Genomic DNA, 63,002 nt, shown 5'->3' with positions numbered 1-63,002 from the left:
TCGAGGGCACGGAAAAAACTCACATGATTACCAACCGCATCCGGGAGTGACGAGTCGAACGATGCAAGAAAATCTTGAACTTCCTTAAGCGAAAAAATCCGGTAATCCTGTTCACCGACGAGAGCATGTTTACTGACCGGTATATTAGTTCTCTTCCGGTAAAAGACGTGGCCGACGAGCACAAGAACGTGTATCTGACCAAGTATCCTGCTAGCGTTATGGTGTTTGGATTGGTGGCTTCCGATGGCCAAAAAATGAACCCGGTGTTCATTCCAGAAGGCGACAAGGTCAACACGGAGGTCTACATCGGGATTTTAAGTAAGTATGTTCTTCCATGGATCAAAGAACAGTACGGTCCGTGCCACACATCGAACCGCACTCATAAGTGGTTGCAGGAACATCTTCCGTTCTGAGCGAAGGATATGTGGCCGCCATCCAGCCCCGCTCTTAGTCCGGTGGATTACTCAATATGGCGCGTCATGAAGGCCAAGACCTGTTCTAAACGCCACCAGAGTACAGCAAGCCTCAGACAAACATTGACCCGTACCTGGAGAGAAATGGATCCAGACTACATTATTAGAACCTGCCGTGCATTCCGGAAGCGTGTGGAGGCCGTAATTGCAGCAAGTGGAAACTCGATCGATGATTAACATAGTTTAAGACTCTGAGAAACATCCCCCCTTTGAATAAATAAAAAAAAACTCGAAAGCGAACTGCCTAGTTGTTGGATATAAACCCGTCGGGGCTCAAGACGAGCTAAAACCATCCTTTTTTGAGTTATAGCGCGACATACGAACACCATTCCATTTGTATTTATAGAAGATGAAGAAGAAGAGAAAGATTGTTTCACTCGAGAGGATCAAGGAAATTTTAAAGGCTGTGAGAAACCATCATCATCATTTACCATTCTTGTTTAGAACTTTGATTTTATTTTTTCGATAATTCTAGGCAGTCTTGACAAAAATCAAGATACTGAACTTACCAAATTATTTTTTAATTAACCTTGGAAAAACTTTTAAGTTTTTGAGACTAAAATAAATGTTCAAGATTTAAAAATTAAAAAAAAATGTCAATGATCCCGATAAAATATAGCATTTAATCAATTGCAAAATCGGAATTCAATTTTCAGAATTTAAAATGAATTCATTTCAGAATGTCCTTTGATTTTTACTCCATCCCTTGGAATTCTATTCACTTTGAACGTTTCCTGAGAATTTGCTGGTAATAAATTCCATAGATTTCTCATTAAAAATTATTTGAATTTGAAGCCAGAACTCTCCTGGAATTCATTTCCGAGTTCCTTTGAAGTTTTCCTGGAATTATATTCAGATATTATATTTCTATATTCCTATATTATTATATTCCTCCTTTTAGTATACTCCCGAAGTATTCGCCGAAAATTTCCTTGGATACTTGGAATTTGAATTTCCTTGAAAAGGACTCCGAATACATTAGGATTTAACGTCAGAAATTCGTATGAATTTTCATTAAAATTTCATTCGGATCCTATTCAGGGTTTACTTAACGCTTCTGTAGCGAGCGTTTTGCCGGCTCTCAACTTATAGCCATTTTTTTATCGGGGTTGGAACCAGTTGCGAAACCGAACACTTTGTCAGTGCGAACCTTAACCTGAGGTTGGTTTTAAAAACAAACGAACTGACAGGCAGACTCAATCTTGATACCCCATCCAGGATTGAACTGAATCAAAAACAAATTCGGTATCAAGGGCCACCCACATTAGATCCGTTTGCGTTATGTTGACGTAAATTTGACAGTTAGACAATAGATTTAGCTGTCACTTTGCCGCAACGCGTCCGATCCGGATCTAATGTGCGTTGGCCTTCAGTGTTCCAGTTGCACTTAATTCAAGCTAATGGAACAAGCAATTATCTAGCTTTGTATACGACAAATACGACAAGAAACGGTTCAGTACCCAAGTTATTAACAAAAGAGGAAGTCGATGAAGAGAATTGATAAATGTTACTTAGGCCCTAATGTATTGTTCAGCTTGAATTGAGATCTTTCTACGAGTTTTTAACCCGTTACGATTATTGTGAAACGCGTGAAAGCCAACCACTATGCCAGGCCCGTCCCCTAGAATAATGTTCTGATCTTGAATACTTCTTTGTATTTTTATTGATGTGATTTTTTATAAATATGTGAATAAACACACCTGAACAAAAAAGTTATAAATGACTAAACTCAAGGATTTGTATCAAATGAACCGAACTGGTTTAACGTCATGTTTCATTGAATCCTTCCGAATGCGATTAAATTTTCATCGGTAAAATCGATCCACCCGGCTCCAGACCCAATTAAATAATAGATGCGATCATTTTCCGCGAAATTGCAATACACCAGCATCATTGTTCCAGGGGCGGGTGACTGCATGCTGCTGCTGCTGCAAGTAATCACACTCTCTTCGCGCCAGCCGTTTTCTCAGAGATATTTCTATACATCACCTCTCATTCGAGTCGGTCAGTGCTCATAAAGCAGCTACATACCAACATGTAGGAGTGGTTCGCGAAATTCGCGGTAGATTCTCTCAGCACATCACGCGGATCTCCGCCACACGTATGACCGGCGGCAACGACCGCTTTTTTTAAAATGATAGTTCCTTCGAGCGCGGTCGCTCAGTTCCGTGTGGACAAGCGTGCCGATAAGACAACCCGACACAGAAGACACCGCTCACTACCAAGTATAAGAGATAATCTTCCTTCGGTAAGAGTATCGGTCCTGCCTATATCGGGTTGCTTCTTATCAGTTCAATTACGTTTATCAATTTATTGGTGCGCAGACTTCGGTGGTACCGCGCGGAACCAATCTACCTACACGTCATTGTATCACAACTACGTGAGATATTAAATCGGAGATTTCCGACCATAGGACGCACAAGTGCACTGCGAACGTCCGAAGCGACAACAACACGTCACATAGCCGGTGCTAATTTGATTAATTTTTGTGCTGCTTCTCCGAAGAGGTTTCAAACAACAAGAGCGTCGAATTTCGCAGATCTTGCGAAGAAGCGGATACGCGGTTTCCAGTTCCTCAGTGAGCGGTGATTAATTTTGCGTCACATTGCCTCAGAAGTAGGCTATACTGCGCAGCTTAGCTCACTTGGATGGTATTTATTGATTGGATGTGAAGGAATGTAGTTTATTCGGGGTATTCCAAGTAACCAGTCCGCAAGAAAATTCAAGTGTCGCGAAGGTGATGTGTATTGTGCTCTATGAGTAATATCTAGTGAATAACCAACGGATCAATACAGTCTGTACCAAATAGAACCGGTATTGTCCGTCGGCAAAATAGCTACGAAGAATTGTGTGTGTGCGTAGACGGATTAACCTATCGAAAGTGTGACCGATAGAGCGTAAGATATGCTAAGTGTTTTGATCAATTGTTGTGATCGGTAAACGTGTGCGAAAAAAAAGGTTCAAGGTGCTAATATTTAAAACGCATCAAATTTGTTTCATCAGCTCAACTCACGGTAGTTCTACGAACCAATTCCGTGAGATCTGAAGTCATCTTCTGGATAAAAGAGTTGCATCAAAATAAGAATTGCTATCAGTGCTTCCTTCGAACCGTGTGTAAAACGAAGATGAAGGTCAACTTGCGAGTGCTGCTGTCGTTTCTAGTCTTTGTAGCTGCAAAATCCGGTAAGTTTCGCGGAGATAAAAGTGTCGTCTTTTTTGTTTTATTTTGAAAAACAGGTTTGAGGAAGCTTAGAGTCTGTTTGCTACGATGCCATGCGACGATCATGATGTGATGTGATCTGTGCTAAATGTGATGCGATTCAGCTATGATCTAACAAGCCCAATTGAGTAAACTGTTCTCTTAATAATAACCTTTGAGGATTCAGTCAAAAAACGACCTTGTTCTTATGATATGGCTAAAATAACTGTTTTGGCTTAGGTTTGCTCCTGTGATTCTTAATAAATTCGATTCTAAATAGTGGTTATGGATTGTTTTGTTTAAAATCATTAATATTTTAATTGTTTTTCACTAGTCATTCAGTTAAGTTCTCAAAAATAATGAGCAAACCGAAAAGCTTAAATAATTACTGAACGGACCAAAAAGTTCTGGATCACCTGTGTTACCATAGGAAGGAGAGGGTTGAGTTTTGAGATCCAGTAATGAGTCGGGACTTACTTTCAAACAAGCCCATTTTTCAATATAACTCTTTTACATCGCAATCATATTGTAACTTTCGTTCAACCGAATTTGCAGCGAGATACTAATTCCAGGGTGACCACCCATTCGTAAAACCACCCATTCGCCGATGATCTGTGTAGTGTTTTTTTGATTCTATAACTGGATGCATTAATTAATAAAATTGAATTGTTTTATTTGCGAGATTTTTAGCGCAATAACTCGATACAGTCAGCTCTTCATATCTCGATGTTCTATATCTCGATACGTGATATTCGTCAATTTTAAGATAATAACGCTATCCACTATCAATTGGTATCTACTTTCATATTACGTGATAAAACTATGGACTTTGATCAAGAAAAATGTGAAAACAACATCAAGTCAGTTTGCCCCATCAAGCAAAGTAATCGCATATCAGTCTCATCCTGAAATTCAAGCGTCCAGAAGTCAGTTTATTTCATCAACCGATGTAGACTTGTACATATACAAGTTTTTCTTAGGAATATAAAAAAAATATTGTCTGCTATTCTATTTCTACTTCTTACGAACGGTGCCGATGGTGTAGCGATAAGCGTGATTACCTCTCACCCCAGCAGGCCTGGGTTCAATCCCAGTTGGCACCGCCGGGATGTTCTGATGCATAACATCTCTGATCACGCCTTCCTTCGGATGGGAAGTAAAGCCGTTGGTCCCCGGTTCATGAGTTGATGGGTCGATAGGTAGGGTCCAGGTGTGGGAGCTGCCTTCCTGGCGTCGGTAGCATTGGTGCTCAGCACGGAAAACAAGATCGAAGGAAAACAAACCAAAGGAAAGAATTAAAAATACTTCTTACGAGTTATGATTCCGTATGGAGTTAAAATATTGTTTTAGTTTATGCCGAGACATTGAAAAGTCAATGGTTCCGCAGTAAGGCGCCATCATGCGTTTAAATGGCCCAAATTTTGCATAATTTGTGCGATGCTGGGTTATGGCAAATAAATCTCGGGTTCTGAGTTGTCGAGTAGGTGCATAAAAATTTAATTTTTATGAAAGTTCTGCTGAGTTAATGCGTTGCGAAACGATATCGTTTACAAACGGAACCATTGCATATTCACGTCGCTCTTTTAATGTTTGTGTGTTTATAAGTTCCAAATACCGAAGAAAGAAATACGGATCGGAACAATCGGCACAGACCTACACGACGAAATAAGGACTACGATTGGAAACTCGGAACATGGAACTGCAAATCGCTCGGCTTCCCGGGTTGCGATAGGTTAATCTATGACGAACTTCAACCACGCAACTTCGAAGTCGTAGCACTGCAGGAACTTTGCTGGACGGGACAAAAGGTATGGAAAAGCGGGCATCGAGCGGCTACTTTCTACCAGAGCTGTGGCACCACCAACGAGCTGGGAACCGGCTTTGTAGTGTTGGGTAAGATGCGCCAACGCGTGATTGGGTGGCAGCCGATCAACGCGAGGATGTGCAAGTTGAGGATTAAGGGCCGTTTCTTCAACTACAGCATCATCAACGTGCACTGCCGACACTGTACGACGGCTGTTCGCAACGGGACGTCAAAATCGTCATCGGCGACATGAACGCTCAGGTAGGACGGGAGGCAATGTATAGACCGGCAATCGGGCCAAACAGCCTGCATGCCGTATCGAACGACAACGGCCAACGATGCGTGAACTTTGCAGCCTCCCGGGGTATGGTAGTTCGAAGTACCTTTTTCCCCCGCAAGGATATCCACAAAGCCACCTGGAGATCACCTGACCAACACACAGAAAACCAAATCGATCACGTTCTAATCGACGGGAAATTCTTCTCCGACATTATCAACGTCCGCACGTACCGCAGTGCGAACATATATTCGGACCACTACCTAGTTGCAGTATGCATGCGCTCAAAACTCTCGACGGTGCATAACACACGTCGAAGTCGAACGCCACGACCCAACATTGAGCAACTACGGGACACCGGAGTTGCCCAGGACTACGCGCAGCAGCTGGAAGTTGCACTACCCACGGAAGAGCAGCTTGGCGCAGCTTCTCTTGAAGATGGCTGGAGGGACATCCGTTCAGCCATAGGTAGTACTGCTGCAGCGGCACTAGGTACTGCAATCCCGGACCGAAGAAATGACTGGTTTGACGGCGAATGCAAACTGTTAGTAGAGGAGAAGAATGCAGCACGGGCGAGAATGCTGCAACACCGCACGAGATTGAATGTGGAGCGATACAGACAAGCGCGGAACAGACAAAACTCGGTTTTCCGAAGGAAGAAGCGTCAGCAGGAAGACCGAGATCGCGAGGCGATGGAAAATCTGTACCGCGTAAACGACACACGGAAGTTCTACGAGAAGCTAAATAGTTCGCGCAAAGGCTACGTGCCGCAAGCCGATATGTGCAAGGACTTGGACGGTAACCTTCTCACGAACGAGTGTGAGGTGATTGAGAGGTGGAAGCAGTACTGTGACGAGCACCTCAACGGTGAAGCAGCAGAAAACGAAGGTGGCACGGCAACAGACCTTGGAGCACGCGCAGAAGACGGCAGGCTACCGGCCCCTGATCTTCAAGAAGTTGAAGAGGAGATCGGTCGGCTGAAGAACAACAAAGCAACTGGTGTAGATCAACTACCAAGTGAGCTATTGAAATACGGTGGTGAAGCACTGGCTAGAGCGCTGCACTGGGTAATTGCCAAGATTTGGGAGGAGGAGATATTACCGGAGGAGTGGATGGAAGGTGTCGTATGCCCAATCTACAAAAAGGGCGACAAGTTGGATTGCTGCAACTACCGCGCGATCACACTGCTGAGCGCCGCCTACAAGGTACTCTCCCAAATTCTATGCCGCCGTCTGTCACCATATGCAAGAGAGTTCGTGGGGCAATACCAGGCGGGATTCATGGGTGCCCGCGCTACCACGGACCAAATTTTCGCGATTCGGCAGGTTCTGCAGAAATGCCGCGAATACAACGTGCCCACACATCATTTGTTCATCGATTTCAAATCCGCATACGACACAATCGATCGAGATCAGCTATGGCAGATTATGCACGAGTACGGATTTCCGGATAAACTGACGCGATTGGTCAAGGCGACGATGGATCGAGTGACGTGCGTTGTTCGAGTATCGGGGACACTCTCGAGTCCCTTTGAATCTCGAAGGGGGTTACGGCAGGGTGATGGACTTTCGTGTCTGCTGTTCAACATCGCGTTAGAAGGTGTGATCAGAAGAGCTGGGATAGACACGAGTGGCACGATATTCAGGAAGTCCATCCAGCTCCTTGGTTTCGCCGATGACATTGACATTATGGCACGGAACTTTGAGATGATGGCGGAAACGTACATCAGACTGAAGGCTGAAGCTAGACAGATTGGACTTGCCATCAACGCATCAAAGACAAAATACATGAAAGCAAGAGGTTCTAGGGAAGACAATGTTAGCCTCCCACCCCGAGTTCAGATTGACGGTGACGAAATCGAGGTGGTCGATGAGTTCGTGTATTTGGGCTCACTGGTGACCGCCGAAAATGATACCAGCAGAGAAATTCAAAGACGCATTATGGCAGGGAATCGTGCCTACTTTGGACTCCGGAGGACGCTCCGGTCGAATAAAATTCGCCGCCGCACGAAGTTGACTGTCTACAAGACGCTGATTAGACCGGTGGTCCTTTACGGCCACGAGACCTGGACTATGCTCGTGGAGGACCAACGCGCCCTTGGTGTTTTCGAACGGAAGGTGTTGCGTACCATCTACGGTGGAGTGCAGATGGATGACGGAACGTGGAGGAGGCGAATGAACCACGAATTGCACCAGCTGCTGGGAGAACCATCCATCGTCCACATTGCAAAAATTGGGCGACTACGGTGGGCTGGGCACGTCGTAAGAATGCCGCACGACGACCCAGTGAAAATGGTTCTAGAAAGCGACCCAACAGGAACAAGAAGAAGAGGCGCGCAGCGGGCAAGGTGGATCGACCAAGTAGAAGGTGACCTGCGGACCCTTCGCAGACTACGAGGCTGGCGAACTGTGGCCATGGATCGAGTAGAGTGGAGACGACTTCTTCGGACAGCAGAGGACAACAAGGCCTTAGCCTGATTGGTAAGGTAAGTAAGTGTTTATAAGCATGCAGCGTGCTTCATATGATGGAAGAGGAAATGATGTTCAACCTAATTTATGAAGGGCATATAATAGAAATTGTAGTTCTTGTTTCTAGTATTGACCTCACATAGGCAATATATCAAGAACAACATGTGAAAAGGGCATACAAGCTTTTTGTAAACAAACTTTCTTATGCCCTTTTCTCGCCATCCATATGACACCGACGCAAACCATCAACATCACCTGGTAGGGAAAACTTTCCCCTTCCCTATGATGTTGTTGGTTTGCGTGGGCGACCCTCATTTGGCGAGAAAAGGGCATACAAAGGTTTGCTTGCATAAAGCTTGTATGCCCTTTTCACATGTGGTTCTTAATATAGTGGTTTTAATTATGTATGGGTCCTGAAAGTTATAGCAAAAGCGCTTGATAAAGCCTAGCATGTTATTTGTCAATAATTGTATTGTAATGATCTATGAAAGTTAGTTTGGAGTCTAAGATAATCCCTAAATCCCACATTTTTCTACATTCTGATTTCCTAATGCAATTGAAATGTTTGGTGGTGTTCTTTTTATGCTAAATGATATTAAGTTGCATTTTTTTTACATTCAGTTCTAATCAGTGTTGCAAAAGTTCGCGATATTTCACGAAGTTCACCAAGGGAAAAGTTCGCGAGTCATAGGGAACTTTGATGAACTTTTCCATCACTGGTTCTAATAGGCTTTTTTACACCATGTGTAGAATATGTGTATTTCACTCTGGAATATATTAATGGCTTCATCATTTCTTATTTCCAAAAAAAGCTTCATGTCGTCGGCATAGATTAGCAATTTTAGTTTTTTGAGAATGAGGGAAATGTCGTTTATACATAGAATAAAAAGAAAAGGTCACAAAAGTCCTTGGAGGACTCCTGAGGTGACTTGAATTGGGGTCGAATTCTTCTCGTTGAATTTAATTATTTGTGTGCGGTTAGTTAAATATGATTCAAGGCAGAAGAAGAGTAGCATTGGTATGTCAATTCGGTAAAATGCCTTGCTAAAGTCCGTATAGAGGGCTTCTACATGGGTTCCATTATCCATTGCATTTAATGAATAGTCTATAAATTCAAGTAAATTTGTCGAGGTCGAACGTCCTTTAAAGAAGCCGTGTTCCTGGTTTGAAGAAATTTATGTAAATGTTTCATTTACAATTGCCTCGAAAAGCTTCGGAATGCAAGAGATAATGCCTATTCCACGATAATTACGTACGTCAGATTTCCGGCCAGATTTAAAATAGGTACTAAAAATGATCTTTAACATATTTTTAGGAAGGTTCCGGATTCCAGTGACATATTAAAAAGCCAAAACAATGGAGCGGTGAGTTCCATTGCTAGACTATTTAAATACTGGAGGAATTCCGTCAGGTCCAGGACCTTTCGAGGCGTCTAAATTCTTTAAAGCCTGCAAAATATCCTGCACTTGAAGTTGCCGAACCGAGGATTCTTATTCACTATACAAACATAGTAAAACTATAGTCAAAAGGTACAACACAATAAACACATCTTCCGCTGTACAATAAGCCTACTCCATCAGAAGATTAGCAATTTTAGTTTTTTTGAGAATGAAGGAAATTTCGTTTACATATAGAATAAAAAGAAGAGGTCCCAAATGAGAGCCTTGGAGGACTCCCGAGGTAACTTTATTTAGGGTCGATTTCTTTCCGTTGAATTTAATTATTGGTTGACGGTTAGTTAAATATGATTCAAGGCAGAAGAAGAGTAGCATTGGTATGTCAAGGCTTCTACGTGGTTTCCATTATCCATTGCATTTAATGAATAGTCTATAAATTCAAGTAAATTTGTCGAGGTCGAACGTCCTTTAAAGAAGCCGTGTTGCATGTCAGTAATTCTATTTCTGGTTTGAAGAAATAATTTTTCTTTTACTATTGCCTCGAAAAACTTCGGAATGCAAGAGATATTGCCTATTCCACGATAATTACGTACGTCAGATTTCCGGCCAGATTTCAAATAGGTATTAAAAATGATCTTTTTCATATTTTTGGAAAGGTTCCGGATTCCAGTGACATTAAAAAGCCAAAACAATGGAGCAGTGAGTTCCATTGCTAGACTTTTTTTTTAATGCTGGAGAAATTCCGTCAGGTCCAGGACCTTGAAGTTGCCAAACCGAGGATTCTTATTCACTATACAAACATCGTAAAACTATAGTGAAAAGGTACAACACAATAAACACATCTTCCGCTGCCCAATAAGCCTCCTCCATCAGAACGGAATCCGCTTCCAGTGCTTTCATTGTATGGCAGTATCGCCAACGAAGAGCAGAGCGCTTCCATTGCAACAATGGACGCATCGACCGATAGAACCGCTGATGAAGAACAATGAGGAGGACCACACAATGGTTGCTGCCGAGTAAGCAGACGGTCGAACGGCGCCGGTGGTGTAGTGGTAAGCGTGATTACCTCTCACCCCAGCAGGCCTGGGTTCAATCCCAGTCGGCGCCGCCGGGATGTTCTGAGGCATAACATCTCTGATCACGCCTTCCTTCGGATGGGAAGTAAAGCCGTTGGTCCCCGGTTCATGAGTTGATGGGTCGATAGGTAGGGTCCAGGTGTGGGAGCTGCCTTCCTGGCTGGCACGTCGGTAGCATTGGTGCTCAGCACGGAAAACAAGATCGACGGAAAAAACAAACCAAAGGAAAAAAAAAAGCAGACGATCGCGTGACACACATCGAGAGTGGCATGCCTCTGTCGACAGCCGAGTGAACACTGATGTAAATTATTATGATTTTCCAAATATTTACATGGGAATTGCACATTTTCCATATGGGACTGATATGGTATTATAGGCAGTATTTGTCGATGGACATCTCTGTCCCTTCAAATGGTAGGTAGGTTAGTAGGTTTTTCTTGTTCAATATCTCGATCTCTCCACATCTCGATGGTCCCTACAATATCGAAATATGGAAAGTTACTGTGATTCTTATGTTAAGATCAAAGCAAGGATGGGAAGTAAAGCCGTTGGTCCCCGGTTCATGAGTTGATGGGTCGATAGGTAGGGTCCAGGTGTGGGAGCTGCCTTCCTGGCACGTCGGTAGCATTGGTGCTCAGCACGGAAAACAAGATCAACGGAAAAAAACAAACCAAAGGAAAAAAAAAAAAAAAAAAGGATCTTTATATATTGAGTACCAAGAATCTGTCGGCCGTATCCGAACAAGTTCCTGATGTCCTCCGGGGAAATTCTCCGTACCATTAATTCACACCAGATCCCATCATGTGAGTCGAAAATCGACAACATCGACATCGGGTCTGGTAGGAATCAGCTTGGTGTCGAATTAGACTTAGCTTTTTCGTCAGAGTGTCAACCAAAGCTCCGTTTGTGTGTAGGTTACACTCAATTGAATGATATAAAGCGCTTCTCAAATGATAATGAACCATACCTTCGTCAAATGACCCATTCGAATGAGGTCTCTTCGATAGCCGATAGCTGCTTTTCTCATTTTCATCAAATACATTTAATTGATTTTGAGAATTTACAGCACTGCATGAGACACATCAAATAGGCGTTCTTGAGTGCTCAGTGCAATGGTGCCACATCCAGAAGGGTTTCAAATGCCTCTAGAGAAGTGACCAAAACCAGACAAGGCGCAACATTCGTTAGGTGAGGGTTAGAATCCCATGAATTTTCAATATCTATTCATTCCAATTATTTGCGGTGATATTGAAGGTTTAACACAATTTTAAACACAACTGGCATTTTTGGTCTATCTTGCAAATTTTAGAGATGAACTAGCCTAAGGCTAAAAATCTCTTAAATAAAGAATTAAAAAAAAAAAAAACCTTGCAAATTGTCAAAACCTGATCGCAGTAGGCCGCGCGTGAAAGCTGACGTGTTTTCCTTTTGCTGCGTATTTTTCGTAAGCGAATTAAACACTTTTTGGCTATAAATTTGTTAATTAGTGTACTGAAATTAAGTTTCAAGTGTTCATAAAGTTATCATTTAGTGATATTTCGTGTTTTGCCTGAGTGGCTCGGTTGACCTTGAAGCTAACCTCCAAAATATACGACGCAGCTTCTGTTCCATTGTTCGGTGTGGATTTTTTTTTGCCTCCCGGGAGCCTGGTTCTCCAAGTGCGGATGCTACACTTTCGGCGTGCAGTTCTATTGATAGATCGGTCCAGTTGGTGAATTAGCCCGGGAACGTGTTGATAATGTGTCCGTCGCGAGTTTTGGTGGTGATTCGGTGGCCGACGTTGCCGTGAATCAGCAAGTTTTCGGCTTGCAAAAGTGCTCGGCTGCTGGCCTCTCGCCGGTGTCGGAGATTGCGAGCAATATGAAAGATGTCTCGCTGGATACGCCCAAGACTGGACGTGTCGCAGTTGGTGGCCGCAAACTGTTTCTGGGGAAAGCACTAGACGCGAACCTCCTCCCAGATTACCATGGTAATGCAAGAAAATTTGTGTTCATTAAAGGAAGTATTACGACAAAGGTGCATCACGAAATGAGATGCAAAGTTTAGAGAAAATTCAAAATTACGGAACCCATGGATTGGAGGATTAAATTGACATGGTGAGACCAGTCCAAATACATTTAACAATAATAAAAAAAAACATAATCTAAATACGTGCCAGGTTTGAAAAGAATGTTTAATGTTACATACATTACCGATATCCATTTGATAACGGTGATGCATACATGCGGGGCTTATTGTAAGTGAACGTATCCTCGGAATGGGCGTGCCTCTCCAGACATTCTGAAATGGGTTGCTGGATCTGCAATAGAGCTATCACCGTCAAACTCCCGGACTAAAGCTGTCTACAATGAACATAAATGCGACATTGTAGAGAGAGTTCTTCCATAATAACACTGCCGGCCAGTGGGGGTTAGAGGGAATACACACACACCAGAAATTTTTATGCGCCATATCAATTTTACTGTGCGCTTTTGTCCATATTGGCTGTATATTTATTCCGAACCAACTACTCAGACCTTCTTTAAATGCATTTTTGAATTATTTTTCAATTTAATATGTGTAAATAAGCTCATATATTAAAGTAGATGGGATATTTCGGGATTCTTCTTAAAAGTACTGATGAACAAAAAAAATGTTTCGTTGTTCTAAAAGTCGATAGCTCTATAACTCGATGTTTCCTTCAATATCGAGTTAAGGTGAGTTGACTCTATTTTGTTAGCCAGGAAAGTGTCGGTTAAAACATATGAAACACAAAATTTAATAGGTTTATTGTGCTGTAAGTTTTCATATTTATGTTCTTGTGTTTTTTTGTAGTCGGACTATCGAGTCAATATCCAATAATTTACCTAAGCGCAGTCCAGACTAAGCAGTTATAACATGTTTTAAGGGTTGTCAAATAATTGCAACACAAAAATCACTATCAAGATAGCTCTGCAGTCTGAACGTACTATTACTTACTTAAGTATTCTGGGTACCTTCAGTGGTACAAAGAGCCAAAGTAAAAAACTTCCATGCTGGGTGGCTGCTGGTTTTGCTTTATGGAGACACCTGTCTAGATTTTTTTCCTCTGTTGGCAGTTCAGCAACCAGACAGATCCAGGCGATGTTTTTGTCGCTTGTCGGACAGCATTTTCTGCACTGAAACATCGGAGAAAGAAAATAAAATCATTAAAATATCTAAAATCTAACATAGCATTTTTTCTAAATTCGCAAAATTTCCAAAATGGCGGCGTTCGAAAAAAAAGGTTCGATTTTTCGTTGAAAAATTCGCTACTCAAATGCGCGTAAAAAATCGAAAAGTTTGAATGATCAACTTTTCGTGGTACGTTACGGGATGTAAGATCTAGCACCGATTCCTAGTCCTGACTACTTCAAGAACTAGGGGAACAGGATTGTTCAGTAATCAAAGGAACACATCTTAGTCCTTGTTACTTGTTATGCCTTGTTGATAGTGACAAGACTCGGCTTTGTCCACCGAGAATGATCTTGAAACAAGGAAAAAATGAGTTAGTTAGTCTACATCTAAGTGATTCCTAATCTTCTATTCCTTGTTCCCTAGGTTGAAGTGGTTAAGACTAGGGCTCTGATGCATGGTCATTTTCGGTGTCATTTCCTCAATTTTGACTGACAAAGGGGCGTGCCTTTGGAGGATGTTTCAACACTCCGAAGGGTCTAAGTAGCGGGACCTTTCAATTAGAGTCGGATCCTTGCGATAAATGCAAGAATAAGAACTGTAAAAAATCGAATACTTCATCATTTCTCAATAGTGATGGAGTAATACGACATGCACTAAACTAAGGGCACTGGATATACTACAATAGATCAAATTACTGGTCGCAGTGGTTTTATGTCCCGAACAGAGGAAAAAAGCTTGAGAAACTCAGAGTGTCTCGATCCTTCATCTCGTGGATCAAATATTACCTTATGAACCGTTCGCTTTGTGTTAAGGTTGGAGCTTCTCGTTCTGAAGTCTTCACGAACGTTTCCGGCGTTCCCCAAAGAAGATATCTGGGACCCCTTCTGCTTTGGCTTTTCGTCAACGAGTTTTCGTGGCAGTAGACACCTGGATGCCAGCTGTTCTACGCTGACGATGTCATAATGTATATGGTCATCAATTGTATCGCTGATTGTGATGAGTTGCAGCTGATTGTGGATCGCATGCAGAGTTTGTGCTTTCGTAACTTCTTGACGCTCAGTATCAACAAAAGCAATGTGATATCATTTCACCGCAAACAAAGGCCGATAATATTTTATTATTCCATATCCGGGCAAACGTTAGAGGGATTAGCCAGATCAAAGATTTGGGAGTAACACTTGACTGTAAATTGACCTTCAAACCACACTACAATGACATCCTGGCTAAAGCTAACAGGCAACTTTGCTTTATGTTCAAAATATCTGAAGATTTTCGCAATCCACTATGTCTTCAGGCGCTGTATTGTTCGTTAGTACGTTCAATCTTAGAGTACAGTGCTGTCGTCTGGTGGTACCAAGCATGCTGGATAGCCAGATTTGAGAGTGTACAGAGAAAGTTTGTTCGAATCCATTTTTCCAAATCCAAATAATTTGTGCTTCCGGATTCTAGCACGCTTTCATCACAATAAGTTACAGCAACTTCTTTATGACTGAAATAAGTCGTATATAAGTTTCTACAATTGATTTGTGACGAGTGTGCTACTAGGGTTAGTATACGTAATTGAAATCAAGAGAATCGCAACCCAAAAACTGCTGCGTCTCGACCAAGAATCTAACCCGATATGGCGTGCTGCACTTTTACTGACTAGACTATCGGGAAACCTCACACCCTTGCTTTATCATATTTATACAATAATCTGTTCAATAATTGATTATTAATTTTCGCAGCTTCTATTATCGATCGATGCACGGTGCACTCGCCATATATTGTTAACAAAGTGTGTGTAGGTTCCTCCCGCCAATATATTCCAAACCTGTTTCTAGATCTGTTCAAATTGAATTCAATTATCGTTACATTGATGTAGACTTTGTCGCCAATCAATCGATTATCCTTAAATCCCATATCATATTCTATTTCAGTCACTCGGATATAATGAAACGCACGCCTATAGATAGGTTGATGGAATACTACTGATCTTGTATATTGATTTTAAAGAATCTTTATTTCATGTATTTGTTGATAGTTTACATGTTTGAATTTCAAGTGACACACATGCCTCTTCTCAGCTTTAGTTATTGAACAAATTTTAATTATTATTTACTGTTTTAGTCCTAGTAGATTTGCTTGGGGAATAACCACCTTGGTGGTTAGTTTGATCGTGTATATTTGATACATGGGGTTCATGTAGGGGTTTACAGCAATAGATTACAATCGAATAGTGGATGTTAACTCAGTATTGATACCTGTAAATCTTAATCGTTTAGCGAATCATTCGTCCGGTGAATCCAGAGATTAAGTATAAGATACGCTGATTATAATTTACTCAAACACAACACCAACTGAAGACGTTAACACAGACTAATCTCAACTAAATAACCCTTCACTTGCTCTCACCTCGAACACAGAGTTTGCCAATGGTACCCCGATCGGTCTTGCCGATAAGCCAAACAATGGATCTTCCACCGAGTTGACAACAGGCGAAACGGCTTCGAACCCTAAAGAGCCACCGTTGATCTTCCCCAAGGATAGCAGCGTGTACAAGATTGTGGAAAATGATACAGCTCTAAAAATCCTGCAGGCCCGAGCTGCAGTCGAGAAACCGAAGGACGGGAAGAGCAGTGCAACGGATGAGGTAAGTGAAGACGATTATGAGTGTGTTTCATAATTTGTGAGACACATTTTAGTGGGTACAACCCTGGGGCTGGGATACTAACTGATGGGTATGCTTCTGTTACTGCCAGCAACAGATCGTTTAGGATCGTTATACAGCGCAAACGATACATATGCTGTAACAACTGCGTTCGGGGATTTCTTGCGAACTAATTTATCCCGTTCCCGTTGGGAATTATGGCATTCTTGGAAAATAAGAAGCGAGACACATCATTAGACTAATAGTGCTAATTTGTTTCAGCAGTATCTATTTAAAAAGAGATTTCTAACCCGACGCATTTCATACATCTCATGATTGTCGGGTGTAGGAAAAGGACATGAATTTTTCGAATGTTGACTAAGGTTCTTTGAACTTGCTTCTGAAATTTACTGAACACAACTCGAAGTAGTGGAAGTCTCTTCAATTATATGCTCATCAATTCCACATAACCGTTAGGCATATACAACATTTCCGCAGCCTATTTTCGTAATAATACATAATAGGTAAACAAACCATCCAAAAGTAGAAACCTTACCAAGATAGCCGTTTTATCTACGCAACCTCGCGAAGCGCAAGATGTAAACAAAATAATTTACTCACCGCCCTTTTAAACCAGATTGTTATCGTACAAGTAGTGCGACACATAAACTCTTGGAAGACCCGTTCCGTGATAGGAGATGAGCACGCGCGTACCGACAATCTTCTATAATATTGAACCTAATTGACCAATTACAGCAACGTATTCGCACATACATACACACACATACACATACATAGACTATGCAGTTGGTTGTACCCATCGGAGTAAGAAAGTACCCACGGCTCTGAGGTCTTAAGTACGCAAAAAGACGTACTTTGTCCCACGCTGTGTCGCATATAAGTAAGTCTACCTAGTTGAAGGTATCTAGGATCAAATGACGACCGACACTGCGTGGTGCAGTCATATTTATGCAGCACACGGCCAATTTAGTGTCGCAAATAAGATTTACGGAAAGCGTATCATCCGTAAACCACTCGCAGTGATGTAAATCCAGTTGATGGACGGTGGAAACATGTGCTACTGCATAGAATTGCATTGATTGTGGGACCGAAACTAGTCTTTTGCTGATGGTTGAATTGGACTTTGAAACTACTACGGAATAAGAAGAATATTCAAGACTATCAAACGTATGAACATTTTAAAATTCTGAGGATTGATTTCTTTTTTTGAGATTCTGAAACATGCTAACATTCTAGATCTCGCAAAAAATTAAACTTGGTGAAATTTTCAAGATTGTGTATCAAAGATTATAATTCAAAATGTAGGCCTTTGAAAAAAAAAATTATCCCAGGTTTAAAAACATCAAATATTGTGGGATAATTTAAATGAGATTCTGATAATCTTCTGATTCCAGGTGAAACCTTAAAATAATTCGTATTAAATTCCAATATAGTTCAGGGAAGATTATATAGAAAATTCATACTTTCACCTTTCAAATAGACCAATCTACATTGATCGATTCTCTTCATCGACTCTCTCTTTCATTAATAACTCAGCTCCAAAAACATGTCAAGCTGTTCTTATCGTCTAATACGCATAATAATACTTTCTTTTAACAGACTATGCAGAAGAATTGGCTTGAAATGTGAAAGCCACCAAGTTATTAACGAAAGAGAGAGTCGATAAAGAGAATCGATCAATGTATAGATTGGTCTATTTGAAAAGTGTCAATGCTGTCAGTGACGAACATTTTGACGAATTTAAATAGCTTGAGCAAAACAACTACATGGAGCCGTTAAAGCAACCGGTGGAAACGAAAGATTTTAAATTGGCTCACTACTTGACTAGCCTATTGGTCCCAAGCAAATCGATTAACGTATCCCATTATAGTCGACATTCTAGTACTAAACTATGTTTGTTTTGATTCGCTATGAAAATTTGATAGATAAAATGAGGGGTCCATGAATTTTCCTATGCTTCGAAGGGTGCATCGATTAGCTTGGGACCGAAGATAGTACCAGAGTTGAGTTAAAAAGTTGAGCACGTTTCTTCGGGACCTTCTAGTCTTAGAGTTACCTCTATGGCTAAAAAGAACAAGCGTCTTCATCCTGAACTGCTGGGATAACAGTAATATGACTCAGAATGCACGAAATTTCACTTTTTGTTACCAGGTGAATCTTTATCATTGATGAAAGATATTTTGACAAAGTTTTTTTTTTTTGAGGATCAAGTCTATGAGTGACTATGTGAAAAACAATTTTGTCAATATCGCGCAAAAGTCTGTCAATGACAATGGCAAATCTCAGCACTGCCCAGTGTACGTCGAGACATCGTAGATTTGCTAGGATTCAAAGTCTTCACTAGGCTGACGAAGGTTTCTGGTTCCACTACGTGAAGTGGAATCATATTGCACACGCATAGATCGACAGTTTTGCTATCCACGGCCGATTGGCTCCTTTTGCAGAAACGAACCAGGTGAGACCGAGGCTGAGGTTAGCTTCGACATATTGGCAGATGCACTGCTGATGGCATGTTTTCCACGGCCACGAGATGAACCTAATTTGATACATTCATCACATTTGTTGATGCATCCGGGATGGATTCGTTTGATGTGTGATTTCAGGTTGAATAAACTAGTGGTCTGGCATTTTTTTGGAACTAGTTTCGGCAGGCTGAGAACGCAACGGTACTGCAGACAGTTGGTGTTATCTACTGCGTGAAATGCAAAATAACTACTGAGATACGGCCACGAATTTCGATCGACGTCACGTTCTACTGATGCTGCTGCCATGGTTCCTGCTTTAAGTGATACGTTCACGGCGAATGAGAACGACCCACATTTGAATTTAGTTCACTCATAATCGCCAAAAGTGCAGGAATTCAGCGATGAGTAAATTTGCCTCATGTTTTCCCAAGTTTTTCCAGGATTTTCCAGGGAAAAATTCCCGAATTTGAGAAAAGTAAATATTGGATTCAGTCAGTCTATTGGTACTACTCCGAGACTGAATAAAATTTATGTCAATTTCTTCATTTTCCGGCAGATTTTTTAGGTTTTCCACAGGAAACCATGAGACAAATTTTACTCATCGCTGAGTTCCTGCATTTTTGGCGATTATGAGTGAACTAAACTCAAATTTGGGTTGTTCTCATTCGCCGTGTTCAGTACGTATAAGGCATTTTACGAGACGTTTCGAGTCAGCTGTTTTTTTTTTCTGTTTACCTATTTTAACGTTTACCAGCGGGCCGATTTGTTGACATACCACGACCAAAATCAAAACAAAAACATCAGACGTAAACAATAACAATGCCTCGAGCGCGTTCGAGTGGCCCGCCAGGAACTGTCATCAAGACGTCACGTAAAATAGCTTATTATCGAAAACAAAATCATTTTCATTGATCAGAACCTGAAATCTATAGTAACATTTGAAATGGGCCTATGTCCAAAACGTAAACAAACCAGAAAATGAATTTTAAATTTTTCCGCCACAATTCAATTCATATATAAGAAAATTGAAATCAAGAGCAAATTTCCATTACGTCGAATGTAACAAAGGTAAACAAAGTCGAGCTATCAGTGTCAATCGATTCTCCTGCTATTACACTATATACTGTACGAATATAGGATCAAATCCCATTTTTAAATTTATTTACCAGTCAAATTGCTTTTTGACGTAATCACCTTCCGATCAAAATAGTTTTCGATGTTACTTAAGTCACCCAATTTCTATGGAGATGCCGTTTGACTTAAGTAACAGTGCTGAGAAACCCGTGAAAAGTGTACGTTCGTCATTTCGCTTTCTCATTATTAAAGTGAATAAATCGAACTGTTTGTTGCTAAGATGATTTCGGTGGTCCTAAAATGATGAATGGGCTGCACGTAAGGAGACGTAATTGATAATTCTCCCGAATATCCTGGTAAATACACTTTGACTTAAGTAACAACAGGGGCCACCAAACGACTTATAATAACTTTTGACTCAAAAACCAGTATTTTTAGCATGAAAGCTAGCGATTTGCATTTGTATGATTAAAAACCTGCTAAATATGTTAAACATTGCTATCACTATGAGATTATATGTGTTTACTTGGAAATAGGAATAACTTTTCGGTCATCAAAACAAAACTTTATTTTTCTCGGATTGGTGCGAATGTTACTTACGACATAATGAAAATTTGCTCTTGAAATATTTTAGGCATTTATATTGTTCACAATAACAATAGTAACTGTATCTCAGCATACAACATCCAAAATATGTGAAAACCTTTCAAAAATATATGAAAGTCGATAACAATTTAATTTCATAAATTAATAAGCCTTTTAGAGAATCTTTCAATTGATAGACCCTTTTTGTTAAGCCGTTGTGCTTGTCATCAGAAATGGTACGCCCTTCGCTAAGCCTTTTCGCAACGTCAAATAAATTCAAAACAAATCATCGGCTCTGCCTCAAGCAGTAGGGCCTAGCTTTGGTTTGAAAATTTTCAATCATCGACCCTTCTACGTCACTAGGCCTATCAATGAAATGAAATAAATGCATGGTTGGCCGTTTTAGCGTGCGGGCCTATTAATGAATTGAAAAATTTCGTTTCGAAAATCTAGTTATTTTTAATGATTTTTCTCGATTATGCGGACTTTCCTACATGATTAGTAGCTATCAAGCGGTGCTAAAGAATGGTATCAAAACCCGATTTGTTTACGTTTTGGACATAGGCCTATTTCAAATGTTACTCGAGGAATGAATAACTCGAACAAAACAAAAGAACACTGAATTTGAGTCGAGCTTTTGACGTTTAATTGGCGCACACTACTGCACTAAAGAGCCTGAATTTATAAAGAGACGGCGTGTCAAAATTGGAACAATCGATTATCTGTCAAAGTCATAGGAAAAGTCATTCCAATCGAGCAGAAGACCTGTCAAATGGATAAGATGTCGTCTTTTTATAAGTTCAGGCTCTTTATACTGCACCATCTAAATTGGAGATGTGCGAGCAAGAGGGAAGCTGATTAGTGGGATAATATTGAATTCATGCATCACCGTGTGCTAGATAGAGAAGGACGATTAAACGTCAAAACGGTCTGACAACAACCGTCATTTCTATGTTTCTCACTCTAACGCAGCAGTAAGCAGGGTGAACAGAATAGTTTCTTTATTATCTGCAGCTTTAGATTTTTATCGTTAGCTATCGCAGGTATGCCCGTCAGTAGTGTAAGATTTTTTTTTATGATTTCTGAATGAAATTAGCGGTCTATTTAGCAGATGCTAACAAAAGCGCTAACAGTTTTAAAAACTAGCGCAAGCGCTAACTGCTAACAACAATGTTAACTCTGCGAATTAGCTGTTATCGGATTAGCGGAATTGTGCCCACCTCTGAATATTTCCATCTACAAAACTCCCTGAAATCCATGAAATTCGCGAAAATCTAGCAGAGCTTCTATGGAGTTCTCTGAACTTCTACACAATTCCTTGCTCTTCAAAGAAGTTTTGTGAAGTTTCTCGATTTTCTATTTAATTCGTCCAACTTGTACAAATACCGCTGAACTACTATACTATATATTTTTAAGAATTTCGTTTATTTTCTGTTCCCTGATGTTATATAATAAATTTAAAATTCTATGCAACTTCCTGATCTCTTAAGTCATAGCTTCCACGAATTTTCATTGATTTCGAAGAAGGTCCCTTAACATCTGTAAAAACTCAGCTTAAAAAATCTTAAAGAATGTACATTAGGGTAGTTTAAAATATTGATTTTTCTCCATCAGTTTATTATAAATCAGGTCCTGATAGTTCTGCCAACAGTTGAGTATATTTGGATGCGAACTCATACTGCACTGGACCATTGAATTTTATATGGGAATTACTATGGGAAAAGTAAATTTTATGTTATTAACGTCCTAGCACTTCACCATAATAAGTTACGGAAAAGCTTGCTATCTGCGCACATGTGAAATTTTATCATCTACAACTTTGCTGAAGACCACTTTTTGATTAGACTTTAAGAAAATTCGTTTTTAATTGATTTCGAAGCCGAAATACTCATTACAGCTAAAATGCAACTTTTCGAAATTATGAAACTCGAACCTTCCTCTTGATGGAGCCCATCAGCGCCCGCACAGTGGAAACGGACACGAAATCAGCACCTTTCTTCCATTTTGCCCGCATTTGCTGGATGTCCTTGACTGCCCCGCCGCTTCGTCAAAGACGCTGCTTTGAAATCGCCCAGTATTTTTCGATTGGTCGAAATTCCGGGCAATTCGGAGGATTCATTAGCTTGGGGACATCTTGTTGGCACCATACCACTCCAGAACCACCTTGGAGTAGTGGCACCTGGCCAAATCGGGCCAATAGATGACTTTGCCCATATGCTTGCGGATTAACGGCCATACACGCTTTTTCAGGCATTCTTCGATGTTAACTTGGGATGTCATCGTCGAGGATGTGACGAATGGTTCCGTTTTCAGGCCACAACTGCAAATCGCTTGCCAAATCATGGCCTTCTTCGCGAACTTGTCGAACTTGAATCTTCCCGGCACATACCCACTTCCAGTCGCGATGTAAAACTTTTGACCGGGAAGCTGCTTAAAATCGAGTTTGACGTATGTTTCGTCATCGATCAAAGTGCAGCCCTTGTGTTTCGTCAAAACACGGTCGTACAAGAACCTTGCATGCTTTTTGGTCCGGATTTCTGCTTCATGTGCCGGTTCGGATGTTTACTGGCTTTGTACGACCTTCCCTGGCAAGGACGTTCTACACCGTTTGAAAGTTGGCGTTGTACCTTCTGGCCACATCTCGGATCGAAAGACCGAGGTTGGCTTTAACACACACCTCAACACCTTGCTGCGCAGCTGACGATCCCTGGTTCCAGTTTTTTCGTAGGTCACTCGACAAACTGATTCTGAGTCTTGAGAAAAATGTCAGGATTTTGCTATATGGGAAAATGTTAAGATTTGCGAATGGGATATTGACGATCTTTGTTTCACATACGACATAAAAAAGCTATAAATGCACGAAGTAGCACCGCACAACCTGCTTGTGGATTATTGATCACCCATTCCGAATGAACTTTAGTTGAACCCACCAGTGCCACCTAATAAGCTTCCGTGTAGAAATATAAATAGCTGTCTTTCTCAACAAGAGCCCAACGATCACAGCACAGGTCGATGGGCTAGGTATTTCACGACTATCGTGTTTTCCCATAATCGGATAGGGGACTTGGTCTTTCCCAGTTTTGTCGTTACGTGAAAAAAGGTAGCCAGCCGCAACATCCATCGGCAGTAAATCTCTCTTCAAAGTCAAGTCATAACAGTGCAACTGAAAAGGGCACTTGCACTGGCTCGCTAGACAAACAGATAGACGATGCGGTTTCCAAAAGCCCGGTAAGTCACATTATTGGTTTTAATCGTTCCATTATCTCTTGCTATGTCTGGAGTTGTTTGGACGATCAGGCTAATGAGGTGTAGGTATAGCGTAAAGTTTCACTCTCTGCTCTCTCATGACATTATTACCCGAGTAAACGAGAATATCAAGCCAATAGCAAGTTTTTCTATTAAAATTGGGGAAATTTCTATTGATATAAGAGGTGAAACATCAAACATAACATCAAAAAATCTATGGGACCATAACTGACATAACAGCAAAGTTAGTTGTTGCCATATCTAAAGAATAGCAAAAATCATAGCAAATTAAAATCACATGTTTCTATTGAAGAATCAAAGTGACGATTGACTCACAGATGGCGAGTGGGTGACAATGATAATGACGGTTTGATATCTGTCGAATTGCATGTAATTTTTTTCAGTACATCATCATTTTTGTAATTGCGGACCTGAAAACTAGGCGTCGCATGACCAGTTTTGGCTTTGCTTTGATTCGCCAATTATTTCCCATCAAACTATTGGTATGTTGTTTAAACTAATCAATGACATATTAACAGCTTATTCTGCTATCGGATCAAATTTAACTCTTAAATTCATGATACCGAAATATCATATCAATATCAAATTATGCTTTGATAGCTGATAACATAATAAAATAACCTAACATACTAAGATAGTTAAATTTGATATTATTTTGCTCTGGTTTTGCTAGTCCCCTGTACCCGGGTATTCATCAGCATGCAATCTTGTTTTTCCTGTTCAGGTCGAGTTGTAATGTGTCATTGAAGGATTGCACAGTAAACAACTGCAACAGACACCACGCGGTCAAGCAACTGGAACGCAAGACGATCAGCGACGATTGAACTGTGTTCGTCAATGTCAATGTCCACCTACAGTTGTATTGTATTGGTAGAAAAAGTTGTTTTGTTTTTCTCAAGAGATGAAATGGACGATTCTTCATAGTATTAATACTTTTTATTTAATTTGTATACGGTTGATTAGCTCAAGTCAAGTTATTTATAATTGTTTGAAAAATAAATAGAGGATAATGAGAAGCACAGCAGACACACATGATCGGTAAGACACGTGTGAGCAGGGATGCCAATATTTGTTTTCAAAAATAGCTGGCTAAATGCACTTAAAAAAACTGGATCCACATTGTAGCATTACTAATTATCGTTGACATTTTTAAATGGAAAAAGTTCACTTAATCTTCCATTACGAATCTATCTGATACATAAAAATTTAAAAATTTCTACTTACTAATACCATTGGCAATGTACCACCGACAAACCGACACGAATGACCATAGCAAAAACAATAACATTTCTGACCAAAACACACTACTGACATCTGGCTCCGTGTTCGTGGGAAATATTTAGCTAAGCCATGAACCCGCATGCAAAAGTTATGAATTGGTTCGTGTCTGATCTATTCTGGACAAATTATTTTTATCTAGATCAAAAAATCCTGTGGTTTTGACAGTTCTGATCACTTCACATTTAAATCGGTCGTTTAAGATTTTCGGGCATTAGTCAGAATTAAGTGTCATGTCGGTTTGTCGGTGAATTTACTATGCGTTTTTGGATATGCATAATAGGGTGCCAATGAAACGTAACCGATAAGTGATGGCAGCGCCGCTACGAGCAGAGCGGTCGGTGTTGAAACTGAACACGTAAAAACGGGTACAACAGAAATTGAGAACTCCCGTAGATTAGCCTTGGATCGTACTACTTTTTTGATGGTTGTGCTAAATATTAGTGTTTCACAATTTAAATTTGTGAAGTGCAACATCGTAGGTTGTTTTTTTACCCAATCAGAGCAGGACAGTAAGTAAGAATTCTTATCAATTCTCTTACCCACGAAGTGGAAGATAATTGTCCTGATGTGAGCTACATTTCTGTCCGGTGAGACCTGTGCGAGCGGTCGGATTGTTAAGCAGATTTGCTGTAAAAGTATTATTGTACCACCAGTAGAGAATACCGTGTGTGCTTTAGACATTTGCCACAAGTGGAACATAGTGAAGCCTAAAAGGCTATAGCGAAGAACCTTCAGACGAAGGTTTTTTTTTTATTGGGCTCTAGTCACCATCTTCGTGGTCATACCGAGCGTAACGTGCGGCTCCGAGTAGTTCCTCGGCGGCGTCCGAGTCGAACTAGGCCCCGACCGTTTGTGTGACGACGAAATCAAGCGGTGGCGATAGTCGCACCATCGACTGAGTGGTATCCGGAACGCTACGCTACCAGACCACAAACTAGTGTGCGAAACGTAGTCATACCAGGCACCCCACGCTTCCAGATCTCCGCGTACCCCGTGTGGCTCCGAGTAGTTCCTTGGCGGCGACCAAGTCGAACTACGCCCACGTGTTTCATCGAGTGACACCATCTACGTCGGCGATCGCGGCGTCAACAGCGAACACCGTCGGCAACGGTAACTGCAGCAGCAAAAACCAGGTTTGATCGAGCCAATTTTATATTAGAAAAACGTGCACGTTTAGGGCCTTAGGGCAAAAACCCCTAGAATAAATTGAGTGTCAAAGTTTAGTCCTTGCTTCACATTTCCTTGTCGACCGCTGGGTTGATCAGTGGAAGAATCTAGCCTATATCAGGAGATTTTGGTTTTATTCGCGTTTTGGGTTTTGCCGGTAATTTTTGGTAGTTCTTACCTGACCTGCCCTGAGAGTACTAACCGGGTACGGTATTTGAACACGCCCTCTCGCAGTACGATTTATCGTACTGGCGCTTAAGCGAAAGGGTTTCCGAAAGGGTAGTTCGTTGAGGAGCTTGCCGATTTTGCGGACATAGTTCGAAAACATTCTGCTGGAAAAATAACTATAGTTTAGTGAATTTATCTGCTGTTTTCTGCTATTTCCGCCTTGCCATCTACCCTACTGTTACAGAGTTTTCAAAACGGCAAATGTGCAAAATATTCATTGCCTCGATAAAAGACCCTGTGCAAAATTTGGGTGGCGGAAAATCGGTAAAGTTTGAGTTTTTGAATATCGAAAACCTTGGGTAACCAAGCCCTCTCCTTGGGCAATTTTTCGATTTTCAAAAAAAAATCAAATTTTGTGAATTTTACACCACCTTAAATCACGTTCGATTAAGCCCAAATTTTGCACAGGGTCTTTTTTAGAGGCAATAAACATTTTGAACATGCACCGTTCTGAAAATTCGAGAGTCACTTTTTTCCCATACATTCATTGGTACAGCTGAACAACGGCTATACCAGCGTTTGTAAGTTCTGATAAGGTCCGTTTATGGCAGTAAGGGTAACTTATTTGGAAAAGTGGTTTAATCCTAGTACCACATACAAAGGAGACATAACTCTCGCAAGTTGTTCATCGAACAAGCATTTAGCGGTCAATTTAAAAGTATCGTAGTTGGTAGTACCGCCACCTGTGGCGCGCATATTCAATTCCCTTGCGTTTACACACTACCGCCATCTGTTCAGCGTACTTCCAAACACAGTGCACTCAACAAATGGCGGTAATGTTTTAGCAACGATGTTTTACTGTGAGACATATTCAATGTTTTTTCTTGAAAATGTGTTATTTGTAAATTGTTAATGTAGATTGGCGATTGGCTTTTACCCGAGTGAAACGGAGTCGATAACATTAAATTTTCAAGTTAGTTTGCTTGAAAAATATTAATTTTATTGTCCTTGTTTGCATCCTCTCACAACGCTCACAAATTAAGACTCGTTCGTGACTTTCTTATTATTTGTTTACAATTGCTTAATTGAGCCAATATTTTGTAAAGTTCGGAATAAGTTTTAAAGTGGTTATCAAGTTAGAAACTGATCAGTATCAAATCACACGGTTGAAAATGCTTTTGCTGCTTTCCTGCAGACCCGTTTATTTTGATGTTTAAGTTTTCTTTGTTGAGAATGTTTACAATCAGTAGTGTTTATTACAATGAATTAATCGTACTTAATTAATCGAAACCTATGAAGATTTAATACATTTGGCCAGCCTTTAATATACACTTGTTTTATTAAGTTACAATTTAATTTAAGGGGTAAAAAATTAAGTGTTGATCGTAATACCACAAACGAAGTGACAGACGACTAACTGGCGAAGAAATCCATTAAAATAATGTGGTTCGCTGTAATAGAATTTTCTTAGAAGCTTGTGCAATCAGCCATTAGATGGGCTAGTATTTTTATTTTGATATGAACATAGTTGATTTTGTGTGCAATATGATCTTTGACAGTGTGCAAAGAGTGTATCATTTTGTCATTTTTTTATGCATTTCAGTTTAGAGTAGAGTGAAAGAGATAGAACCAAAACATTCTAGTACATTTAGTGTTGCCATGTGGTACAATCCAGTAGTAGTGGTGTTGCCATGTGGTACACTGAAAAATTGCAATAGCAGGTGCGTCACCAAAGTTTTCGAGCCGCTCCGTCTGTCACTTCGTTTGTGGTAATACTTTATCTGTCGAACAAATTTGTTTAAAAGACGTAAGCTTGGTGTTGGTCCTGAAGGTTGAATTTTTTTGACAGCACCAGTTGGATTTTTTTGACAACCATTTCGAGTGACTTCGCACCACTCAGGCATTTACTAGTAATCCTATATATAGAGAATCGCGGGAGCGGCCATTTTGAGCCAATCGAGCAACGAGAACTGTCAAAATGGGAGCCAAACGAGCGTTCTGATTAGAAAATGTTTAGAAGGTTTCTTATTGAGTTGAAAAGTATTGTAATCGGGGTGAAATAAATTTAAACAAAACGTTTATAAAAGAAAAAAATATATATATAACAGTAAAATACGTTTGTTAAGATGAGAGAGTTTATAGCATAATTAACAATAATATAATAAATTGTGAATGGATAGTTTTCATAGATTTTTCAGTTCGGTTTATATTGCTGATTGCATCTGTAACTGGACAGCCCCAAAAATGCAAAAAAGTGTGATAAAAGTACACAATTCCGTTAAATCATTTTGGTGTTTTCGGAGCACTTATTGCTTGTATCATAAGAAATTAGTGCACCGAAGACACCAAGATAATTAGAGGAAAATTCGAACACCCTTTTTAACAAGTTAAAACGCGTTCATTTGCGAGGGGGGCGACACTTCTAAATCTCAATTCTAGATGCTCAAAAAATCTCACACTAGCGAATAAATCTTCTTTCATTTCTTGCATCTACTTGCATCGCACATCATCTTTTTGCAGAAAATCTTCAAAATCGTGATAAATCTTCTTTCTATCTACTCAGCGTACGCGCAGCTAGCCACAGCAAAACACAATATTTCCTGCATCGTAGATAGAGTATGAAGTGCGCAATAAGACTGAAAGCAATATTTCTGTTTTTTTTAGCAAAATGCAATTGCGTGTGCTCGAAGTGGTTTAACTAGATACCGCATAGAATCCACTAGGGAAAAAAACCGTAGTCCGCAAAACTTCAGTAATTTTTTGAGAAGTTCAGCGTTTTTCGGTAATTTTTAAAAACACTAATTAACCACTTCATTCGAGTAGTTAAAATGATGTTTACTACCAGTCGAACATTGAAATAAAACATTATTTTTTCGAACATTGAAATAAAACATTTTTTTCTTCTAGGACCACGAGAAAAATAGCCAACATTTGTGCGTTTCATAAAATAGATTGAAATTAGTTAGTCCAGTTTTGTGAAATCGCTGGTAGAAACTCACGCCAAAACTGCGTGACAAAGTGGTCAATTGCTACACTTCGTTGTACTTCTACGACCACGGTTATTGCAAAACTTGGCAAAATGGTTCACCAGTTCACTACGAATTCAAACAACGTAAACAAACAAACTCGTAGAGTAAGCAACGATAAAGTCACGCACAAAGCTGGAACATTTTACTCCGCGGAAAGTGTTTGTAGCTTTTGTAAAAAAAAAAACAAATCACGTTGCCAAATCGTCTGATAATATTTCCGTGAATCTCTGTATATAGGATTACTAGTATTTACCTGTATTTACCAATCATTAATCTACATAATAAATTCTGTTATACCTATAAACTAGAAGGGTTAACTACCCCATTTCCGGCCTATTAAGCACAACCCGCATATAGTATTTCTTAATCTAGCGTAGTTTAGCACCAAACGGAATGTTATTATTACTGATGACTTCTAAATTTATTAACCTTTCCGTACGTACCATAAGATTTTATAAAGAGAAACAAAGTCTAACACTGCTTCTTAACGCCAAACTCGGCCTACGGATTCTAAACTCGGCCTTCCCTAATAAACAAATACCATAAACGAACTGTATCCCGGATGGGTAAACTATCTCACAAATGGTTTGGATGATACCCCGAACACATCGTTAAGCTCTCTTTTATGGTTATTTTTATTAGGGTAACGCATTGAAACGCCAATGAATTCTCTTGGGCCTATAGATCAGTGCACGGTCCCTAACCTCACTTTTTGCTCCCTATCATTTTGCTTCTGAGTAAAAGAGATAGCAACGAATGGGAGCCAAAACAAACCACCCAAAACTGTCAAAACTTACGGGTGAGAGAAGAGTGCGGCAAATCTTCGTGAACTGATCAATCGGATGAAGTTAAAAATTGATTCGGTCGGAGCGTTTCATTTGTTTTTGAAAATATTGGGTGCAAACAATTATATCACGCGCTCTAATTGACTTCGTTCGGTAGCATTTGAACTGAAGTATCGTACCAAAAGCATAATTTACCTGTTAACGCCGAAATCATGGATTTATTTTATGTTTTCTGCTTGATAGGCCCTAAATAGGCACTTAGGCCGAAGTAGTTCTCTACCCTATCAACGTAATTATTTGAATATTCTTTTTTGGGACTAAAGGGTGTCCACGATGAAATTGCCACACACAAAATTGATTCGCAAAATTCGAGTTTTCATCCGATTGCCATCAAATTTTCAGGGATTGAGAAATAACTATTAAACTTCATTTTACCATTTTACTCGTATTTTATTTACAGTCCATACGCAAATGCCCGCACCTTGGCCTTAACCCCGGCCATAAGATTCTGCACAACCTGTGAATCAACCGTTTTTTGCATGTAAACCCATACTTTCTTCAGTTCCTCGACTGTCTTCACTACCTTAGGTCGTTTAAGAAGGTGCTGCTTCATAATCGCCCAGTACTTCTCGATGGGGCGGAGCTCCGGAGTGTTGGGAGGGTTGAACATTTTCGGCACGAAATTGACCTTATTGTCCGCATACCACTTCAGCACGTCCTTGGAGTAGTGGCATGAGGCCAAATCCGGCCAGAAGATTGTTGGGACGTTGTGGGCCTTCAGGAGAGGAAGCAGTCGCTTCTGGAGGCACTCTTTTATGTACACCTGTCCGTTCATCGTGTCCTGGGTCACGAAAGGTGCACTCCGCTTCCCGCACGTGCAGATGGCTTGCCAAACCAGGAATTTCTTCGCAAATTTGGACATCTTCTGAGTGCGGACATGCTCCGGAACGCTGAACTTATCATTGGCCGTGACAAACAGGTTGCCGGGGATCTATTTGAAGTCGGCCTTCACATATGTTTCGTCGTCCATGATGCAGCATTCAACTTTCGTCAGCATGTTGAGGTACAACTTCCTGGCACGGGTTTTGGCGGACTTGTTCTGCTTCTCGTCGCGATTAGGGGCCTTTTGTACCTTGAACGTTCGAAGCCCAGCCTTAGTTTTAGCCTTCTGGCTTCGGCTTAGGTGCAGCTTCTTAGCCACATCCCTAACGGAGGCGTTCGGATTTCGGTTGAAGGCCCCAACTACGCGGTTGTGATTTTTGGTGTTGTACGGAATACTTTTTCCTTCACTTCTGGGCTTCCGATCGGTGGTCAACCGTTCTTCGAACCGCTTAATCACTCGCGACACCGTGGAATTCGCGATTCCCAACGTTTTAGCGATGGAACGATGCGAGAGATCCTTGTTCTCGTGATGAATGCGCAAGATTTATCACGCACGAGCTGTTCTTTCGACTCCATTTCCGCGAGTTTTGATCACAGGACTTTAAAACTTGCAGGATGTAAATAATGCACTATGAACTAAATCCACCCAAATTTTCATTAAATTCTACCCAACGGTTAAAAAGTTAGAGCAATTTCATAGTGTGGCAATTTCATCGTAGACACCCTTTATTTACCTCAATTACCGTGGAAGTTAATTTTGAATTTGAAATATCATCATTATAGATATTATAGATTCCATAGATAAGCGGAGGCAAAGTAGAATGTAGCCAAACGAACTGTCAGTTAGTGTAGCCAAACGAGCATGACGTCATCATGATGTTTTTTGCGGGGAAAGTATTGTAATATTATGAGCACAAAACGCTTTCCACACTCCACATTCCTATTTATCTCGCGGAAAACGGAAGAAGGAAAACACTTCTCAAAAATCATTGTTGCAAAGATTTGCTTTGCGCTTCATTTTTAACTTTTGCGCACAAAAGAAAGCAAAACAAAACAAAACTACACAACGAAGAGCTCTATAATGGCATGATCATTTTTCACGGACGCCAGTAAGATCATTTATTTTTCATGGTTGCTATGACAACTTGTTGTGCCTCCGCTTATCTCTCGGCTTATCTACACGCTAAGATCAGTTTACCTAGACGGTACAAAGAGATTACCGAGATTGGCCGTAAATTGCACAAACTCACATATGGGTAAATTTTTTTAACCCAAATATGGGTTCTTATGATCCATAAATGATTTTTTTTTATGCAAATTTGACTTAAATTTACCCATATTTGGGTTAAAAAATTTACCCATATCTGAGTTTGTGCAGTTTACGCCTGATTTGGGTAAAATAAACCTACATTTGGGTTATCTGATCTTAGCGTGTATGGAAACTATAGTATCTATAATCATCATCACTAAATAAGCGTGTGTCTGGTAGTCCTATTATTTGCTGTTTTGTTTTGATTTTGCGTTCCGTTTCACAATGTTCCATTTCACTTTGCTCCATTCCATGAGCTAAATGACGTTTGAACCATTTATAGTTTGAACGTGTGTATGTGCAGATTAACGTGGTTCAAATTAAAAAGTGTTCAGATTAAAAAACGGTCAGTTTACCGGAACAGTGCATGAGACATAGGAAATATTTACAAGTTCAGCAATCTTGGTAAAAAAATAGTTGTAGTAGTACAAGTTCAGAAAACTTCGTAGAAGTGGACGCAACTTTCCAGAAATTGCAGAACATTTCACAAATTTAAGGAACTTCATAGAGGATTTGGGATAAGTTAATTTCAATCTAAACAAGAATACCAAAAGCATGACTGTCGCTATTCCCGGCCACGCATTCATTTATTGTTAATTTTTTAAAGCTAAAATCAGTTGCAATGAAGCTTGCTTGTTTTGTTATATCAGTGAAACATATGGCAATTCAAAAAGCTGAACTTTAACTTGAACTATGGACGATTGAATTTCAGGATGGGACTGATATGCGATTATTTTGCTTGATGGGACAAACTGACTTGATGTTGTTTTCACATTTTTCATGACCAAAGTTCGTAATTTTGTCATATAATATGGAAGTAGATGCCAATTGATACTGCCTAGCGTTGTTTTTTTTTGTGTTTGTATTCCCTCTAACCCCCACTGGCCGGCAGTGTTATTATGGAAGAACTCTCTCTACAATGTCGCATTTATGGTCATTATAGACAGCTTTAGTCCGGGAGTAAGAAGGTGATAGCTCTATTGCAGATCCAGCAACCCATTTCAGATTGTCTGGAGAGTCACGCCCATTCCGAGGTTACTTTCACTCACAATAAGCCCCGCATGTATGCATCACCGTTATCAAATGGATATTGGTGATACATACACACTTCCAGGTTCGAAAATATTCTTTTCAACCCTGGCATGTAGGGGAATTTACGTATTATCGGCAACCTAAGCAGCGACCTTCTTTCTATAGCCTTTTTCTCTAAGGTACGCACACATATGCAGTATTGGTTTGTTTACAATCTTTTGCTGTCAGCTGCTCTAAAAATTTCAGTCGAAAGAATTGTCAAAAACTGTTTTGAAACGCTTTTACAAAGCTCCAATCTTCTCTAGTGAGAGCGAGTATTGTCGGCAACCAGTTTTTCTTCGGCAACCGTTCCATTTGAACTGCATGTAAATCTGCTGTTCTATTATCGGCAACTCGAAATCAGCTACAATTTGTAGTGCGTGTGTTGCATTTCAAGAAAACCTTGCTAGATTGCTTTTTCTCAGTGGTAAAAATATAGTCAAATTGAAGCTGAAAGCATAAAGAATCGTTTGCATGCATTCAGCGAAGTTTTTTCGTAAGAAAATCCAGTGAAAATAGTGTTTCAGTTTGGGTTGCCGAAAATAGTCTGTCATGCCGAAGCCATCATTTCCCCTATTTAGTGTAATTTTGATATATAAATATATATATATATATTTTTTTTAATAAATGGAAAGCTCTCACCATATTCTGCTCTTCCGCCGTCGTTATTTGCTTCTTTTGGAATCCCTTGGACTTTTTCTCTAACGCTTCGTATTTCATTCCGTGCTTCACCGGCAATTTCCTTCCGTAGACCGTCCTTGGTTGGTTGGTTCTAATATGAATCCGCATGTTTTGGTCTGTTTGATGTCCACCATATGTTATTGAATTGCCATGGTGATCTGGGACGAGGCTCACGTTCAAAGTCACTGGTCCATCGAGCGCTCCGTTTGCGAAAGGAGAATGAAAGAAATACGAAAAGGATCAGTTTCAAGAAGTGACAGTTTCATCAGATTCCCCAACTAACCATACTCAAGCAAAGTAAGAATATACAAGCTATATTGCGACTATATGGTTACTTGGGTACTCATATGGCCGTCAGAATGGTTCATCGGTTGCGAAGTGAAATATTTCTCAAAGTGATGCGTAATATTTCTCAATGTTTTGAATTTATGCTAACGTTACCTCAATGTTATTTCACAGACAAGCATACACAACACATTGAAAATTTATAATTGTAAACCCTACCGCCATCTGTCGTATATACTTTAATGGGCAATACACTCAACAGAGGGTTGTAGTGTGTAAACGTCAAACGCTAGGGAATTGATTATGTGCACCACAAATGGCAGTACATACTACCAACTAAGAAACATTTAAATTGACCGTTAAAAACGATTTTTATGAACGTTTTAAGAGTGTTATGTCTGCTTTTCTGTGATCATACCTTCACTATCGCAACTTCGGGTAATCTGCGGAAGTACTTGCATTTTTCTCAGGCACTTTTGAGCTAACTGCAATTACTCTCTCATACTCGAAATGTGCCACGACCAAATTGGCACAACGACTTGGCTCAGCTTTTGTACTCTCTTCGGTCCCAAGCTAATCGATGCACCCCCCGAAACATAGGAAAATCCACGAACCCCTCATTTGATCTGTCAAACTTTCATAGTGAATCAAAACAAACATAGTGTACACGGTAAGAAAAAAGTACCCAAAATTGAGTTCCTTTCACTCATCACGTGGCTTCCGTGGGGCTAGGTAAAATAAGGTTAAAGAAGAAAACTCAATTTTGAGTAATCCTGATCATGAATCCACGTTGACCAAGTTGACAAAAAAATAATAAAACGGAGCAGACTGGAACCGAACCATGGACGTTAAGATTACGGGGCCCGTGTGTTGACCACTCGTCTATCAACGCTTGTGAAAATGAAATGGTTAAAGGCACATAAGAGCAATCTCAATGAAAATAAACTTATATTTAACTCAAAAGTTGAGTAAATTTTAACCAACGCCGCTTTTCTGATTCACTCAACGACACACCTCAAATGATAGAACCTAACGTTGAGTTTTTTATAACTTAATTTTTCTTGCCGTGTAGTACTAGAATTTCGACTAGAATGGGGTACGATAATCGATTTGCTTGGGACGAATAGGCTAGTCAAGTAGTGAGCCAATTCAAAATCGATAGTTTCGTATTGATTGTTGCTATTAGTGTTGGTGAAACCAAAATTCTTGTGTGGCCCATCAGTTGATCGGCAAGATAGCCGGCGCCGGTGGTGTAGTGGTAAGCGTGACTGCTTTCTCACCCCAATGGGTCTGGGTTCAATCCCAGCCTAGGTCGGTGGGATTTTGTCTGAGGCATAAAAATCCCTGGTCACGTCTTTCTTCGGCAGGGAAGTAAAGCCGTTGGTCCCGACCCATGTGTGTTGTTGAATGGGTGCGATATCCTACGCAGGTGTGGAAGCTGCCTTCCTGCACATTCGATTGCCGTCAATGGATGGCAATCGATGTCCGTCGGTTATTGGCACTAGATTGTGGAACAGAGACCGACGATAAAATAAAGGAAAGAAGAAGAAGAAGAAGAAGAAGAAAGAGCGGCCAGATGATGCCAGCAAAAATGGTCAAAGGAGATGACTTGTGGTTAAATGGATTGAGGCTGCTAATTGGAGAATCTGACCAACTCGTAAGAAACACAAAGAGCCGAAAAGAACAACCAATAGGGACGGCTATTGTTGCTAGGTCCCAAGAGGCCGACCGAACCGGTCGGAGATGATGATCGGCGGTTGAAGAAGTCCCGGGTGTCCAATAAAGCAAACGAACCATAGTTGAAGGAACGCTACTTAAAACTTCACAAAACACGAAAAAAAAAACTTGGCAAAACATTGACGATTGAAATTTTTCCATGTCTCTCTTCAGGCTTAGCACACTACGATCTCCATTTTTTTGCAATTATGAGTAAACTGAACTCAAATTTGGGTTGATCTCACAGTCTACACTTCCCCTATGCAAATCTAATTTATTTTAGGAGAGTTACCGATGGAAAATAAACTTATCTGAGTTTCCTCAAAACACTCTAGTAAACACGTGCCAGACGTCCATACGTTTACTAAGAGGACTTTAGTTTTCCCCCATTATTCCGGTTATAGTCCCCATACCGCAACTATCATAGGTACACCACTAAATATTACTGGAACACCTACCCTATAACTTGTACTCACCATATTTGCTGTTGTTGTTTTCATTTCATTGATCAGGGTCAAAACGTGCAACGGCAACCGCTTGCATCGGTAGGAGGCACGGTCAGCAATGATGAGTCAATTAAGGCGACTGGCAGCAGTAGCAATAATAAGAATAACGGTAACAACGCCACCCTGTCGTCATCGAACAGCAATGATGGCGAGAAGAAAGACACGGATGACGACTATAATAGCAGTGAGGAGGACGAAGATAAACCCGATAGTCAGGAGGACGACACTGATTATGATGCCGAAGAACTTCAACCGGAAGATCCGGTTCTAGAAGATGGACTGGAAGAACAGTTTGGGTAGGAGCATTAGTTTGGAAAATAGATGAATGTATGACATTACTAAATAAAATGGTATTTTTCAGAAACAAGCAAATTCATTACCCCTTAATAATTGACAATGCAACCATCGAGGTGTCGGCCATGCGGCAGGAGCACATATGGATCATCATGGTAGGCGCAATCATTGTGTTAGCACTTGCAGCCTACATTGCAATGGTGCTCTATCGGAACCGATTAGAGTATGTTCTGAACAATTTGCGAAACTGGACTGTTCATAATGTTGTTGTTTTTCTCGCTTTTTCAGACAACGATACGGAATGCGACAGCGTCTGGTTACGGAAGATGATTACTATTCGAATAATGAAGTGAGTTAAATTTGGATTTATGCTTCGCACATTTTCACCGTGATAACAAGTTTCCATTAATCCATCTTCATTGAATTCGATCAAGTAATCTATACTCAACAACAACAAAATCCTTGTCTGATCAACATTTGTTAATTATCTCCTCTAGATTTAATACTCTTTGAATGCTGCTTCTCAGGTCTACCAATGAAAGAAACAAAGCACACAAAATAGCAAGCAATCCGCCAAGATGTGATCAACAATGGAGATATCAAACTACAACAATAACAACAACAACCAACAAATCGTAGCTCATTAGAAATATATGAACCAGAATAGCATTATCAAGTAGTGAAACTTACGAACAATATTGATATAGGGGAAATGGCTCTAATGTTGGCCTATGGATCATTTTTTTTTTTCGTAGAGCAATGCGTCATCTGGACAATCCAAATGGATATTTTTGGTCACTAGTGAAACATTTTGAAACAATTAATCTTTCCTTCGAAATCTATACATGGGCCTAATATTAGGGCCATCAACCCTTTTAGATTAATTTCAACAATGAGTGCCATTAGATTCCTAAAAATGAACTAGATTGTGTTAATTTAATTTTCCTATAACTTGCTATTCATCTACAAAACTTGCATGCCATATTTGCGGTCATAACCTTCAGAGCTGCAAAGATATATGGATTTGGGAGTTCCATGTTCAATTGGTCTGCTGTTCTATATAGTCATATTACAGAAAATGAATGATATTTCAAGAATGCAGAAACATCATTTTGAAATCGACTTCCATATAGAACCCAGTAATCTATAGTGAATCCACAGCAATCGTCCCTTAGTCGAAATCGACACTCACACATAATCGACTTATCGAGGGTTGACTGTACAGGAAAGATTACAAACACAATGTAGCACCCATTTAGGTAAAGAAAATGCCCGTGCGAAGAGTAGAAAATACTAAATAAATGAAAACATAAAAGTTGTAATAATGACTGTGATATTAAGTGATTGTCTAATAACTAATGCGTTTTTTTTTAAGTCAAATAGAATTTGCGAGAAAAGTCCTTCCTACCCTACCCTAACCTACCCATTGGAAAATACGAACATTGGGCTTCCGTTAGCCAAGTCAGTAGCGACTTAAGGACTAAAGACTTATTTACATTCTGGTTACCAACACTGCACAGTGAAAAAAAACAGGCTCTGCGGTTACAGTAGCGTCGATCAGGATCGGTTCATTCATGCACAGTTGTTGAAAGGGATGCGGAACAAAGAGTTGGTGAAAGCGGCAAGGACGTTTGGATATGAGACCCTCTTCATTGTCCAATCCGCCACCCGTGAAGAAGCATATACAGCCGAAACAACTCAAACGGAACCTTCACAGGCACTTGCAGTTACTCGGAATCATCCACGAACATTTGGTGAAACACAGCAATGGAAGCGGAAGCACGAATCGACGGCCGATAGATGGAATCATACGAAGAAGCGTGAGACGGATGAGTTTAGGAATCGAGGATTAGGACGGCGATCACGTTGCCCGAAGTGCAACCGTCTTTTTCATAAATTCGGATCATGTCCGGAAATCAACAGCAATCTGCGGCCATACGCGTCCTGCAAACCAGTTCCTGTACAATGTGCATTCAAAGTTGAAATCGAGGTAGAAGGGTGTCAGAAACCATTGATTATGGCTATGTTTTATGTCGTTCATCAAGGTTCCCGTTCGCTATTGGGTCGTTCCACGGCAAGTGATTTAAGGCTGCTACAAGTCGGTGTGAACGTCAATAGATGTGAGAAAGCGGAGCAAATTTCAAAATTTCCCAAAGTACCAGGTGTTTTGATGAAATTTAGCGTTGATACATTCATACCACCGACCAAAAACGCGTACTACAATGTCCCTGCAGCCTATAGGGACAGCGCAAGGGCCAGGCTTTCGGATATGGAAGATCGAGGCAACAGCCTTTGAGCATTTGAAGGATCAAATTGTTCAGTGTACAACATCTCTTGGCTACTTTGCGGAACAAGACAAGTGACAAGTTTTCACCGTGAAGTGACATCCGTAATAAGTCCCATAGTTGTTAAAATAGTAACTAATAAGTGACCTAAGAGAAAAAAAAAGTAGTCGTTATGATGGCACACAAGAACTATAATACCTTAAGAAGTTTTAAGAATCTGGAGTCAAATTTCATGCACAGTTTTAAAGGCCCGTAGAATTTTATTATTATTTCTAAGGACCTCATTCCAAGGGAGTTATCGAAAAAAATCTTTCATAAAACATCAAATTCTATCTGCTTTCAAGGTAGTTCTGATGAATTTTGATTTCATGTGAAGCCTGAATTGAATTAAAAGTAAATTTTAATGAAAACTCCAAGGGTATTCTGAGGATAATTTCATAAAGTTTGTGGTAGAAAACGAATCCAGAGCATAAGTCCTTGGAATTTGTAATAAAATACTAAAAGGAGGATTACAATTAAATCTAAGAATACCTCCAGGACATCTTCAAAGGAATTTGAAAAATAAATTCAGGAGAGTTTGCCAAACAAATTATGAAAAGAAATCGAAGGAATTTGTGTGGAAAAATGTCAATAAATTCTAGTAGAATGCCAAGGAAAGGAGTGAGATTCAAAAGGAAATCGGAAGTTAATTCAATGAATATTCGGAGAATCTTTCCAAAGGGTTCATATTGCTTAGAATTTCATAAAAAAATCGGAGGATAGCTTCATCGAAATTTTGAGGAATATTTCAATGGAAATCTCCGTTGGATATGGAATGGACTATTCTGAGGGCTTCAGAACTACTTGAATGTTCCCAAATTTTTCCTGAAGTTAATGTAACTGCCTTGAAGTTCTTTTGTAGTTTGAGAAACTAGCCTGATGCCCACAATACTTCTCATCAAATTCAAACTTCCCTGAACTTTATAGGACTTTCTAAAGTTTCCTCAATTTTTCTAACGATCATGGATCTCCCCTAAAGGTTTAACAATTCAATGAAGTTCTCTAAACTTCTTTGAAATTTATGTGACTTCTTTCATCTTAACGGAACTGCTCTGAGGTTCTGTATTCTTTTCCGAAATTCTCAAAACTTCTCTAAAGTTTTTGCAGTTCTCATGCAGCTTGTTGTACTGCGCTGAATTTAATTGAACGATCCTAAAAATGGTTAAGCTTCAGTGAACTTCTGAGCTTATGCGAAGACCTCAATTAACTTTTTGACGTCTCTGAAGTTATCTGAAAATCTGGGAACTGCTTTAAATTTCCCACTAATTTTCTGAAACTAATGGAACTGACCTCCCCCTGAGATTCTTCCAATTTTTTAGATGCTCCCGAATTTTTCTAATGTTCATAAAGAAGTTCGCAGATCTCCTCTTAAGCTCCATTGATTTCTAAGAAGTTTTCGAAATGTTTCTGAAGACCACTGACCTTCTGTAAAGTTTTCGTAGTTTTTCTAAATTTCTGAAACTTTTGTACTCCCGCAATTTTCATGGAATTAGAACGAAATAACTAATATAGTTCTATGATTTTCACTAAAGTTCTCAAGATTTTTTCTGAAGTTCATGGTACAGCCCATAAATTATCGACACTAATTTAAAATTTCTTCAATAGTCTAGACTTTCCTGGTGCCTAAACGATAGCTGAATTTCTTCAAAGTTCTCTAAACTGCCTTGAACTTGTCAGTATTTTTACCTGAAGTTCTATAAATTTGTTTAATAATCCGGCAAATTTTCTGATATATGTTCTTAATTCTCTGACGCTTCTGACGTTTTCGGATCAATCATAGAATTCTTGGAATACTTCATAATTCCATGGAACTCCTTGTAAGTCGCTAAAAATTTTCTTAAGTTAATGGGATTATTCTGAAGCGATCTGATCATCCTCGAAGTACTCGGAACTTCTCTGAACATCATGAAACTATCTAAAAATATCTAAATTTATTAGGAGTTCTCTGGAATTTCTTGAAGATATCGCTGCTTGCTAAAAGTTCTCACATTGTTCTTTAATTAATGGAACTTTGTTGATGTTCTCTTATCAACTTAGCTAAATTTTCGTATTAAGTTCTTCAAATCTCCATGACATAACACCCTTAAAATACGTTCCAGAAATTCTCTCGGAGCATTGCTGAAGTTTCCGGAAATTCCCTGAGTTTCTCGAAACTTCTATACGGGTTTTACTATTTCCTTGAAATTATTTGAACTGTCCTTTGATTCTTTGACCTGTCTTGATGTTCTCGAAGCTTCCACAAAGCTCTTAGTTCTATTGAAGATCTCGGTTCTGCTCGGAAATAAATAGAATTCCCGTAAACACTTTTAAATTTCCCTGAAATTCATTGGACTTCTGTGAAGCTTCTGAAATATTTCTGAAGTTTCATAAATTCTCTGAAGGTCTCTGTACTTCCCTGAAATTTGCGGAACATCTTAAGGGTTCTCGATTTGTTTTCCAGCACATCCTGGAACTATCTTGAATTTATCTAAAACGATTATAGATTTTTAATCTATCTAGCTTTTCTGAGGTGCTAAGAACTTCTTAAAAAATTGCACAATACCCTTCAAGTTTTCTAAATTTCTCAAGTTTGCTTGACACCTATGAAGTTCGATGAAATTCTAGGAACGTCATAAAAGTTCCTGAAAATTCTCGGATGCTAAAAGAACCACTTTGAGGTTCTTACGGCTTCCAGTAAGTTTCCCATATTTTCAGCGTTTTAACTTCCCTTACGTCCCTACAGTTTGTTTATAGAGCTTCACTGAAATTCTCAGCATTTTTCTTTCATTCCTCAGAACTTCTCCAAAGCTCCTACAATTGTTGTAAAGTTGATGGGACTGCATTAAAGATCTCTAATCTTTCATAAAGTTAATTATGAACTTGGAATAAATCATTTATTTTGTTTACTTAATTCTGGCACTTTGAATATTTTCAATATTCATTCACATTGAATATTTTTAGATCTTGGACTTACTTACTTGGAAAACTCAGGTAATTTTATCCAGAACAACGAGTAGACATACTGTATATAGAGAAAGACGACTAAACGTCACAACGCAAAGAATAATCAATCTTGAAATAAATTTACGTTAAAAAAGTTGAAAATAGTGACTTATTACAAGAAAAAGTGACTTTAGTGACTTGGCCTTAAAAAAAGAGACTTTTTAGTGACTGACTTGAAAAAAGTGACCAAGTCACTAAAAAGTGACTCGCCACCAGCCCTGATATAGTTTCGATGTGGAATATGTTCGAGGACAAGAAAACATAGCCGATCCATCATCGCGGCTATATGAAGGAGAAGGCGGTCCTATTTATATGGAGATCGAAAATGCCACAAGCCAGGATAAGCAGCTTACGGCGGTAGTTTTTATTTAATGATCTATCTTATAGGTTTTTGATTTTGCAACCAACGGCAGGCCCACTCCCATGGCCCGCGTTTTTGCTCCACAAACGGTGTGGGAGACCATTGGCTTAGATTTTAATGGCCTCTATGCGAAATTCGGAGGTGTCTCGATTTTGGTCATTGTGGACTATCGTTCTAGATACGTAATCGCCAAGCCTGTTAGATCTACAAGTTTCGAGCATACCCGAAAGATCTTGGAAGAAGTCTTTGAGAAGGAAGGCTATCCAAAGGACATAAAATCGGACAATGGCCCCCCTTCAATGGGGATGATTACAGGGAGTACTGCCTTGAGCGCGGCATAAATGCTACCTTTACCACGCCACTATATCCCCAACAAAACAGCTTACCAGAGAGTTGCATGAAGTTGGTGAATAAGGCAATGAGTACTGCATCGGCAAGCGGAACAAGCTATGGAGATGAATTGAGTGCAGCAGTGTATGCACTCCGTAACAGGTGTACCACCGGAAGAAGTGGTGACGGGCCGGAAAATTAGAAGTGGGCTTCCTCTGCTATGCCGTGGAAAGGCGACCTTTGACGATAACCTGCTTATATTCTGACGAAGATACGAGAAGACACCATTATTAAACCAGGAGACAAGGTTGTTGTAGAGCGCCAGTCTCGAGCAAAAGGAGAATCACGGTTTGATCCCCGCAAGTATACGGTTACAGAAGAACGTAACGGAACGCTTATTTTGACCGATGAAAACGGTCAGTCCTTAAAAAGTTGGAGGGTGGTGTACAAGACACAACCGCATTGTTGACGTAGGACTACGAAATTTTTGTTCGATATTCTAGTTTGTTGTTTCGGATATTATTTTGGAATTATTCATTTTGTTAAGCTTCTGCATTCATGTTCCATCTGATGTCACTGCTGTTGTTTGCGGTGACATCTATCGGAAACTACACACAATCTGTTTTCCTATAATTGTTCACAGAGGACACTGCAGTGCAAAACATGTCTGGTATCTATGCATTTAGATTATTATTCGAAGTCCCTCTTTTTTACACATTCTGCACACAAAATAGCTCAGCCCTCACATAATTTCCCGCCGATTTTTATGTATGGTAAAGTATCTTTTGCGCAGAATATGTAAAATAGGATGGACTTCAAATGTTAAAGCACAGACAAAGTTAAAGCAAATGCATATATAGAAAGGGTGTGAAAGGGAAATCACAAATCGAGTGTCAACAAAATACATGGCATGTTGAGAGATTGAGGTCGTGAGAGCAAATTTTCTCTCTCAAATTTTAATTTTTTGGCTCTCTGGGAGCTGGTAGTAAATCAGGTAAAACTGTATGGGGAAAAATCATTTTTATTTAATTGTAACTTGTTTAACAATAAATTTCGGGGAAAAAACTAAACTACAAAGTTCCTGATCAATTTCTTTAGGTTGTCGTTCACTTTTTTTGACCTGAATATGCACCGAAAGCGAATTATTCCCACTTCTCTCAATTTATATATGGGGATTCTCTGTGGAAAATGGTCAAACAAAATGATTAATTAAGTGAATTTCATAACTCAACTCTTTTGTAGAAAGTCCTGAACTGTGATGGTTTCTTTATGGCAAGCTTTGCTATAATCACTGGACCTCGTGTTTATTCGCGTTTATACATATCACTTGCGCAGGAAATCAGTTTGGCACGGCATTTCTGACCAGCATACCTTCCAGTAGCATGAAACAGGTCAAAATTTGCCCTAATCTGCCAATAAATTTGTTTGTTTAGCATTTGCTTATAGCAAAATACTGAACTTTTCGGGAACATTCACGCCAAAGAACTCACCAACACACTTTTTGTTACATGCCTCATGCATGTAACAAATTAAATTTTGATTGTCTTTCTTTTTGAACACGCCGGTAAAGTACACAGACTCCTCCCATCATGAGTAGTTTGCTATCAAGTAGCGACACTGGCTCCTCTCCATTTGTACTCTCTGTACTTTAAGTCTATACTCTCTGTTCTCTGTATTATTTCTAGATAGAGCTGGAATTAGGGCGTAACAGCTTTTGTAAACAATGACAATAATTTCTACTAAATCAAGGCTTGCCCACGCAAATCAACATTACCATCGGGTAGAGGAAGACTTCCCCTACCCGATGGTTGTATTGGATTGCGGAGGCGTGTCTTGAATTCCTAGAAATCTTCGAGAGAAGTCATTGTTTACAAAAGCTGTTACGCCCTAATTCCAGCTCTCACTAGATTTAACGGTTCGGACGATTTCGAAGATGTCGCGTAGCAGGGGAATGCATACGATGAGGGTTTCTCAGTTTATGAAAGTGGAACGGAATAAATTTAACCCACCGATAAGACTACAAATAGAACATAATTTATTTCCCTAACAAATTATTTGATTTTTGTATCATTTTGATGTATTTAGTGACAAATTGAATGGGTGAATCATGGGCTACTCTATATAAATTCTATTCTAACTCTTTTCTGAAATGAACTTGGTGGCCCTGAAAAGGTCCGTTTTGTTACGTTGGTGATAAGTTTTAACCTCCGAAACCGTACAGAGTGCGTCCCTGTCAGACCGTAGATCAGACCGGAAATATGCTTGACACCACCACAGGCTGAAAGCCTCCTAAATAAAGCTAAATTAATTAATTAATTGACACCACCACGTCGAGCCAGACGACGGATGACAGGCTTGGTAATACCCTGGATGTTATCACGTTTAAAGCAGAAGAACTGAAGGACAGTGTATTGGTCCCTCCCCTCCCCCCCCCGCTCATAAAGGTTTCAAGTATCGGGAAAACCTTCTTAAGACGGCCTGCCGATAAAAGTTTTGAGAAGCTACCGACAATGAAAAAAAAAAATCTGGCCACCCTGGTTCCCGTTGGTGCTGTCGCGGCATCGACGTGTGATGGCAGCACAGACGAAAAGTGATGATAATCGGTGACAGTTACTCCGAATTACCCTGTACATTGCTTACTTATTTAGATGTATGACCAAATGCTTAACATGCTTACTTATGCCCCGCCTACCCCTTTACCTTAACAATCAGGCTAAGGCCTTGTTGTCTTCTGCTGTCCGAAGAAGTCGTCTCCACTCTACTTGATCCATGGCCACACTTCGCCAGCCTCGTAGTCTGCGAGGGCTCCGCAGGTCGCCTTCTACTTGGTCGATCCACCTTGCCCGTAGTAGACGCGTGCAACTTCTTGAGCCTGTTGGGTCGCTTTTGAGAACCATTTTCACTAGGTCGTCGTGCGGCATTCTTACGACGTGCCCAGCCTACCGTAGTCACCCAATTTTTGCAATGTGGACGATGGATGTTTATCCCAGCAGCTGGTGCAATTCGTGGTTCATTCACCTCCTCCACGTTCCGTCATCCATCTGCACTCCACCTTAGATGGTACGCAACACCTTCCGTTCGAAAACACCAAGTCCACGAGCATACTACAGGTCTCGTGGCCGTAGAGGACCACCGGTCTAATCAGCGTCCCACCTACCCCTACACAAAATGAAATGAGTGACATTCGATTTTTACAATGGATGGGTACTATTTGAATTCATTTCCCGAGCCTAAAAAGTTTTCAAACGGTTCAATAGCTTCTATCGTGTATCTAGGGAGAATCGGGCAAAATTTACACTTTAGGTCTGCTCACAGTATGAAATGGGTCAATCCCCTGATATTTTTAAAATGTACCTACATATAGGTGCTATTTATGTTCATCTGCTGGGCGCCTAATCGGCTTTTCTACTGTTTTATTAGAAATTATCATGTATTTTGGGGAGAATTGGGCAAAATGGACCACTTCCTGAGATCTACACAAGATAGGATCAGCAATATTATTTTTTGACGTAGGACTACGTCTTTGATATCTATATGGGGGTACACTTTGTGAAATCCGAAAATGGAACATGTAACAAATTGAGAAAGATTTTGAACGTTGATAACTCAGCTGCCCCTGGTCCAATTTCAATAATTTTATCACCAATCGATCAGAAATATGGCTACGCACCGAATGTTGATTTTCAACAAGAAACTATTGAAAAACTGGTAAATGTCCTGCATTGTCCAAAAGCGTCGAATTAACTAACAAATCCACCAATGCATACATGCATATGCTGCTTCCCCAGCACAGTCGTCAGAGAGTAGTAAGTAGACGAAACAAATCGAAGTGGCATTCGCCTCCGATCCTCGGGCGCGTGCGAATAGGGAGGGTGGAATTGCGTAATATTTTACACACTCATCGCCATACTCAGAACCACACGCTCCCAACGACCACACCACTGTGTGGTGGTGTTCGGTCGTCGAAATTAGTAGCAGCAGCAGCAGTGCTTTCGGCGTGTGGCGTTGAAAATTGTTCTCCAGTAACAACGAAAGGCTGCCTGCCAGCACCGAGCTGCACAGCCCACATAAGCAACCTTCAAAGGAGGAAGAAGCTACACCGCTATGCTATGGATCGGAATCAGTAGCTCTTCGTGAGTCGCTGCGGGTCGGTCATCTATGCCAAGCGTGTCACCCTCGCTCCAAATGACATACAGCTCGACAGCCTCATCCGTGTTGAACACCCAGCTCAGCATTACTCAACCATCACTACAAAACGGTCCTTTTCAGGACCACCATAAATTTGTTAAGAGTATTATTTGGACATTTGTCAAGGTCATCAGTTCCCGCAAGCAGCTAGCTATCAAGGCTCAACCTGGTCTCTATAGAAGGTGTGGAATTGTATGTCCAAATGTATTGGTGAGATTAATCATCGTCTGACCATTTTCCAGAACACGCTGGTAGGAAGTGTTAAAAATCCATATATAATTTGAGAGAAGTGGGAATAATTCGCTTTGGGCGTATATTCAGTCCCCAGAAAGCCAATAAAATCAAATTTGAGAGAAAATTAGCTCTCACGAGTTCAATCTCCCCAAGTCCCTCCTTTTTTACATATTCTTCATAAACGATACTTTCGCCTCATTCATATAATTCGGAAGGAAATCCTGTGAAGGGTGAATTGAATACACTTTAATACCAAAATGCACAAAAGTCGGGTAGATGAATCGAAAATATTCAAGTTGACAGTCCCTTGGATTCTCTTCATCAACTTTCTTTTTGCAATAAATACTACAAATTTGATACGCTTACAAATAAAAAACGGAAAGAGTTAAGATAATTGATGATTGATCAGCTAAAAGAACTAAATGTTCACATTTGTTCCATCCACTAGCGGTCCTACGTCAAGCATCCGTTCATGCCCCTAGGCACAGACCCTTCTACTTTTTACTACTAGATAAGATTGAAATCCTGCGCCGCGAGTGAGGTGACTCTCCGTGCAAACCAAATGGAAAGTCACCTCACATGAGGTGACTATTGTCACTACACTAGTGACAGCAAGTCACCTCACCTTACTCGCGGCGCAGAACAGGGCTCTATGAGTGTTCAGGTCATTCGTGACTAGTCTTTTTTGAACAGCACTTCCGGAGGAAAAAAAGGCATTTCTCAATCAATCAGATGATTCACAGTGGTTTTATAACTCAACTTGTTCAATTTATTAGACACAATATGGATTTAAAATTTAGAGACCGATAAAATGTTTAGAACATTCGGCAGTTCTTTGACGTGTGTTTAATGTCTAGCACCATCTCCTAGATAGACCGATATTAACAATCAATTTGAACGAAATTCTCAATTTCAGTACGTATTAGCTTAAGGAAACTTGCTGTTCAATGCAGTTGAGTTTATTTTGAAGTTCCAATTTGAGTATGGAGTACGCATTTTTTCAATATTGGAAAAAAACAGTCCACAGTACAGAACAAAAATGTAGACATAAGATACTTGCTATTCTCTATTTGCAGCATTTTATTGTCTGCCATCACCATTTTCAATGAAGTAGTTACTATGATAGTAGGACAGTTAAAATTAAGAAATCAAATCGGATGATGTTGTAATGAATGATGTGTGTCTTACCTTTTTAAATTGATTTCCCTATAGATTCTATGCATACCTCCTAGCGCTATTGTATAATGCACGTAATTTACTATCTTCGTATAAAAAGCACTATTCAATTACCGGAATCAAGTGAAACACCAGGGCTTTAGTTCTTCTTGCGTTGAACTACCACCGGTCCGAGGTTATCGCCGCATTCCTTGTTATGAGCACCGTGCGATCCGTCGCAATATGGCCACTAAAAGGGATGACAAATTTAATTGCTAATGAGCTTGCTTCGTTTTGCATACACGATCTTACATTCTTGGACTTCCAGCAACGGCAGAAGGCAGCCTTCTCGGCGATGTCTTCGATGTCGACCATATCAACCACCTTAGGCTCGGACATGCGAACGGTACGGTTCACCTTGGTGCTTGGCTTTGGCCGAGCCTCCGGACAGAATGCTAGGTAGGACATGTAGACCAAACCTCCGACGGCGGCAGTAGGTGGGATCAGCGAAAGCCAATCAGTGACTGGAGAAATTGAAAATGGTAAGTAACGTTTCAGGAAATTTAACCCTCTCCTTCCCATGGTAGCACAGATGATCAAAAACTTTTCGGTCCGTCTCATGTTTGAAAAGCTACCATTAAATAGTCAGTACTTAGTTAAGCTTCTCCGTGTGTTCATTATTCTCGTAGATGTGTTCTTGAGAATGTAACTGAGCAACTATTGGAAAACAATTAAAATACTATTGTTTTAAAACAAAAACTTGTTTTAGAAAATTCGATAATTTTAGGCTCATCTTAAAAAAAAATATATTTGCATCTCCAAATAACGAAAAACCTTCTGGGAAGGAAAGGTTTAACTCCAACGACTTAAAATGTAGATATGTATATCGGTATACGGAAGGTAGCAAATGTACGGTTGCCTCGACTAAACAAATCTAGGTTCATTATCTCTCGGCTTAACCGTTTTCGATTGTGCAGCAGCCTTTACATATTTAATAGCTCCACTAGTACCACTGTACAACTAGCTTTCCAAGCGCATACTAATAAAGGTGACACCGAAAACAAATCTTACATAACGTCCAGACTAATCTGTTTCTATGTTTTCTTAAAACCGCACCACGAGACATGACTAATATAGAAAGTACCAATCATACATCATACGTTAGAATACCAATTTACCAAGAAGACTTCATATTTGACCAATCATTACATAGTAAATTCAATATCTTGTTTAATAACTCCTGCTCTTGTTTAGTGAACCGGTTCGCGAAAAATGAATTTCATTTACTCCGCCTATGGTTTCACGCTTCGGCTCCCATTTCTTTACCTTCAATCAACGTGTACTAAATGTGAAGGTCTTTACAGAGCCTCGAATAGAAAATGGAGTTTATAACTTACATCCCAGCCGGAACCATCCACCGATGCTGTCAGGAATCGGCAATCCAGCCAAATAGTTGGGCAGGGTGGTCTTGACCAGTCCGGATAGGAGTTGCATTTTCGCTGGATTTGAAACTCTAATATCTGGACGGATGAAGAAGAAAATAGCTGACTAATTATGATGGCGAAGGAAGGCAATAAAAAATCACCGCACCACTTTCTAAAACAGAGAGAAGGACTGAAGAACGGCTTCGGACCAGGTGCTCTGTTGTTTCACTACACAACGATTAGACACCGAATGATGGATCTGACATCAGAGAGGTTGTCTGCAACAAAAATCTTACGAGTTTTCGATCGAAGAGGGGGACAGTGGTTTGAGGTAATGAAGAATAAAAAGAGAATACAATGACAGTTCGATTGACAAAGATGCATCCGCCTTATCGTCCAAAATAAGCACTGAGAAAAATTCACACTCAAAAACATTACAATACTAAGATTGATTAAAAATCATTTTATGATTATGCAATCTTTATACTTTGATCGGATTAAAGTTTTCCTTAAAATTATACTAAGTCCGGTGGGGAAATCTAATGGTAAACAAATCGAAAGTCAAACCAAAAGCGATGGCCCTTGTGATCGTTCAACTTTCTTTTTTTTCGAAGGTACACAGAAAAAAAAGTTGTTGAATATTACATCCAAACTGCTGCAACCACAGCCCAGTGGCAGGCGCGTAGGCAACATGTTATACCGTGACAGCGGGCCCAAAACAGCAAAATAAACGATTTGAGCCCGGGACATGCTGTGTACTGTCAAACGCTGCTGTTGGTATAGGCCTTGTCACTGGCCTGTGCAACCAGGTCAATCCATCGGTTGTATTATATAACGTTGTACGATGTACATCGATTTTTCGAACAAATTTACATCCATCACGCAGAAAAATCTATCGTCAAAACAAAAATATTTTAGGTAAATATAAACGTAAACTCAGTTTGTTGTGGCCACAAAATTAAAAAAAAACCTTATTTTAAACGTAATTCATTTTTGTAGTCAATACAATCGACGTTTAAAATAAAAATAATGTTACGTTTATTTTAAAAATATTCAAGCTTAAAATAAACGTGAAAATTTTTGTGAACAAAAATAAATTTATTCATTTTAAAAATGATTTTCGTTTTTAAACAAAAAAACATAACTTTTAAACTATTTTAGTATTTGAAAGCGAGGGACAGAAAAATAAAATGGATAGCATATAAATAAAAGGTCTGCAGACAGGACATGTAAATTCCCGCAAATTTCGGGGTGGTCTGTGGATGGTGGTGTTCTAGTCCGGGTTCCAAAAGGCCTGTGGGGGTGAGTGTCCGGGGGTTCCAGTTCAGTGGAATCGGTGAAATTTTGTGGGATTGGCTTCGTTTTGTCGTTGGTCCTCTTTCTACGTTTGGTGTCGGGAGAAGGGAGAGGATCCGTAATGGATTCAGATTCCATTTCAGATTGTAGTTTTTCTTTTGATGTCGTGGGAAAGGGCGATATGAGGATCGGCATCTGAATCCTAATGGCTGAGTTCTCCAGTTACAACCTCGCCACCATCAACATCAACAATATTACGAACGCAACGAAGATTGACGCTCTTCGAACCTTTGTACGAACACTGGAACTGGATATCGTTTTCCTCCAGGAGGTGGAGAATGAGCAACTCTCTATCCCTGGCTTCAACGTTATCTGCAATGTGGACCAAGCAAGGCGGGGAACGGCAATCGCGCTGAAAGACCACATACAATTCTCGCATGTGTAGAAGAGCCTGGATGGTTGTCTCATCGCTTTGAGAGTGCAAAACACGACGCTCTGCAACGTATATGCGCCATCGGGGACAGTTGTTCGTGCGGAAAGAGAAAGATTTTTCAACGGCACGATCACGTACTACCTTCGGTACAACACTCAAAACGTCATCCTCGCTGGAGATTTTAACTGCGTGCTACGTCCGAGCGACTCAACGAGTTCCAACACAAGCCCGGCTCTCCAAGCGACCGTACGGCAGCTACAGCTTCACGACCTGTGGCTGAAATTGTACCCCACAACCCCCGCACCCACGTACATCACACACAATGCGGCATCCAGGCTCGACCGCATGTATGTCAGCGCTGGGCTTTGCGAGCATCTGCGGAGTGCTGCCACGCACGTATGCTTATTCACGGATCACAAAGCGCTAACAGCGTGCATTTGTCTTCCCCACCTTGGCCGCGAACAAGGACGCGGTTACTGGTCCCTCCGCCCTCACCTCTTAACCGCCGAGAACTTAGAGGAATTCCAAGTGCGATGGCAGTTTTGGACCCGCCAACGGAGAAATTTCCCCAGCTGGATGACATGGTGGCTCTCATGCGCGAAGCCAAAAATAAAATCTTTTTTCCGATGGAAGTCAAGTGAAGTTTTCAGAACTTTCAACGCAGAACAACAACGACTCTACGAGCAATTGCGACTCGCATATGATGGCTATTACCAGAATCCCACCATGCTGGTGACCATCAACCGCGTTAAAGCACAAATGCTCACGTTGCAGCGGCAATTTGCGCAAAACTTCATCCGCATCAACGAGACGTTTATAGCCGGCGAGAGCATATCCACTTTCAGTTGGGTGATAGACGACGTAAAAAAAAAACAACCATAACAGGACTGTAGAACGAACGAGGAGAGCAAATACAAGGCTCTCTGGAGATCGAGCAACACATGTTTCGATACTTCAGGGACCTGTATGCGCGGAAGAGACGAGGCAGGAGGGAGAAGAAATGTTCGAAACTGAGAGAGCCGTACCCGAGAACGACGAAGCCAACGCAGCTCTAATGGCAGAGATCAGCATTGACGAGTTGAAAAACTCCACCCGAACGTCGCAAAAACGTAAATCACCGGGGATCGATGGTTTGCCGGTAGAGTTCTACCTACGAACTTTCGACGTCATCTATCGAGAGCTCTACTTCGTTATTAATTAAGCTATGACGAATGAGCTCCCATCTGAATTCACCGATGGCACTATTGTGTTGGTTAAAAAGCGAGGTGGGGATGGGACAGCAAGAGCATACCGTCCGATCAGCCTGCTCAACGTCGATTTTAAAATCCTCTCCCGCGTGATGAAGGCCCGCCTGGAACGAGTACTGCGGATCCATCGAGTCCTGAGCGACTCTCAAAAATGCGCAAATACCGACCGTTCTATTTTCCAAGCTACACTCTCGCTCAAAGATCGTATTGCGCAGCTAATCGCGAGGAAGCAGAAGGGGAAGTTGATCTCGTTCGATCTTTACCACGCGTTCGATCGGGTCTCTCATGAGTTCCTGCATCGGACCTTGCTCTCTCTGGGCTTCGACCAGGGTTTCGTCTATTGGCTCTCTCGAGTCGCTACTGCCTCTTCATCACGGCTGCTAGTGAATGGGTGCCTCTCAGAGCCGTTCCGTATACAACGGTCCGTACGTCAGGGAGACCCGATGTCGATGCTGCTGTTCGTGCTCTATCTTCATCCCCTCCTCACACGGGTGGAGCGTGTATCTAGGGGAAGGACTGCTCCAAGTATGAGTATCAATACCGATGGTGGAAATATTAAATATTTTAATATGTGTGATATTTGCGAATCTTACACTTAGTCTGACAGTTGTTTTTTTTTGTGTTTGACTATTTTTGGTTTAAAGTGTACATTTGACATTCGTTTAATCAAAAATGGATTTCACACGAGAGGCAAGTCATTCCTTGATGATCTTGCTGGTCAGGGCCACCAAAATTCGCTCCTTGTTCTCATAAATTGGACATTCTTTGGTAGCTGATCTCAGTGCACATAATCTGGCGCACTTCCGTTCCCAGGAAATAGTCATTAATTTCCACGAATTCTTCATCGTCTGCAATCCAATGTTCTGTCCTCCGATGGAACGGGAATCGACTGACTACGGTGCCCCTGTAAACGGAGTCCCATAGTGATGGTTCCGTGGTCGTAATACATTCGCCATGAGCCTGCAATTTGGAGAGATTTGCTGCTGGGGGAACTTGCCTAGTCCAGTGCCGTTTTTATCATAAAAAAACCCGAAGCCAAAAACGATCAGAGCTATCGAAAACAAAAATCTAGGCAAAAATGATGAAACAGAAAGCTGCAGGAACATAAACAACAACGGTGAAACGTCATTGAGTGTATGCGTTAAAGCTACACTGTTATTTTTTTTTTACTTTGTAGCTTTCCACTTGACAGTTAATATCATTAATATTTATACTAAAAACTATAATAGCTACCAATATGAGCAATTTTTACATCAAATATTACTGCATATCAAGTTGTACTTCCCCTAGGCGTGTATGCGCTGGTGACCTTTGCGTTGCGTATGCTGATGACATCATGGTGATTGCCACCTCAAAACACACGATAGACCGTATTTATCAGCTGTTTGGTAGCTTCGAGATCGTATCCGGGGCAAAGCTAAATCGGCTGAAAACAGTGGCGATCAATGTTGGTTTCATCAATAGAGATCCACTGACGATACCAGGGCTGCAGACAAAGGAGAATGTCAAGGTACTGGGCGTTATTTTCACCAACTCAGTGCGACTGATGGTTAAACTAAACTGGGACGCTTTAGTATCGAGGATCTCGCAACTCATATGGTTGCATAACATGCACTCCCTTTCCCTGCAGCAGAAAGTGCTACTGCTGAACATCTTCATTACAGCGAAGGTGTGGTACCTCTCGTCTGTTATTCCACCGCAATGTGCTCACACGGCGAAGCTGACATCAACGATGGGGACTTTCCTTTTCCAATCGTCACCTGCAGGAGATCGTTTCCCTTCCCTATTATCAGTCCCTTCTCGCCCAAAATATTCCTCCCCCCGCCGATCTTCCTTGCCTAAAACTTCTCTCACAGCAAATTTCCTTATTTCCACACCACATCCAACAAAACCCCTCCAGCGATCAAATCCATCGTTTCTACTTGGAACAAACTGAGCTACCCAGAGTGGAACGAAACCATCCAGGCATCAATTGGAAAAAGATCTGGATGAACATATCATCGAGAAGGCTATCGTCGAGCCAGCGTACTGATCTCTACCTGCTAGTGAACGAGAAGACGGAGCACCGTAGACTGATGAACGTCATCGGCCGTGCAAACGACCCAAACATTCAGCACTGTGCGGTAGGAATCGAGACTTTGCAACATAAGTTTTGCGAATGCCCTCGAGTTGCTGCAGCTTGGGCACACATCCAGCGAAAATTGACGACGACGCTCGGTACGGCCAATCTTGGGTAACATGACAACAGTGAGAAGAAATCAAATTTTAAAAACGTTCATTAAGTACATCAACTTTGTCAATGTGAATATTAATAATAGAATAGATGTAGGCGAGCTAGATTTCATTTTGACTCTAGAAGATTGATGTATTTTTTTAAATATCTTGAATATGTTATTTAAGACCTAAATAAACAATATTTTACAAAAAAAAAAAAAATCTAGTTGGCAGGCTTAAATATACCGGCAATGAAATCGCAGGATCTTCCTGCAGCCTAGTTTCGGGAACCAGCAAGTCACAGTTGCCAGTGATGAACGTCAGAGCGACAAGTGACCATACACAATGTAAAGATAGCGGTAGGTTTTCTTCACGGTTTGTTCCGTAGGCGTGTATTGCTGACCGTTGATTATTTCAGCCGGTGAAACCAGCCAGGAATCCAGCCGAGCAAGGCATATTAACACGTTGTCAGCCACTGTTGTATAGCTGCAGCCCCTCAGCTGGAAAATATCAGCAACCGCAGCAACCCCAAAAGATTTGAGGAGAAATTTGCTTGCTCTACCACACGGTGGCTGCCTGTCTATTTGTTAGTTATCTCAATACGTACGTACGTATATAAAGGATCAAAATAAAGAGCTTTCGATGTTTCCTAAAACTGCGTTTCCTAAACCTTTGAAAAAGAAAACAAAAACTTAATGATAACTGCTGGAAACAAACAAACCAAGTTTAAACAAAGGCTTGTATACTTGCAGTGTAGGCCAAAATTAATAACCCCAAGACTACTTAGCATAGATACAATACATTTTATCCACAAAGAATTAATGTACATCCCTACCACTATCTACGAAATGTGTAAACTGTGTAGATTTCGAACGAACTGAAAAACTCTCCAAACTCAGACAATAAAACATTCCATACTTCCGCTTTGCAAAGTTCAGACGCGTTTTATTTCGTTTTTACGTTGGTGACGGCAATAATTGAGAAACGTCTCAATTTTACGGGCTACAGCAGAAAATACATTTTGATGTATAATTTATTTTTATACTAAGCTCGTATTCTCTCTCTTTATACTAAGCTATGCGTCGGTCAGGAGAATTGTGATATAGCGTGACTTTTATACTATTTAAATTTCAATATTTTTTTAGTGTGATATTTATTTCAGTGTTCTATTCCTCTTTTTTGTACGGTCGATGAGGCATGTCGTTTTGAGAGAGACTCATCGTTTCTGAAGCTTTGAAGAAAGCTTTAACGCAACGCAATTATCGTTTGTATCGCTTGCACACACAACACGCAAATTCCCGTTAAATATGCGTCGCACCCCAAAGTAGTGTTGGTTCGTGTTGTGTTGTGTTTTGTTGAGAAGAGTGAGCAAGTTTAGGATTTCATTCAATCGAGCCACAGTTCAATTTAGTTGCAGGTTAAAAACATGCTACTGGTGGAGCGAAGTGGACGGTGATCAAGACTTAGTTTGGGTTTTCGTGTTCATTAACTTGTGCGATGAAGTGCTTCAATTTTGCCGTTTTTGTAGTTCTATCATAGCTTGAAGAGTGCGATTCGGAACTTGCTAGTTTGTGTTAGTGTATTCATAATTTTGAAGAAGGATTAAAATTTCAGGTAATTCGAATGAAAATTTTCACCTTCTGGATCAGCCCGAAAGGTGTCGTCTCTCAGTGGCCCGAAGAAGGAGGTTCCTTTGGCGTTTCTCGCAAGCATTCTCCCACCCATACACACAGTAGCAATTTACCCAGTATGTTGCAAAATCGTATCTTGAGGGGTATTTTTCGATTTTTAGACGTGAATTCAAATGTTAACCCGACATCATTCATTTTTGTGCTAATGTTGGTACAACGTCAACCTTCTGCTCGAGGTTTGCGTCATGTTCGGTTTTATTGATATATGTCGTGCATCGTGACGTGAGTTCCTTGAGCTTTTCGCTCAATTTTTACTGGCAGTGTAGCCATAGACTGGGTTAAATTGATAATGTACTTTTTATTATTGTAACCTTGTTTAAATGCGAACCATTGCTTGACCTTACCAAAAATGGTTAAAAATTGTTTATAATCCCTGCTAAGCATTAACTGAAATGGTTATGAAACTTTACATAATATTGTGATAAAGTTTCAACCTTATGTATTATGGTTCTTTGGAAGTGAACCTTACAAATAATGAACCATTACCATTCCAAATTCTTGTTTTCTTCATACATTTTCGGAAAAGGAATTATATTAAAACCTTTTTATTTATGATTTGAGAACTTTCATGGAAATGGTTATGGTAGTCAGTTATATGGATGGTTTTGTAACATCGATCAACTTTATGTGGAATATATCGCGAATAGGTTGACTGTAAATTAATTATTACTCATTCGTGATATATTCCACGTAAAGTTGACCGACAATACAAAACCATTGATGGACCTTACAGACTACCATAACCATAACCATTAAAATTTACAAACCATAAATAAAAAGTTTCTAATATAGTTTTCTTTTCGAAAATGTATGGAGAAAAAAAAATGGTAATGGTTCTTAACAACCCATTATTAAATAAGGTTAGCTTAAAAAAAAAAAATATATACAATACATAAGGTTAAAACTTTATCACACAAACGTTCATGTAAAGTTCCATAATCATTTCAGTTAAAGTTTAGCAGGAATAATAAACAATTTTTAACCATTTTCGGTAAGGTCAAGTTATGGTTCGCGTTTATGCGGGATGGCCAGTCTGAGCAGATATAACTTGTTATAAGCCTATCTTGATGCAATTTTATAACGTGTTATAACTCTGTAGTCTGAACGTACTATTAAACGCTGTCCAGACTGGAGAGTTATAATATGTTATAACGGTTGTTAAATAATTGCAACACAGAAACCACCATCAATATAGCGTTATAAAATGTTATAACTCTGTAGTCTGAACGTACTATTAAGCGCTGTTCAGACTGAGCAGTTATTACATGTTATAACGGTTGTCAAATAATTGCAACACAGAAATCACCATCAAGATATCGCTATAACATGTTATAACTCTGTAGTCTGAGCAAGGCATTAGACTACAGAGCTATAAAATGTTATAGTAATTATCGACAAGAAAAATTACACCAAGATAGGCTTATAACATAATTATGTTATAACTGTTCAGTCTGACCAGCGTTTTAGTTAATGTAATACAGTTTGGTAGCACTGTATGAGCTTTTTGTGGTTTAACTTTGTTGGATGTAGTGTGAGAGGGAGTGTGAGTGGCTGGTGAATGCTACCAAGAGCGAGAGCACTGTCCACTATTCGAGTCTCTCATCGGTGTGTTTGGGTTTTCTGCGTTGGTTGGGTCGGTTCTCGGTCGGAGTTATGGGCCTCACCGAGAGCAAAACTTGCCGACTTGCAGTCAGTCTTTACCGAGCGAGGGGTGCGTGTGTGTGAAATACTTGCGAGGGATTCCAAAAGAGTCGTGTATCCACCGTTGTGTCGACATTGTGAAGAAGAAAATAAGGGAAAAAACACTTTACCAAGCTGGTTTTCTCGGATTCATCTTACTGAATTATTTCTTATTATTTTCTTCTGACCAGCAGCGACCGCAGCAACCCACAATTGAACAAAAGGCGAAGAAAAGAAAACTTTCTGGTTGTTCCACGGGATCCAAGAAGAAATTGACGTTCTATCGTAAAGTGCATTCCAGCAGGAAGAAGCAGGAAATTCAATCTGAGCCTGAGGTGTGTTTTTGCCGTGCTGTCAAAGTTAAATTTTGGTGAAGAGTTTTCAAGGAGTGAGCTGCATTCGGATTTGAGAAAGGTCAAGCAGTGAAATTCTGGATGTTCAAGAAGTAAAATTATCCCTGTTCTGAAAGAATTAATGGAAGTGAATTCTTGATTCCGGTGCATAAAAGAAGGTATTTCCAAGTGCTGAAGGATGAGCGACTAGTGTTATTTGCCAAGGCAGGAAGAGGAAGCTCGTTGGAGCAGGAAGAAGAAAAGTTGCTTCCATCGGTGGTTAAGTGTGGAAAAAGTGGTTTTTACACTGTTTCAGAGAAAGATAAATTCCATTTGGAATCGGAAATTTTCACGGTGTTAGTGAGTGTGATTTTTGCCGAAAAAGGTGCTTTCGAAAAAAATTGGAAAAACTAATTTCAACGAGGAAAGTGTTTCAGGAAGTATTTTTTCGAGTCGTAGAAAGTAGTAGGTAGTGGGTACACATATACCTAATACAAGAAAAGCCAGCGCCCTCCAGTTTAGCTCGGAAAGCGAACCTAAGGAAAAGTGAAGAAGAAAACACAGCAGCGAAAAAGTAAGCAAGCCAGCGAGCGAGAGAGTGACCGGAGTACGATTACGCCGAAGACGACGACGATCGATGCTCGATTAGCTGCTGCTGCTGGCTGTTCGTCATCATCGGTGGCGACGACGACGACCAGAGCGAACACGGCCATAATATGGCTGAGGAAGAGTTGATGGTCGTACTGCGAAAGAGTGAGGATGCAACTTTCGGCTTCTCGCTACTTCGGACCGACTCACTCATTGGCTTCCCCCATGTCATCTACGATATCGTGGAGAACTCGCCGGCTGCGGAATGTGGAGAGGTGAGTATCGGGGGGGAAAAGGGGGCTGTTGGTTGCATGGGTTTGGTCATTTGCTGGTGCACCGATTCAAAATTGTTGAATCAAAACAGGGAAGATTGTCAAATTTGAATTTATGTAATTGTTGCCTCCTCACGTGTCTTCTCACTTCGAACACAAATAATGCCAACATTCATTGCACGGACTGTCAAATGGTTCGCAATTGTGTATCGATATTGCAACATTTTGCATCTGAAATGTGTCTCCCTTAAATGTTTACGCTTGACTCATTCAAGTAAATTAATAACGTTGCTGAAAACGGGAATGTTAGTTAGGGCCAGGACAGGTGATATATAACTAGTTTACTAGCGTCACACCTGCCATTAGAAAGGCCTCGCTCATCTCAACAAATAACAACTTTGCTGATAGTTGTACATAGTCATGATTCCAAAATATTTTGTAGGACAGTGTTTATTTACTCACTTCTGTCATCTTGAGAGGCAATTATGAACCAATATGACGTTCATAAAAATTTATCACAAAAGTTAACATCTTTGCCAAATGAACAAACTCAGTGGGGGCTGAATTTATAATATGCTCAAAATCATCGAAATATTTGAGTAACATTTGCTCAACTTGCAAAAATACAACATCAAGCATTGAACAACCACAAGTTCGCAACTCTATTTAAAATTAGAAATGAAAAACCATTTCCAAACTACACCGAGTAATTAAGTTGTTTAAAACTAGCGAAGTCAGTCATACTTTTTAATAAGTTTCTGTTATAAAGAAATATTTCCCAGAATTTGAATTAAATTCCTTGAGATTCCCTGATTTTCCAGGTCCAAAAATAAATTTCTTGATTTTCCAGGATTTCCCAGGTCTGCCCGGTACACGGCGAATGAAAACGACCAAAATTTGAGTTTAGTTTACTCATAATCGCCAAAAGTGCAGGAACTCTGGCACAGGATACTCGTCCCTGCCGATGTCAATGTAGCTGCTCAAACGCTCTCGCATATTTTGGCTTGTCATTGAGCGACACGTTCCTAAACAAGCTAATCATCATCCTTGGCAAAAAAGTGAACTCCGTATGTTAAAGTCTTCCAAAAGACCCGCGCTAAGAAAATACACCAAGTACCACACCCTACAACTCAAGGACCATTATGCGAGGATCAATCATGCGTATCAACGAACCAGTCGCCAATGTTATCGGCGTTATCAACGAGATGTTCAACGGAAACTTCGATCTCACCCGATTTTTTTTTAATTATTTGGATGAGCAACGAAAGGAGTCTGGCCTTTCATCGACTATGGTGCTGAACGGCGAAGAAGCTTCATCCCCTCAGGACATTTGCCGTCTGTTCTCAACCAAGTTTGCGAGTGTATTCTGCCATGAGAACCTACCTGACGAGCACGTTTCTCTAGCAGCCAGTAATGTTCCAATGTCTGGTCAAACTTTATCAGCTATCAACATTGACCTCGCTATGACAACTAGGGCGGCTTCGCAACTGAAGTCTTCATTTAAGTCTGGACCTGACGGTGCTCCTTCCGTCTTTCTCAAGCAACACATCGATAGCCTGGTGGCTCCTCTCTGCCTTCTGTTCGAAATGTCCCTCTCCAGTGGGGTGTTTCCTTCCTGTTGGAAATCAGCTGAGATGCTTCCAGTACATAAGAAGGGATGCAAAAGAAACATCGACAACCATCGCGGCATCACATTGTTGTGTGCCATATCTAAACTGTTCGAGTTGGTCGTTATGGAACCATTAGTCTCTCATTTCAAGCAGTACTTGAGCATGGTTTTGGGGCTTCCCTTAGCTCAGTCGGTAAAGGCGCAGCTACAAAGCAAGACCATGCTGGAGGTGGCTGGGTTCGATTCCCGGTCCGGTCTAGGAATTTTTCGGGTTGGAAAATTTCTCGACTTCCCTGGGCATAGAAGTATGATTGGACTTGCCACACCATCATATCAATGCAAAAATGGTGCAGGCATCGAAAGCTCTCAATTAATAACTGTGGAAGTGCATCTAGAACACTAAGTTGAGAGCACGCAATAAGCTAATATGCGATATGCAATAAGCTTGAAATGCGAAGAAGAAGAAGAAGAAGAAGATTGAGCATGGTTTCATGGCTGGGCGGTCGACTACTTCCAACCTGCTGTGTCTCACCTCGTACATTACGGAGAGTATGACAAACCATATGCAAACAGATGTCATCTACACTGACCTATCAGCCGCCTCCGACAAGTTGAACCATTCTATAGCGATCGCCAAACTGGATAGGCTCGGTATAAACGGCAGTCTCCTACAATGGTTCGCATCATATCCATCTGATCGTCAGTTGGAAGTTGCAATCGACGACTGGCGATCTCCTTCGTTCCCTGCCACTTCGGGTATTCCGCAAGGTAGCCACCTCGGCCCGTTGACATTTCTTGTGTATTTCAACGACGTCAATTTCGTCCTCGACGGTCCACGACTGTCGTTCGCAGATGACATTAAAATCTATCTCCGAATCTGAGCCATCGCTGACTGCCACCGCATGGTTGTAAATCCAACAAAATTTTCAGTAATCACGTTCTCACGGAAGAAACATCCAATTACTTTCAGTTATATATCCTAGAAGGCGTTGACGTACATCGTGTGAATCACATTAAGGATTTAAGAGTCGTCTTAGATTGTAAACTCACATACAGCCAGCATATCTCGTACGCTATCGACAAGGCACCCAGAACGCTCGGCTTCATTTTCAGGATAGCTAAAAGTTTCACGGACATCTACTGTTTGAGGTCGCTTTACTGCTCCCTCGTCCGGTCGGTGTTAGAATACTGCTGTCCTGTATGGAATCCCATTTACCAAAACAGTGTACAAAGAGTAGAGTCTATTCAAGGACGATTCATTTGGTTTGCCCTTGGACGATTGCCTTGGAGAGATCCTCATCACCTTCCAAGCTAAGAAAGTCGGTGCCAGTTAATTCGCCTGGATCCTTTGTGGAGTCGAAAAGATACGACAAGGGCCCTGTTTGTGGCAGAATCGATTGTCCTTCTATTCTACAACAAATCGACGTTAACGATCAACCACGAGCACTAGTTCGTATGGTGCTATCAATGGGGCTACAAAGGGTTTTCAATCGTGTTGCTTCCTTATTTGATTTTCACTTGGCACGCGAGACGCTGCGTCAGAGATTCCGTGATATATTTTTAAGAATTAGGAATTAAGTTGGACTTCACGGCCTTTG

The 63,002-nt window shown here is 40.5% G+C and overlaps 2 protein-coding genes across 3 annotated transcripts; one reads left to right on the top strand and one right to left on the bottom strand.

The window, feature by feature from the left end:
- Positions 1 to 2,626: 2,626 nt before the first annotated feature.
- LOC135704402 (probable serine/threonine-protein kinase mps1) lies at positions 2,627 to 37,864 on the top strand. 2 transcript variants are annotated; one of them, XM_065225848.1, is made up of 7 exons: positions 2,653 to 2,721; positions 2,798 to 3,656; positions 16,235 to 16,461; positions 36,757 to 37,046; positions 37,112 to 37,267; positions 37,333 to 37,393; positions 37,572 to 37,864. In XM_065225848.1, the coding sequence occupies exons 2-7, from the start codon at positions 3,599 to 3,601 to the stop codon at positions 37,581 to 37,583; spliced, it is 804 nt and encodes a 267-aa protein (XP_065081920.1). In that variant the 5' UTR covers positions 2,653 to 2,721; positions 2,798 to 3,598; the 3' UTR covers positions 37,584 to 37,864. The 2 variants fall into 2 exon arrangements, with proteins under 2 accessions (XP_065081921.1, XP_065081920.1); XM_065225849.1 differs by having other exon boundaries at positions 2,627 to 3,656; positions 37,542 to 37,864.
- Positions 37,865 to 48,209: 10,345 nt separating this feature from the next.
- Positions 48,210 to 50,305, bottom strand: Cisd2 (CDGSH iron sulfur domain 2). The gene is made up of 4 exons (XM_065225831.1): positions 50,209 to 50,305; positions 50,016 to 50,138; positions 48,931 to 49,142; positions 48,210 to 48,868 (listed from the first exon to the last, which is right to left on the bottom strand). Exons 2-4 carry the CDS (start codon positions 50,110 to 50,112, stop codon positions 48,779 to 48,781), a joined length of 399 nt encoding a protein of 132 aa, XP_065081903.1. The 5' UTR covers positions 50,113 to 50,138; positions 50,209 to 50,305; the 3' UTR covers positions 48,210 to 48,778.
- Between the last annotated feature and the right edge of the window lie 12,697 nt (positions 50,306 to 63,002).

Source organism: Ochlerotatus camptorhynchus, unplaced genomic scaffold (assembly GCF_037179485.1).
Source record: "Ochlerotatus camptorhynchus isolate MF236.1 unplaced genomic scaffold, CSIRO-AGI_Acam_v1.1 ptg000239l, whole genome shotgun sequence".
NCBI lineage: Eukaryota > Metazoa > Arthropoda > Insecta > Diptera > Culicidae > Ochlerotatus > Ochlerotatus camptorhynchus.
The sequence above is the reverse complement of the archived record's forward strand: the minus strand, read 5'-3'. Positions and strand labels throughout refer to the sequence as shown.

Bases quoted from the DNA above. Each gene is read 5' to 3' on its own strand.
- LOC135704402 (XM_065225848.1), top strand. From the start codon at position 3,599: ATGAAGGTCAACTTGCGAGTGCTGCTGTCGTTTCTAGTCTTTGTAGCT. The intron at 37,047-37,111 runs GTAGGAGCATTA...GGTATTTTTCAG, and splicing joins GGACTGGAAGAACAGTTTGG to AAACAAGCAAATTCATTACC. The intron at 37,268-37,332 runs GTATGTTCTGAA...TCGCTTTTTCAG, and splicing joins CTCTATCGGAACCGATTAGA to ACAACGATACGGAATGCGAC.
- Cisd2 (XM_065225831.1), bottom strand. From the start codon at position 50,112: ATGCAACTCCTATCCGGACTGGTCAAGACCACCCTGCCCAACTATTTG. The intron at 49,143-50,015 runs GTAAGTTATAAA...CAATTTCTCCAG, and splicing joins TGGATGGTTCCGGCTGGGAT to TCACTGATTGGCTTTCGCTG. The intron at 48,869-48,930 runs GTAAGATCGTGT...CATCCCTTTTAG, and splicing joins GTTGCTGGAAGTCCAAGAAT to TGGCCATATTGCGACGGATC.